The sequence below is a fragment of the Malurus melanocephalus genome, unplaced genomic scaffold, assembly GCF_030028575.1.
Source record: "Malurus melanocephalus ecotype Western Australia unplaced genomic scaffold, MMel_1.1 scaffold_61, whole genome shotgun sequence".
NCBI lineage: Eukaryota > Metazoa > Chordata > Aves > Passeriformes > Maluridae > Malurus > Malurus melanocephalus.
Genome location: NW_026623293.1, coordinates 1444734 through 1516822, shown reverse-complemented (window position 1 = coordinate 1516822; position 72089 = coordinate 1444734). Strand labels below are relative to the sequence as shown.

At 38.1% G+C, this 72089-nt stretch overlaps 2 protein-coding genes across 4 annotated transcripts in view; one reads left to right on the top strand and one right to left on the bottom strand.

Moving 5' to 3' along the window:
- FARP1 (FERM, ARH/RhoGEF and pleckstrin domain protein 1) overlaps positions 1 to 10699 on the top strand; it is a 202273-nt gene extending 191574 nt beyond the window's left edge. The window contains exons 21-28 of the mRNA XM_057366200.1: positions 27 to 95; positions 2007 to 2096; positions 3190 to 3272; positions 3613 to 3725; positions 4222 to 4385; positions 6827 to 6934; positions 7957 to 8108; positions 9150 to 10699. Of these exons, the coding sequence (XP_057222183.1) occupies positions 27 to 95; positions 2007 to 2096; positions 3190 to 3272; positions 3613 to 3725; positions 4222 to 4385; positions 6827 to 6934; positions 7957 to 8108; positions 9150 to 9231 (861 nt within the window). The 3' untranslated portion in view covers positions 9232 to 10699. The remainder of the gene's footprint in view (positions 1 to 26; positions 96 to 2006; positions 2097 to 3189; positions 3273 to 3612; positions 3726 to 4221; positions 4386 to 6826; positions 6935 to 7956; positions 8109 to 9149) is intronic.
- Positions 10700 to 13115: 2416 nt separating this feature from the next.
- STK24 (serine/threonine kinase 24) lies at positions 13116 to 67238 on the bottom strand. 3 transcript variants are annotated; one of them, XM_057366196.1, is made up of 11 exons: positions 66861 to 67238; positions 53560 to 53790; positions 30542 to 30598; positions 27625 to 27733; positions 27340 to 27497; positions 22805 to 22990; positions 22418 to 22563; positions 21405 to 21528; positions 20428 to 20496; positions 19374 to 19510; positions 13116 to 17030 (listed from the first exon to the last, which is right to left on the bottom strand). In XM_057366196.1, the coding sequence occupies exons 1-11, from the start codon at positions 66900 to 66902 to the stop codon at positions 16994 to 16996; spliced, it is 1296 nt and encodes a 431-aa protein (XP_057222179.1). In that variant the 5' UTR covers positions 66903 to 67238; the 3' UTR covers positions 13116 to 16993. The 3 variants fall into 3 exon arrangements, with proteins under 3 accessions (XP_057222179.1, XP_057222180.1, XP_057222181.1); XM_057366197.1 differs by lacking the exon at positions 66861 to 67238 and adding an exon at positions 66372 to 66664; XM_057366198.1 differs by lacking the exons at positions 53560 to 53790; positions 66861 to 67238 and adding an exon at positions 41431 to 41531.
- Positions 67239 to 72089: the final 4851 nt, after the last annotated feature.

Sequence of the window (72089 nt, the reverse complement as noted above, 5' to 3'; positions counted from 1 at the left end):
TATTTTTCCRTATTTGTTTCCCACAGGAGTTTATTAGACTGGGAAGTCTTAGTAAGTTGTCGGGAAAAGGTTTACAGCAACGGATGTTCTTTCTGGTAAGCAAGAAGACAATTTTTCTTTGTACAATGAGATGTAACTCTAGGCATCTAGTACACATAACAGTTAGACTTGAATTTTGAATTACAGTAAGTATTTTTAAACAGCCTTATTTAAATTAACATAGTACATCAGCCATGCAGCTGGTTGTTAAGAACATACATTTCTGTTCAAATCCAATATTCTCTTTGTGACTGCTTCTTACAAAGATAAAACTATTTTCCATATGACAAGGTGAATATAATGTTAAAATAATACCTTCTTGCACCTTGTCTTAAATAAAAGCAGAGTCATTACAAAATGCAAAGTGGTACCAGGGGTAGTGATCATATTCTGAAAAGAAGATAAAGAGTGACTCCTGGTGCTATGAACAATAATTCACATAATGCTTTCAGAACACATTACAGAACCAAATTTTYCCATAAACATCCAGTTTCAACACATGAGTGCCCAGCATGTTGAAGGACCTGCCTGTATTTGGAGATACATTTTGTGGCTTTTGCTCTGGGGAAGTTTGTCTCCTCCCACCGCTTTCACATTATGGTGATCCCACTCGGTCTCCAATCCACAGGAGTCCACTGGATAGTTTCTTCTTTCTTCCCAGTCAGCTGATTTGCTCCCAAGCTCCCCATCTTACTGCTGCTGTGCCCTTGGTGCTGGGGCTCTGGGCTGCCCCGCAGAGTGCACAGACCCTTTAGTCCACAAAACACTGAAGAATCAGTGCAGTGTGGCAGAAAAATGCTCCCTTGGCTTCTTGTGTGCAAAAGGTGAAGGCGGGGCTGTGTAGAAAAGCTTGTGAGTGTGCTGGTTTTACAAGGTGTTTGACATTTAATCTTTCAAATGGGTCAAAGATATAACCCGATAAATCTACCTGGGTAGGATTATTCTCTGCCTTTAAAGGCACTGAAGAGGAGGCCTAATGAATGTRGTGCGTATTGTCTTGCGTACCAACAGATACTAGAGGATGCCTTGGCATTATATCTGCATAAAACATTAAAAATCTGAAACTGGACTCTCAAATCAGTTGCTGGCACTGTCAAAGAAGTCTTTTATCTGTCTCAAGCACCAGAATCTGTTTGGAGGTAAAATCCCGGGTCAGTACTGTGGATTCTAAATACATGTGTAWTCATTGGCAAAATTAAATCCCCCCCTAGTGGCTGATCCACAGAGCTTCACGAATGCTGCTGCATTGTAGAGGTCTGTGGTGRGAGCTCTGTTTCACACCACAGAGTGTGACTTTCTTGATGCAACCATCTGGTTTGAGAGAAACACCCTTTGACCTAGGGGGCCCAGTGACAATGTTCTGTTCATTTTATGTCAACAGAATGCAGGCAGTCAGTTGGATTCTTTGGACAGCTGTTGTACCTGCAGGAAGCTCTACAAATTTGAGATTCTCAGTCTCTTCACCTTGGTATTTCTAATCTAAACCCATCTACCTTCAAACAGGTCTGCCAGCTTCCTTCTGAATGTGAGGARTGATAGACAGCCGCTCTGTTCATAAGGGCTGAGTTGGACACAGCTCTCGGGCAGGGTCACTTATCTTTTTGTTCAAAGYRGGAGAAAATAAATATTGGTGAAACRCACACCTTCCATAGCTTCAAAGTGCAGCCGAGTGTGAAATGTGCTACTCTGTTTCACTGCTGTTGTGGCTTGATAGTTCTGACCCAGAGATCACAAAGGGAATATTAGAAGGCATTGGAAAACATCCAGTGGAAAATTATGGAAACATACCTAGAACTATCTGGAAAGGAAGTCAGGGAAGATAACAGGTGCTAACACGAAGTAGTACAATATTKTGGAAGCCAATATTTTTGATCCATGCATTACAACAGCCATATAAATACTTTCTTTTTTCACATTCGTACATGCCAACCAACATCATTCTAATGATGCTTATTCTTGCTTTTCAGTTTAATGATATCTTGCTGTACACAAGTAGAGGCCTGACAGCATCCAATCAGTTTAAAGTCCATGGGCATCTTCCACTGTATGGCATGACAGTAAGTATTGTGAGAACTTAAGGGATTTGTAGAGGCCGTTCGTGCTTAAGATGGTCCCATCTTAATTTCTTGATGAATTTCTGCCGCACTGAAAGCAGCAGCAAAGGTGGGGGAGTGGTCTCTGATTCAGAGAAGTTGGGGTTACATTGTGCAGTGCCAGCTGGGGCTGTTTTGGGTTTGGAACCTGTTCCTGCAGCCTCCTGCACAAAGGTGATTATCCTGCAAAAGTGAGGGGGCAAAAGGTATGTCTGAGGGCTGCCTCCTCACAATGCCAACTTCTCTGGACACGAGTTCTTTCTTTATTTCAACCATTAATTTGTCCGTGATTCATCATTATAGACACATACAAGACAAGTAAACAGTAGTGACAATCTAATTTCTATTTAAAAAGCCATTTCCTAATATTTCCAGCTCAATATCTTAAAGCCAAAGTAGTGGGAATCTGGCAGCAAAATGTCATTTGGAGCTCTTGTTGCAATTCTTCTGGAAAACAGCCAGTTCAAGCCAATAGCACCTGTTTACCTCTTCACATCTTGTATTGTTTCAAACATATTTTTGCTAATTTCAAAACACTTTCATTCTCTCCATTAATTTCAATGGAAAGTCTCACTGTTTGTATCTATTCTATATTGTTCTTCYGAGAATTAAGTAGTCACTACCACTGTAACTGATTTTCTCTAAACACTTGCAAGGTTTTATCTATCGTTTCAAGGAATCTACTCAGTTGTTGATGGCTATTTGGCCCGGACTTGCTCACAACAGAACTGTGCTATGCTACAGTTTCCAGAGCACTCCCAGCCTTTATCACATCCTTTTGTACAATAAATCACTCTGCTGATAAAAATACCGCTATTTCCTTTGACACAAAGCAGACAAAGCCATGCTTTTGGTTTAAGAGGTTCTTGCAGAACTAACTTACTATTCTTCCAACTTGCAAGCCCCTGTTTTTTTCCTCAATACCAACTCAAAGTTGTTTTTGAGAATTTATCTCAGTTTTCTTTTCCCCAAAGGTAAGAGCTCATTCATTTCACTCTTTCACCTTAAGAWATATGTTCTTCCTGCAATCTGACTGCATTTGCTTTTTATCCCTCAGATGGAAGAAAGTGAGGAGGAATGGGGAGTTCCTCACTGTCTGACACTGCGAGGTCAACAGCAGTCCATCGTTGTTGCTGCAAGGTAATTTAGTGGAGACAAAAATCCACATGTGAACTGTATTTCTCTGCAGCTGTCACAGTGGGACAGAGAGGCATCATTTTATTTGTATTTGCTCCTAAAACAGTTTGCTCAAAGGTATAGTATTTTGTGAAAGCCATTTGTTATGAAAAAAGTGGGTATGTCACAATAGAGTGGCAATTGTGCAAGTTGGAACCAAAACTGAGTAATCAGGATAAAAAAAGAGGCATCTTGTGTCTGAATTCATTTATTTCATTTAAAAGTAAGCTTGGCTTGTGTCTGCTTCTTCGAGTTTGCTTTCAGCGTKTATGAAAGTGAATAAAACCTGACTTTTCATTGTTAGTAGCCGTGCTGAAATGGACAAATGGTCTGAGGACATCCAGATGGCAATAGACCTGGCAGAGAAAAGCAGTGGCCCTGCCCCAGAGTTACTGGCAAGCAGCCCCCCTGACAACAGTAAGTAAATGCCAGAGAATAGGTTTTAGTCAATTTTGTCAATATGATTGGTTGTTGCTTCTAAGCAAAGTGGTGAAAAGTGCTGGCCACAGGTCAAACTGATACATTTGAGGTTGATTTATATACATATATATGTATAGATATATTGATATATGTGCCATTTTAATGTTCTTGTTGATGTTAGCAGAAAGTTTCATTGAATAGAGAAGTGACTTAAGCATAATGATTCCAGGAAGTATTTAACACGATTTGGGCAGTGCCTGTCCTTGGAAGGTATTAAAAACACCAACAAAGCATGGTAGCTAGCCTTTTATTCTAACAGTTGCGGAAACACATAATTATATAAAGTATAATAAAAATCTGCACAAAATTATTTCTAAAGTGGTGTTTGAAAATTAGTTCACAATACTGTGGACAGAATTGATTTGTTTAATTTTTCCAATTATATATGTTGTTGCATAGAGGAAGAAAGATGCTTTTTCCCTGCATTTCATAGAGTCTCCTGATGAAACTACTGTAGACCAGGAATCTGAGGACGACCTCAGTGCATCCCGCACCTCACTCGAACGTCAGTCACCACACCGTGGCAACACTACGGTGCACGTCTGCTGGCACAGAAATACCAGTGTTTCAATGATCGACTTTAGTATTGCTGTGGAGGTATCTGCCTCAGAACGACCTGAACTGCAGCTCCAGGCTCGCTTTTGAATGACAATTTCCTTTTTGCTCCTCCTTAACAAGTGTGCTGTTCCCTGGTCTCCTTCTGGAGAGGTTTCAGGCACTCCTATTAAACCACCTACCAGCTCCTCAAATGATGGCATAAACTGTCACTCAGGAAGCACGTATCTGCTCCTGCAGTGCAGCTCTGTAAAATCAGCAAGAGCAGTMATTTTCATAGAGGTAACTGTGCAAAAAAGAGCTGATGCCCTTTAAAATGTAAAGAAGTTCAAACTGTCTTAATGCTTTCAATTTCAGAGGCATTAAGTCATTGCTCGAGCGGAAAGGATATTGTCTTTAGCTGCTGCAGCCAGAGTTTCAATTATGTGTATTACTAACTTACTTTCTTTACCTAGCCATCTTTTCTGGAACCTTGTCTCATTGCTCAGTGTCATCTGCTTTTTCTTTATTTGCATTTTTCACCTCAAAATAAACCCCCTTTTTTACCCCTCTGATCACAGCTAAACCAATTTGATACAGATTGGTTAATTCTGTGCTCAACAGCCGAGGTGTAGACATTGTCTTTTCAAAGATTGAAATTAAAGACTCCTAGCTCCTAGTGTAGGTTTTAGGATGAGGTGGTAAGCCTGCTGAGGTGTTCTTCCTTCACCCAGGAGAGTCCAAGGAGCTCTGTGTACTTTATGACAGCTCTCAACAAAAGGAAATTTATGCTCAATGAAAATGGAAAAAATAATCTTAAATCTGAGTGGATTTGCACTTGAGTGGCAGCCCTCAGACATCAGGCCACCATTGTTCTAGAGAAGATGTGTTGATCCAGAACATAGTGATGCAAGGACAGACACATTCACAGTTTGTATGACTGCCTCTGTTTTTAAACAGGAGGTGAGTTTGCTGCTGAAATATGATATTATTCAATACTAGAAAATGCTGACTGTAGAGCCTCATTTTGATCCCACGTAAGTGGGTTTTTCTGCTCTTTATACCCTTATACCCTGCAAGGGAGGAATAGTTCAGTACAGGACAAGGTCTCGTATTTTTCCCTGAAGCAGAGAGCTTATTATAAATAGATATAAAACTTACACCAGTGAYTCATGCTAGTGATTAAAACATTTCGTTAGGCAGATCTAACTAGGTCTGGGATCAGTGCTCACTGTTGCTCATTTTCGTTCCTTCCCTGTGCCTCAAACGAACACAAAGCAGCGAAGACCAAGCACAGCCTGGAGCCATGCGTTGTTCTGTGAAAACATGTTCAGCTCCTGCTGCTCCATGCGTGGCAGGTCCCGCTCATGCTCACGTCATTCTGTCGGTGCCTCTCACTTCAGCATTATCGTTTATTTTCTTTGTGTCTCTCCCTCCTTTCTGTCTCTCTCGTGGTAGAAGATCCTCTCTCTGTCAGTGACTGTTCCTCCCTACCTGCTGGACTGATCAGTGATCAGCGGCCTGTTTCCATTTCATATGTCTGCTGGTACCGAATGCAAAGCCTGTCCTTTTATGATATCCTTCAGAGTAATGAGGTAACAGAAAATTAAGGAGTACACATGTAACTTAGGGCAAGGAGGCAGCAGTCCAGATATCAGAGAATAGGATGATTTAAAGGAAAGGCTTTAATGCATTTCCAAAGCTGGTCAAAACTGAACTTTTTATGAACGCTTCATTTGTCATAGCTGCCCTAGRACCCCTAGGTTTTGACCATTACATTTTACAGATTAAGTTATTAGCTTCTGCACTAGATTATGATGTAAACAGCTGTTGTGAGCCCTCACAGTCAACAAGGAATGGGAGATCATTAATAATTCACTGAGAACTCCCCTTCATTTGCAAGGAACAATGATACTGTGCTTACATCTTCACTATGTGAAGAGCAGTTTCTTCAACCAGCCATWAAATACATGTACTTGCTTATGGCTTCCCCCTCCTTTTTTGTTAAACTATCCAAAGTCCAGCTAAAAATAAGGTGAACAGTCCTTGTTTTTGAAATCTTTGAAAAGCACCGTGTGAACTCCCTGGRTACAGAGAGCCCAGTCTCTATCTGCAATTCTAAAGTATGTCATAATTTTCCTTTACATCACAAATTCATGTCAGACTTTTTGTTTCCATTCTATTTAAGTATCATTCYAAAAGAACTAAGAGTAGGATTAACAAGACTGAGATCTAGTAATGGAATGCTGAAAGCCACCTCAATTGATAAAATAGTCAGCAAAGTAGTAGCTTTGAGGTTTTGGAAGTACCCAGCTGCAAACAAAAAAAATGTATTACATAAAATACTTCTCAGCAGTAGAAAAATGCAGAAGTACGTCCATTCAACAGAAACMTTTTCATGTACAACAAGGTCACATACAGATAAAAGAGAATAATTTTTCTTACAATGATTAAGCTGCAGGTACCCTTCCCTGTTTTACTTGGCTACTTTTGATCTGTTTCAGAACCAGCTGTCTGGAAATCTCCTAAGAAAATTCAAAAACAGCAACGGGTGGCAGAAGCTTTGGGTGGTGTTCACCAACTTCTGCATGTTCTTCTATAAATCGCACCAGGTAACTGAGTGGGCATGTGGGTGTGACTGGAGAAGAGTGTGGGATTCTTTTCCAAAGAGRGAGCAAAAAGAAAAGGGTGTCAGTCATGGATGTTGTAGGCTGGAGAAGCAGGTGCACTGGTCACAGCTACAACCAGCCTTTGCTGCCAGTGGCACACAGAGCAGGGCTTGTTCTTACTCTGCTCCTGGGTCAGTTCTTTCCTGAAGCTTTCAAGAGTCCCAGTACAGATCATTCTTGAAAGCACAGCAGAACTCACTACTGCTCAGAAGCTGCAGTGCATGTTTAAACCAGGCTTTTCTCTTGTACAAATTCTAAGAATATTACAATTGAAAACCTAATAGTGATTTACAAATTTACAAATTTTGTTTACCATTACTGACACTTAATCCAAACAAGAGAGAACAGCGGTCAATGATTTAACCTATCTGAGCAAACATTCCACTGCAAAAGTAGGAGATTTCTGTTACAGACTCTTTTGGACTTTCAAATCTCTGCTTGAGCAGGGCATAAGCACTAAGTAACTCAAGTTGCTACATTGTGCTTTCATTGTTACAGAAATCTTTAACGATTAAGGGAGGAATCGCAGGATGCTTTACACAAGAGGGATAAAGAAATCATTTGCCATACAGTGAAAAGACTTAAGCACTGAACCTGCTGGTGGCCAGCACACCTTTAAAGGAGTAGGTGTTTGCAAGCCAAGGATGAACCTGTGTGGTGCCTGGCCTAGGGCAAATGATGGAGCCTTATGTTCATCTGTTTGAAARTAGTGAAAGTATCAGCCAGCTTTCCTTTGAGGAAATACTGATAGGACCAGCCTGCAGCACATCCTTATGCTAAGGGTCTGTAATGATGACAACTGAAAGTACCAGACAATTTTATTGCAATTGTCTAAGTCTGGTATTTTTCTGCACACATGTAGAAAATGATCTTTAAATGAGTGTGTATTTGCCTTCCCTTTACTTATGTGCACTCTTTACATAAAGGTATTTAATCTCAAAGCACTTTACATCGTATCTTTTCAGGACAATCATCCTTTAGCCAGCCTTCCTTTATTGGGATATTCACTTACCCTTCCTTCTGAATCTGAAAACATTCACAAAGATTATGTATTCAAGCTGCATTTCAAATCCCACGTGTACTACTTCAGGGCTGAAAGTGAATACACCTTTGAAAGGTAAGTTTGTTCTTGTGAGAAAAATTGTTTGTTAAACTCCAGGAGCATTCTTCCGAAGGTTAGACCTGCGAAGTCTAATAAATTGGTTCACTAATACAGGCAGGYAGTTCACCACAACTGGAGAAAGAACATTTTAAAATGATAAAAGAAATTTTAWAGCTGCTACTGCTTAAATCAAGTAATTGGTTTTGATGATATGGAAGCTGTAATAGTAATTATTGCAAAACGTGGATTTATGCAGTCAAAATTGATCAGGCTGGCTGTATTGAGATCTCTAGGCCTCAGACTTCAGGAAGTATGCGAACAGATCATAGGACATCYCAGTAGCTCTTCAGAATAGTTTTGCTTCCTCTAGTAATTTGCATGGAAAATCCACACCTGAAATTTTTCATAGAAACAGCTGTTCCTACTGGATATTTTTGCCACTTGACCATGTAATTTTTACATTTTCCACTGAACTTCAGATACATGGAGAGCCAGGAAAAAGGCACTGCTCCTAATTTGTGGTTTGTGATTGTTCATACAGGGAACTAATTTAGCTCTTTTATACAAAGCATGAATACGTCAAAAATTATGTCTTCATCAAACAAAGCTATTCTTAACTTTTAGCTRTGTCAGTGTAATACTATAAACAAGGCAAATTATGGGGAAATGATAACAAAATAAAAACACAAAATGTCWTTATCACTTATAGGAAAAAGGAGTAGAAATTGCAAGTATTGTACATTTTTTTGCTCTCAAATTAAGAATGGTTGGTCTTGGACCACTCAGAAAAAACATATTTGGTGTCTGCAGAAGAAGTAAAACCACTACTAACATCAGGAGATYTGGTCCCATAGCTGCTGTCTTCTCTCTCAACCTCCCCACTGTTGTGACAGTCATGTGGATCCTCTTGTCTTCAGAGAGACTGAGGGATGAAGTAGGAAGATGCTCCCATAGGCACTGGAAATAAAACTGTACAACCAATAGCACAGACTGTATCCATCAAGAAATCTTATTGACGATTCTTTTGTTTGTGTCTCTCCTTGTTCCTCCTCACAGATGGATGGAAGTGATCCRAAGTGCCACCAGTTCTGCCTCACGCACTCGAGCTCTGAGTCACAAAGAGCCTCACGCCTATTGACGGCTGAAAAGCCGCTGTGTTGATTGTCCAGCAGCTGCTGATTTTCTAGAGGACATTTGAAMCTTTTTCCTCCCTCCAAGTTTAGGAAAACTTACAATTTGGTAAAAGAAGAGAATTAAGTATGGTTTTGCAGAAACTTTCACAATTCCTCAGCAAAACTGTTTTAAGTTCTCCGTATATACAAACTAGCTTACCATCATCCCAGTGGCTGCGGTTCGTTTCATGTCTTGTATTTTGTCATTCTGTGCTGTTTTTAGCTTGTGCCAGTATTAAAATATTGTCCTTATTAGAGTGCCAAATGCCAAAAGACATTTTGTTGCCTCAAAGATTGCACCTAAAAAAMCCCCAGATGACTGAAATCTGAAAACTTTCTCCTATGAGGCAAACACTATTTTCTTCTCTTTTCATAAAAATATATTATTTTTTTTTACCATGTTAATCTGTAGACTGCTGGGCTTTTAAATGTAGATGGATTTTCACAGTATAGAATATAATTATATATACAGCAAGCAGTCTAACAGGAATGAGATAACATTCAGATTTCATGTTTTTTTTCCCAGTCTTTCTACATTTAATCAGCAACGATTTACTAATTTTGTATGTTTAACAAGGAAACAGTTTACACTCACTCTCATTTCCCTTTGGGGTTACAAATCCATGTGGTATAAATATAGGGTTCTTACCTAACCATTTTCTTGGTGCAAGTTGACCAAATTGTTCATCTGTTGGCTTTGAAAAGTGAGTACTACTTGCAAGATGAAAAAAATTTAAAATAATCCAGTGCAATATTATTTGGGCTGTTAATGTACTGTGAATGGTATGTACAAGAAGAAATTAAAGGCTGTGGTGACATTCTGCTGTTTGTTTTACAAACTTGAAAGAAAACCTGTATGCTACAAGAACCGCAGCTATTTGTGATTCATTTGTAGTGTTTTGGTAACTAAATTGCTCTAAGCTGGGGGTACTACTGAAGCCCCAAGTTTTCATCCTGCTTGTTACACATCCCAAATTGACTTCCAGTTTATTGCTGGAATTTCAGTCTCTCCCTCTCGCCCCTGGGGCTCAGGTAGACATGGAGCAGCAGAATCATCCATTTCATATACCTGGCTTTAACATCAGCTGGATAAACTGGTGGCCCGTTGAGGTTGACAGCACTGTAAGTGCAAGGCTGAGATGCTTTCCCTCATGTTTGCAGAAACACTGTCGGGGGTGATGTAAAACTTCCAATAGTAGAAGTTTGATGTGCTGGTACACCCATCACCATGACAGGCCTTGGAGGAAGCACGGTGGTAAGCAAAGGGGGCCTGAATGTCAGTCTGGGAAACGAAGCTGGGGAAGTTCTATCCCTGCTTTTTTTTCATCCAGCTACTCGCTTTGTTAATGGCTTATCTGTGTGCGATGTGTAAAATGGCTTATGACAGCTTTGCTCACAACAAAAGGGAATAAAATACCTCACAATACCATTGTACATATGCCTGTTTYGAGACAGTAAAGCCTTCTTTCTGTTACCCCTGACCCCAAACATACCTCCATACCAGAKGAGGATGGGCTCCTAACCCCTTGGGATGAGCAGCAGTTCCCACAACCAAATCCAAGCACATCCTGACACAGGGAAACACTTTTAAGTGTATTTCCTTCAGCTGCATGGAAACCCTCAGCCCCCTGGACTTGCAGTGTGCTGCAGTTGCTCTTTTCCTCAGCTGTTGCCCCTGACTCCCAGTACCAATGGAATAATCACACCTACCCTCCAGCATTGCCTCTGGTTAGGATGTGCTGAAAAACAAACCTGGCAAATAGGTAGGAAAATCTGAAGCCCATTTTCCCAGCTGCAGGTCCCACTGCCTCATTCATTCCAAGCCTGTGACCCTGCTCTGTGGAAACATTCCAGTGCTTCAGGACTCACTGGGAATGTGAACAATGAGCTGTGTAGTGAGGAAAAGAGGAAGTAACACAGATGAACAACAACTGAGCTGCAGCCTTACTGGTCTGGAAAAACAAGGCTGAAGAAGCAACAGCACAGGRTGTTGCTATGAAGTAATAGGCTGCAGACCTGTCCCCTCCAAACATTATTATTGAGCTATAAATTAGCACCTGTAACAGCTTACAAGACAGGACCCTACCTCTCCCCTTTATAATTGTTATCTATAATAGCACRATTTTTTAAAAATGAAAATTATATTACAGTCCATGCCCCTAATTCAGCCAAAATTGAATCTTAATTTAGATCCCTGGAGCTTGTTGGATGCAACCTTCATTTAACCGCTGTCTGATGCAGTAGTTTATTCTGAGCTCTCAAAAGAAATGAATACCTTTTCTCAATACATTTCATTTTCATAYAAGGTAAATTCGGAAAATAAGGCAAAGACCAAGATACAGTGATATTGATATTGTTAATAGCAGAGACCAAGCTAGGCCGTGGATGCAACTTTAGAGTATCTACCTAATCACCATTTTCACCTTTTTGTATTGGATTTTTTAATACCAAAAAAAAAAAAAAAAAGTTTTAGTAAATTTTTTTTTTTGCCTACTAGTAAGGCAAAAGTGTGATTCCTTTTTAAATTTTTTTTAAATGGAACCAAGTGTGCTACTGTCACTTGTCAGCATCTTTCTAGTTGTCTATTCCCAGGGCTAGCCCAAAACTAAAATGATGGTAAAAGAGTAAAACCAACTGTCTTGACAGTTTTATCTTGGAAACAGGCAGAGTCCACGTTGTGAATAAAACTCAGTCTACTAGAAAACTGTAATACACAACCACTGATTTTTAACCCTGGTTCACACATTGCTGCCTGTTCAGCCCAGCAGGGCCTGCAGCGAGGCAGGGTCACTGTGTGCCAGCTCAGAAGCCATCACTRAACACACCTCTCTCAGCAGCAGGAAAATCTCAAACTGGGCACTCCAGGAGATTTACTGCTGGTGTTATTACTCACCATGAAATAGTTGCCAGTTTCAAGTAATGAGCAAATGAGAACAAAATAAGGAATTTCACTGCCATAAGAGGTTGCATCACACGCAATGGGATCAGAAAAGCCTGGACTCCTGTGTTTTTTTCAACAAGACTAAGCATCTCCACCATTGATCTGCTGTGTAATTCAACCTTTGTTGAGTTGTGTTTGTTAATATATCTCAAGCCTACCTCTTTTCAGAACATTTTAATTAAACAACATTGACATCTTAATGCCTTTGTAAATTCAGCTGAAACCAGACAAAAATGACAGAGTGAAAGACAAATTATCAGATCAGGGAAAAGACACTGTGCAGAAATCTTGATAAAAGTCTCAGACTAAAGATGAATAAAAATACATTTTAGAGACAAAATCAGGTGGAATACCTACCACTTCCTCAGCCAAGAACAAAACAGGATCAAGCAAGAGCTGAAAAGCCCAACTTTGACTATTATTTCTTTCTATACAGGACCAATTACATGGTCTTTGCCTTAAAAAGTGGAGTTCTGTATGTGTAGGCAGATGCACAACTCCAGTTGCTACAGGATATGGACACTCCCTCTGCCCTGGGAGYACAGGAAAGCTGGTAGGGGACAAAATAATTGGCAATGTGCCACACATGGTTTTTAGAAGCAGGAAATAGTAATGAAATACAATTACAGGCTTGCAGCTGTCACACAGTTTGTCACCAGTTAAAGGTGCAATCCTTGGGGGGGTGAGCAAATGTAATTTGTTGTGAGCACTTCATCAGTTTCATTGGGCTGGCAGAATGGAGACTACAAGGTGGATTTTAAATCACTACCATCTGTAAGTGCTACAGATTCTAAGATGATTACCATTAAAAACCAAACACTGATTTATAAACTTACTGCATACCATTACTGACACGTGGGCAATAACTGCTCTAGAAGCCCACGGGAGCATCCCCTCCAAGGAAGGGATGCTGAATCTCATCTTACTGACCACTCAGGTGGCAACATTTCATAAAACTGTTCCTTCTTTATTTCTAGGTTGTAGTTTACAAGTTTTATGTTGGTGTAGAGTGACAAAAGAAAAATTTAAATACATAGTTATGAACAGGCAGCAGCATTACAGTAAACAAGAKACACACTTTAATGGTCCTCCGTAATTCTGTGTGAAAGGTGGCAAGAAACCGCATACGATTTGTCTATGGCATATTCTGCAAAGCACAGTTAAAAGGAGCAAGCAGATTTGTGCTACACCTTCAGCTCCTTCCCAGCAGCTTACAAAAACGATTTGCAATTGTCCTGATCCTTGCATTCTACCCRTGCTTATCAGCACACAGGATAATCTTCCAATCCTGACACTTTTGAGGGCAAGAACGCACTTCCTTGGAAGTAGATGTAAGGTTACTGTGAAACTACTACAAACTGGTACCACGCTGCTTAACAAGTGATACATAATGTCACATAAAGTAGTGAGAGCTAAATGATACATTGCCCAAGCACATTTAGKGGCAGATGAAGGGGTGACAGGGTACAGGAGGATGGCAACTCACACTGAGCCAGGTGCCTTGCAGCGAGGTGCCAACACACCCAGCCTGACCTTCCCCCTTCCASCCACCACCTGCAGGGCAGGGGTGGAATACCCCAGTTAGGAATTCTGCAACAATCAATTCATTTTCTGTACACACAAGCTCACACACAACGTTTGGAGCTGCAAAGGAACCGCGGCACTGCAGAGTGAAGTCACTGCTTTGTTAYTACCCCAAAAGCATTCTGTGCACTAGCACATCATCCTTCAGTAAACTGGTCAGCAAATACAAAGTGCAACTGCAGGGAGAATCAAGGTAAAAAAATAGATTACACATCTGAGAGTTACAAAAAAGCAAGCTGTCAGTTCAAATAATTGATTTTATTGTTTTTAAACAGTGAGTTTATTTACTGCCTAATCATGAAATCCCTGACAAATAAGCAGTTCTACTAGTTTAAATGTTTGCATAAATAGGGATAGCTTGTCATTTAGTATAGTCAAGACTGAGTGAAGTACTACCTGCACAGAAAAACCATCAGTGCAACATTGTAACACAGACATGTTTTTAGCATGAAAAAAACCTCTCAAAAATATCAATACACTTCTTTTTCTCTGAGAAACTGAGGTGGTGCTTCCTTCAAATGAAGCTCCTCTACTGTTACCAATATAGACCTGATTTTTAAAGCATCAATACTTCTCAATAGCAAATGATTGTACTTCTACATTCAAGATACAGCACGCGTTTTTTTCAGTGGATCTCAGTTTAAGATAGTCTATATTTAAATAATCTGTATATTACATATAAAAATACACATCTYTACCATAAATGAGGTCTTGTCTTCTAAATGCCCAAGCCTTTTGGCCACCTGCCCTCACCATAACTCATCTTAAGCTCTGACACATTCATCAAGCAAATTCTGCCACCATCTACTCAGAGAAGTATTTCCTCAACATACAGTCCTGGAACACAACTAAAATGCAACTCAAAACACACATGTATAAATTTTCAAATAAGTGTTCAAAGAGTGTAGCTCAGAATTTAATTCAGTTTGCTGACTGAGAAGTTCCTAGTTTTCAAGCCAGCAGAAGAAATTTAACTTCCCCACTACATCTCAGAGTTCGGTGCATCTCCAAGTAAGCTCACTTTGACTTCCAGTCCTTACATAAACAGCTGACTAGGGAATAGCTTACACTAATAATTTATATTTCCAGTGCAAACACACCTGTTGATTWCCATGTGCAGTCACAGCACACAGATCTACTGAAGGTTGAATGTTTTCATATCGAGACATAAACTGGTAAATTTCCCATTGCACCACATTCRTATGCACATTTCACAAAAGCAGTGCTGAATTTGTTTCCTCAAGAGTGAGCTTATCCATAACACTCAAGAGCACACTAAACAACATAATTAAAAATATTAAAGTGGAGTTSTAAAACATTGCTCAAACTTTAGCAWTGTTCAATTAACCTTRAATTCCCTTAGCCATAAAGAAAACCCATCACCTCATTAGGCTGGCAAATGAGTAGTGCCTAGAAGCATAGCCACAAGATGAACACACACCCACATTTCTTTCAACTATTGTTTCAACCTGGGCAGAAGTTTATTAGCTCTGTTAGAAGACAGTGTCCTCTTACTGTTAAATTCTTAAATTAATAAATTAAGGCTATTAATATGCATAGACTAAGGGCTACCATGGTGATAGGAAGTCCTGGAGGGAGACTTCACCAGCTTCCACAATGGTTAGTGTACCTGTGTTTCTTGTACCAAGCCAGGCAGGTATGCCTATACTCTTAAATGTTGATCCTTTCTGTTCCAAAGCTCCTATCTATTTGTTTTTTAAGTAAATATRTAAGTTACCTCACTGTCATGCAAAGCATAAAGTCATCCACTTCTTCATTAAAAGAAGGCAAAAATACTCTCTTCTACTGGAATAAGAAGTACCTGAATATAGTCCTGGTGAAACCAACCAAGGTAAACCTCAGAGTAATACTCTGGGGGAAAAAGAAAAAAAAATAGCAGCTACCTAATCAACAGTGCATACAACTAATGAACTAATGTTACTGCTCCCACGATCTGTAACACCTGAAGTCAGCTATCTAGAAACCCTCACAGGAATAGCAGAAACTTCAAAATCCAGAATTTTCAAAAAGTAACTTTTCTCTGGGGAGGCAAGAAATAGGACCCAGCACACAGCACTTGGGCTGTTTTGCAGYCTCTCATTCAACATCTATCAGTTTTGGGTAAAGAGATGCACAGATCGAGGCAGCGAGACCAAATATTGGATCTGTGAATAATTTTTCTTTTATGCTCAAAGACATTAATTTTAATGATAAAAATAGGCATGATAAAGAAATACTTGCTACTGTCTCAGAATCAATACCTTAAGGAGATATTTCAGAATAAATGAAGGGAATAAAGATTTGTGTGAGYATTCAAACCTGTTCAGGTGAAAAAAACTCTGAATTACACTACAAGCTTCACAAGTATCTTACTAAAACTGAAYGATTTCAGGATTTGCATTGGCACAATTGAAAACTGAAGATATGAAAGAACTCATTCTCTAGGAAAAACAACAATTTAAATTTAAAGCTCTGAGGGACCAGGTGTATGAAATTTAAAACAACTAGAAGTAGTACCATAATTAGAAAGTCACACTTAGAATACAGATAAAAAGGAAGAAATGCTGTTGAAACAGAACAAGATCGTGTCTGTGCTGAGGTACAAATAGAAGGTTCCATAATACAGGATTAACTCTTTCAATGGCAAATACTTCACATACAAAAATCAAACCAAGATTCACTTATCACATAATTCAAACTTTACATGTAATAAAGGCAAGGCAATACTCAGTTATGGCCTGTCAAATATTTACCCACTAACATTATCTACAAAAGCACTTTACCATTTTGTACACAGTGATTCCTTATGCACATTGAAAGGCTTTCTGTTAAAAAAGACATTATATACATATCTGTACACAATTCCAACAACCATGCTCATCTCCCAATGGAATTCTTAAAGCAAGATACCTGAGGTTTCTCAATATCTTCAATTTCTCTATCACAAACCTAAATATACATTTCAGATTTTACAAAAGGACACCTCCCTGGAATATGTGCATTATCATTTTAAAAAATTATAGCTTTAAGGAGCTGAAAAAGATTGCCTCCATCCAAGAGACTTCATTTTCACTCTTGCACATTTAGGAATGTCCTTCCTCCCAAGGACTTTCCAGAGACTGAGAGGCAGAACATCATTATGGTGCACATCTTCAAGGCAGACACCATGGGATCTCTGTCTTAGGAAAGTCAGGAAGAGTAGGTCAGTAGGATGAAGAACTTCCTCCGGCTAGTGAGTATCTGAAGAGGAAAAGAAATAGTTACTGTTGCAACTTTTAGAAAGGCATTCCACAACACGCAGCAATAGAGTTACTCTATTTCCTGCTGTTGAAGTCCCAGCCTTTGTCCTTGCACAACAGCACTCCACCACTGCCGCCACACTTCTAAGAAGAGCCATGGAGTTGAACAACACATTAAAYACTCCCTGTTAAAATATGCTTTCCTAACAACCAGCAACAACCTGCGCTCAAGCACGTTACTGAGCAGCACACGATGGAAGAACATTCAGCGACTCCAACTTCCCTACTTTGCAAGTTTACATCAAACCTTTTCAAAATACCACTGGGCCAGAAAACCCGTATTATTTGATCTAACCAGATTCCTAAATATCCAAAGAAATAAGCACACATTTTAATCACATTAAGTTTCCAGTAAACTTCATCAGATATCCAAGATAAAACTGGAGGGGGAAGGTAACTGGATTCATTCATGTTACTGGGCAGCTATTCGGAGGGTCCCAATCAATTCATTCAGACAAACTTACAAAATCCAGTTCTAACCAATATGGGGAAGTGAAAATGTCATTAGAAACTTGCTGAAAACATAYCTTCAGTAATTAGCTCCCAAACTGAGAGGATATTGAATGACCTGATGACATAACAGAGCCTATTTCCCGTACCACTCAAAAAAGAAGGAACTACTTTGTCAGGATTTGACTAGCTCCAAAAAACAGCTTTATCCGCAAGGGAAACCTGCTACGCTATGGAATGATTCAAGTTCATTTTTAGAGGTAGATCTTGCTATTCATTCTATAACTCCCTTTTTGTAGTCATTATCCCATACTAGCTGGAATATCATCCCTGAAAAGAAGAGAAAGTTCATCCAGATGTGATCCATTGACAAACATCTTCTACGAGCAATTCCTTCTCTCCTCAAAGGAGAATGACGTGCCTGCCTCCACTGTTCRAGGACATTATGACCAAGAAAAACASGAACAGTCCAAGGAAGCAGAACAGAAGGAAAACAATGCTTAATAGATATAAAAAGGGTTCTGAAATCTTCCTCATAAGATAAAAATTATGAATGTTGCTAYTGTGACAGAACAAGTAAGATCACCGCCAGCATTCCTAAAAAATGCCCATATCTGAGCACTGTCTCCATAAGGTCATTTTCAGCCTMAATTGCAGCATCAAGTCTTTGAGGTTTCCAGTTTCAGGAAGATGCCGTACCAGACTGATAAAAATATGACACTGAAATATTAGCTGATGAAAGACTGGATTCAATTTTGGAACCCCTAATGGAAACAAACTGAGATGGAAGCTCTAGAAACTCTTTCAAGTCTGTCAGGATCAAATGAGATAGGACAGGACATCTGGCATTAGAAGTAACCTTTCAGCACTAGAGATGCTGACTGGGCTTCATTTTTAACAGCCCATAAAGCAACAAATATGATTGCTTGCAGGTTTCTTGGCACTGGTTTTTACTGAAGGAGAAAGTGTCAGCCTGGAAATCCTGTGCTTCAACTTCAAAGGTGTGAATTCTTAAAACTGTATCAAGCTGTGGTTGTAGAAACTGCAAGGGAGACACCTGCTCAGGGTGATCTTTTTCCATGTAGCAGTAGTCCATGGTTAATCATTGGCATGAGTTTTTTCTAGTATCAAGCAATCCAATCTGGCTGCTGTGACATTCACAACAACTGTGGGCTCCTGGATTTAAGGTYGCAAGATGTTAATGCCTCTTCCAGCAGCAGTTCTGAAATTTATACCACCCATCTTTTCTTGTGTAGCATWTAAAAGAACAGAAAATTGAGTGTTTGTTAAGAACAAATTCCTAACCAAGGCAGTTAAAAAATCTCATATGAGATCTGGGCTTTTGAAGTAAGACCAAATACTGGTTTTAGGGATCCCACTGAAAGGCCATACAGAATGTCTTTAATGAACGAACAAGGAACTACTGACCATGTGAGTGATAGAAACACACACCAACTGAATGGTTGATTTATCCACGTGGGTAAAAGGAACTAAGAGTGACACAGAGCATTCTCTGCAACACACATCCAGGCACCAAGAAAGTGTTCCTTATGTGAACTGAAAAGGGAAAAATCTGTCCAGTCTCATTTGACACACAATATGCACTCCGACAGGATGAACATACATATATGCTATCACCTGAAGCTAGAAAGTAGAACTGCTAATATAATTTGATTTTTTTCCAGTAAGCAAACACAACTGCACGAACTGCAGGCACAAGTGGTTTTCTTCTCCATTAGAAAAAGCAATTAATTCTTTCAATTTAACAGAAGCCAAATATTTGTAGAATCAGATGTGCAGCTTTCTGTAGGCCATACTGTAATAGTTTTATTACCTCTGAAGCCTCTGCACAAGGTGTGACACCATGGTATCTGCAATGCCTGGACAAGCCTCTTCAGCTAAATAAACTGCCTTCCTCAGCTCTTCTATGGAATCTGTGTTACCACCACACATTTCACTCTTCTCTTTCAACTGAAAAGAAATCAGGAAGAAATATATTAATAAGATATTAATAARTATTTCTAATATACAATACAATGCAGAAGCTTGTTAGGAAATGATTGTCACTGTTCACAATTGTCAGCATTTGACCTTCATCATACACCCTATACTGAAGACTTTTTCATGCAGAAGCTAAGCTTTGCAGTACTTATCAGGCTGTCACTCATCTTCACACATCTTCAGTCTTCACACATCCTTTTTAGCATGCTCACAGTCAAAAATTACAACAAAGTATCCCAAGAAAAAAGCAGTATTTACCAGTAGCTGTCTGGTTTCAAGATGTGCTTCCTAAACTTACTTTAGTATACTGACTTGCACATCTATAGCTTATATAGATATATATATATATACACTGCAGTGATTTTATCAACCTTTAAAAATGATGATATCTTTATAAATTCTTCTCTTACCCTTCATTCTTTTTTAAAATTGTTTTTAAGTATTTGGGGGGAAAAGTATAAAAATACAAAATTCAGAATGGGAACAAAATACAGTTTTCAACACTGAAATTTGAAAATGAAATTCTTTAAGATCTGGTCCACAGCTGTACCTTGTAACAGTGAAGAGCATGAAATTTGTAATAAGATATATACATAAAGCAGTGYCAAAAACAGAATGCTGCAATCCAAACATTTATACACCTTTTTCTTGTCATGCTCATTGCTTCAGGCCAGCATGGCTGATGTTACTACCATGCATAGGAAGCACTGTTAGGAGCAAAATACAGATCCTAAAAGCAGACACACATGAAAGCAAAGGGCACCGCTAAAACTTAACACCACAAGTCCAAAATGCATTGCAGAAATCTTAGATGTCATTCACCATATTTTTCATTTTTTTCAGAGACATAAGTCTTGAAATTGTTAAGTTTTAAAGCATTAACTTACCTCTGCAAATAAAGGGGATATAACTGTAGACAGGCATTGGGATAGAGGCCTCTTTGGGATATCCTTTTCCTTTAAAGAAAAAAAAATTCTGATCAATTTTATTTCTGAAAAAAGCATCCTTATTGTAGTCTAATTAGAGACAAAATATAGTTCCAACATGCTACACTTTATAAAACCTCTGTTTTTATATATGTAAAATGTTCTACAACATTCTATTTCAAAGCACTGTTGAAAATAGACGCTGAATTAAAATTTGAGACTGCAGCACCTCAACTACATGCAAGCTCAAAATCAGAAGGGGGAAAAAAAAMCAAACCACAAACCAAAGCCTCCAATCTCCCACAATCCTACTGAGCACAAACTAAATCACAGATATGCTGATATTTAGTAGGTTCATCCCATAAGATCCAGTATTTTTATTACTCCAGAATTTTCAAAGCCAGCACGGCAACCACCTGCTCTGGCCACACAGGTAGCAGAAAATACAACGGARCAGTTCCTAAACATCCCTTATTCTAGGTTGTTTGGCTTTGGGATTTTGTGGGKTTTTTTTATTTTTTTTCGACACAGGCACATTCTGTACTTCATTACGTTGTAGAGTTTTTTCCTTAAAAGACCAAAATGCCTTCCCCAAAGCTCTGGCCTAGATTTGGACTGTACTGGTTTTAGTTTACTATACAGAAGAAAGATTTCAAAAATAYAATATTGCCTGGTCTTCTTCCAGTGATTGTATTTCAGAAACTAGAGAAACAGTTTGGTACATACTTTGTCAACTACAAAAAAGGACACATTTACAGAATGCTTCAAGACTTACTCAGAAGGTTTTGTGAAAGGCAACTGTAGAAAATACATTTTTATCAAAAGCTCTGGAAACTTCACAATATAAATGTCTTTAAAGTCATAAAATAAAAATCACACCACTAAATTATTAAAGCTAGAATTATCTCCTTATATTATAAAGTCAGTATTTTGAGCACCTTGTTTCTTTGCAACTCCAAAGGCTGGGCTGCTCCATTCTCTAGATTCTTGGGGTCTTTTTCTCTTATTGTAAAGATCCACTCTTCTGAATCACTCCCACCTGAAGCCTGACCATCTGCTTCACTTCAAAGGAGAGGAAAATAAATAAATAAGTCTATTTTTATTACCTTACTGCTTATGTTCATTCAATATACACACTAAACATAAAAACTACAGTCAAGACCAAGATCACGATTCTATTGTGCAGGCCACTAAGTATAAAGAGAAGCATGAAAATTAATGTAACTTATATTTTGGGGGAATTAAAAAAATTAAGCCAAGATATTYCACCAAATGTAAGGAAGTAAGGCATTACAGATTGAAAGCATTTTCCCAAGTTGCATTAACAAGTAATATGAAGTGTTTTATTGCTATCCTATACTGCTTATAGCAGAGTACCTGAAATCATTAGGGAAGGGGAGGAAATTAATAAAATTTAATTAACCTTTCTTGCATAGAAAAACAACTAAGACACTGGAACTGTGGTCACTGGAAGGCATGAAGCCATCAATACTGTAAACAAGTACAGCTGTAATGTCACCCAAGAAAAAACCTGATGCTCGCCATTTGCATGCAGCCTGGAATGGCAGRTAACAGTTGTGTTTTCTTTATTATGAGGAATTTAAGCCATTTGTGAATAAATTGTGGCCACCTCTTCACTTGAATGTCATTTGCACAGTGTTACTTGGCTGTGGAATGTGAGACCTTCTGCCTGCACAACAGATGGCCTCATGTCCAGGAAGAGCCCTGGACCCTACATAAAAGGGAAGGCAGCATAGAATATGGGTCAGAAGAGCTGTTCTCAGTGACTGTCACTTGCATGAAACCCCTGGCCATACTAAAACGAAGATTTCATTCATTTACCAAGGCCGCCAAGCTGAAAAGCTGCAAATAACAGAACACAGGAATATATGTGCTAGAAATAACTCCTTGGCTCCTTACAAAGGATATGTTACAGACTCATCAAACTTACGTATCTGAGTCATCAGAACTGGAGTCGTCATGACTTTGTTCAGACTTCCATCTCTTGTGCCTGTCAATGAGGTCAGCCAAGTAAGACGTTTTCTTGGAGTTTCGTAAAATGAATTTGTGTTTTAAAAGCTCTTTTGCAGTAGGTCTCTTAAAAGAAAAAAAGGAGAGCGTTTTTTACAGTGTTTGGGAGTGGTAAGTGACTCACTATAAAAGCAAAGAAATTCAGAGTTTAGTCTTGATACAAATGAGATTTTAAATATATACAGTATCTAAAAATATACCTGTCACTTATGTCACAGTGTATTAGAAAGGCTGAATGAYGCTTATTCATGCAATTTATGTTAAGCAGTCAAGTTCTCTACTATGCACTGACAAACATGAAACTCACAAAGCTTGGGTCCTTGTTTAAGCAGGCCTCAACAAACTCCTTGAGGGATTTACTGAAGTTTCCTTCCAGCGTTGGTGGATTGTTCTTAGGAATGAGGAACAAAACTTTCATTGGATGTAATTCTGAATGAGGTGGCTCTCCTTTTGCGAGTTCTATGGCTGTTATGCCTAATGACCAGATATCTGCCTGTAAGAAACAATGCTTTTAAGATTAGGTTGGAGAAAGAAAAGGAAGTGTTGGCTTGCTATTCTAGTTTAGCCAACAACACACATCTGCTTGCTCACACACTCCCTTGGTGGGYTGGGGGTTAGGGAAGGAAGAGAATTTGAACAGTAAAGGGGAAAAAACTTGTGGGTTATGAAGTTAATTAATTGAAATAAAATAACAGTAAATTGTAATGAAAAAGAAAATAATGGAGAGAGAGAAGTAAAACCCAAGAAAGGCAAGTGATGAAAGTAGAAACAGCAGCTCCCCACCAACAGTAAAAATGCTCAGCCAGTCCCTGAGGAGCAGACCCCGCCCATCTTCCCCCTGGTTTTAATGCTGAGCATGAGGCCATATGGTATGGAATTTCCCTTTGGTCAGMTGGGATCAACTKTCCTGGAGATGAGTTCCCTCCCAAGTCCTTGTGCACCCCCAGCCTGCTCACTGGTGGGTGAAAAGCAGAAGAGACCTTGACTCTGCAAGTGCTGCTCAGCAATAAGGAAAATATCCCCMAGTTATCAACTCYTTTGCAGCACAAATCCAAAACACAGCCACTYATCAGCTACTRTGAAGAAAATTAATCTTACCCCAGTCAAAACCACCACACTTGTAAAGGTAGATTTTAAGCTTTACTGTAAATAACTTCWTATGTAAATGGGTTTTGTTACCATTTTTGATGTGATTAGCCACATCGACCAAGTAAACCGAGTTTCTTGGTTGTCTTCACTCTACAGTATAAAACAGTTCTACTAAGCAGAGTTTAAAACTTTTTGACACCAATACTACACCAAAAAGCAATGGTAGAGTTATTCTAAATTAGYATTTTATCTACCTTATTCCAGTGCACTRTRTAAATATGGGACAAGTCTAAAATAYTTACAYAAAGGAAAATGTYAGAACTTGCACAAKATTTTTCCTCAACATAAATTATCTAGTACAACCATCAGAAATTTAACACATTAGAATATAACTTCCCTGGGGTTTAACACTGTCTTATATATCATTCACAGACTAGAAAAATGCAGCTTTGAACAGTAATATTCAGCTTTTTGGTCCAAGCAGCCTCTGAAAGTTTTCACCATCAAAATGTACTACTCTTTCTACGGAATGCTGTCTCCCTTGATACAAAACCTATTGCAAATCTGCCTGAAGTAATGTGAAGCAATGCCATTATAATTCTCTTATGTTCTGTTAAAATCACAGATCCAAAATCCAAGGGAATGGATAACAAAYGTGTCAGAAAGGTAAAAGAAAAAAAAAGTTCACAGTACCAATTAAAAATATTTATGGTTTGGGCTTTTTCTGTTTCTTTTTAAGTTAAAGCAGAACAAAGACTTATTCTCAGRAAAACAGGAAAGATCTGACATGAGCTGTCTGGTTTTATTCCCAAGCAGAGCATTTGGAATTTTGCTATGGTGTAAACAGATCTATTTCCAGKTACTGGATAAAGAAGAATTTTCATTTATCACTTCTGTCTTTACTAAGTATCCCTCAACTCTGCCTGTGTCTGCCCCATGAATTCCTATGATTATCTTTCATTGACTTGTACATGTCCATTCCATTATCACAGCCACACTGCCAGGCCCAAAAAAATCTCCTCCTTCCTTGTTCAGACAGTATCCTACTGTTAAGAGCTTAGTTACTTAATTTTGCAAGTAAGAATGAAAAAACAAAAAAAAMMCGCAGATTCAATTAGCATACCATCGAATTGATGAAATGCCATTTTGTTAGCCCGTGTTACAGAACAGTTCCTGAGCACAAACAATTACATAAGCACATGAGCCCCTAGTTTCATTTMTCTTAATAAGCGCATTATCAGCTAAGCTCTCCTCAAGCCTAATTGTGAGTAACTTCCCTGTAGCAGGAAAGCTTTTCTTGGTTAYGAAAGAAAAAAGGCACCTGCAAAGATGAATCAGCATGTTGGTAACTGAGCATTATTATTTCCAATTTACTCAGCATGTCAGTTCTCAAGAGGCAAGTGTTAAAGCCATATAAATGGATAGATTTTCTTCWGCCTGACTTTCAGTCACAGGTGGAGCATGTGTACAAGTAAGTGTAAACATCAYATTTACATTTGTATGAGTGCAGATATCCCCTTGCATACACACATACGTACATAAATACTTCCTTTTCCCCTCATGTATTTCTAACTCTACTTCTAGCCACCTTCGTCCACAAAAATAAACAAAAAAGTACAACAAACCACGGCTGCACACTAGACTCATTGAAGTCCGAGATGGGTTTTGGAAGCCCATTCCTGTTGAAAACATCAAAAATAACTCACTTCATATTCCTCTGGAACCATATCCTCCCCTTTCCCAGACAAGAAAGGAAGTACCAATTTCATGTTAGGCATTTCTAGACTGCACTTGACTGTGACAAGGAAACCCCAGAACAAGCACAAATATGTCCTCCAAATGGAGAGGGATAAGCATGACCTTAGGGAGTGGTGATACTACATTATCATGACGTTTTATCACATGTTGTGATTTTTAGTTTCAAATATTGAACAACAATTCTTCCAAGCTCAGATGACAGCCATCAAGTCACCGGTAACTACTATTTATTGCAGTACWGCCACAAGCCTTCCTCTTCTAATCTAATGACTAAAATTCAGTGTGGCTTTGAAGCTTTTTCTTTAAGTCAAAGAAAACAGGCTATGTGCAAGAGAAAGCCATTTTTAAATTAAATACCTATTTTACAGCACAAGTTTTATAGCAGAAAGGACAGAGAACAAGATATATGAAAAAGAAAGCATGTYAAGAAAACATGTTTTCAGATAAGAAAGGAATTAAAACAGGAAGCAGAAGTACTGCCAAAACCTAGAGCCCTTGGATTGGGAATCCSTCATCAAGTATTCAAGACTCTTATGTCCATGTGACATTGCAGRCTGACACAGCCAGAATGGAAAACTTAAATGCTGAATCATACTTTGTCCAAGCAATGATCATTCCCAGGAGCCAAATCTCAAAAAAATCCCCCAACCAAACAAAAACAAAACAAAGCAAACAAACAAAGAACCACAAAAACACACAAAGGAAAAAAACACCCATCACCATTCAAAAGAAAGTTTATTAAAGTTGAAATTGGGAATTTGGGGTCATTTAAGATTCTAAAGGCTCTACAGAGTTGTGATGTAATTCTCAAATAGCCTCTCGACAGAAAGGTATCAAATGTGGAATTAAGAAATACTAGAGCCTAGGCTGGAGTCAGTTGTGGCAAGTTCCTTACATGAGGGTGGAAAAACATCCCAACCTGTCTCWTTGCAAGGAGATACAGCCAATCAACAAATCCCTACAGGTGAATCAGAGGAAATGGGCAAGCAAGATGAACTCAGGGAAGAACATAAGGAACTACTGCTAATTATCATAAAGCAAGCTGATCTTAACACAAGTGGGGCTTGAGGGTGACCTTTATTTCAGATATACAGCTGCACCAGTGGGCCATGGGGCTGGGCAAAGAGCCTTCCCTGATACCGTCAGTGTCCTGCTGAGATATCCAGCCCAGTGYGGGGCAGGGAGAAGGCAGGGGCAGCAAAGAGCTATATATGTCTCTCAAACAAACAGAAGCATAYAAAGCTAGCAATCAACACAACGAACTTTGAAAAAAGCAATAGGCTTGAGCTGGCTTTACTGCACATACTCCTTCCTGGCAACTAGGGACATACAGTGCCATACTGGTGAGAATATGGAGAACAGTAATGGAATCACATTTCTRTTGTGACCCGACTATATATTACAATTGATATATTGTGCCTGTGTTGAGATTTCAGTATGCTGATGTGCCACWCTGCTAAATCAAAATCCTGTGTATAGATAAATTTGGTATTAAATATTAACACTTCCCAAATGGCAAATCTAAAAGAACATGGTCAGAGTAGCACAGCCCCAACCAGCACATTCTGCCAGAAATGAGTAACAGCACTTTAAAGCATCACTTTCACACCCACCAAATCCATACTCTTCAACTGTGTTGCTGGTTATTTTTTTCTAAAAACAAGTGGAAGAATATTAAAATTTTGTATATATTTGYTCTCTTCTATTTTTAAACAGACAAAAATACTCATCAATAGAGTGGGATAAAGGTGRTGGGATGTACTTGTGAATACTGCACTATTTCTTGCCATCTGGATTGTCTTAATAAACTAGGAAACTTAAACTTTGGATACAAATTAGGAAATCTTTCCTCATGAACAGCTTTTAGTGGCTAGGTGCCATCTAAACGCCCTCATGTAGGCACAGCCSAAGTTATTAGCTATGTTCTGAAGACCAACCTACATAACTCAAGTTGGAAAAAGGAAGGGACTTYCGTAACACCTTGAGGTATCTTACCTTTGAATCATATGCTGATTGCTTTATTACTTCAGGTGCCATCCAAAATGGTGTTCCCACAAAGGTATTCCTCTTTATCTGTGTATCTGTTAGCTGTCCTGCTACTCCAAAATCTGCCAGTTTTACCTCCCCTTGTTCAGACAACAATACATTGGCAGCTGAAATAAAGAAGAGGAAATAGAAGAAATTAAAGAAATTTGACACCATTTAACAATGCAAGGKTGTTTATTTAGGTTGCATGAGTTCTTCTGATATTCTTTCAACACAAATAAAAAAACAATTTACCTTTAATATCTCTGTGGATTTTTTTTTCTGAATGCAAGTAATCGAGTCCTTTGAGTATCTCCCTCAATATTGTAGCAATTTGGGTTTCATCAAGTGCGCCAGGCTCCAACTAGGAGATGCAAAAAATGTTTATGTATAAAAAAGGAGAAACAGAGAACTGAAATAACACTATGACTATAAAAAGCAATTACCTTCTCTGTCACCCCAAAAAACTTCAAATTTTCTAGTTTCATAGCATGAGACTATTATTTTTTAAAATACACAGATCTAAACAAAGTGGCCTAATGTCCATCAGGAAAGAATTTATCTAAAATGCTATCTAAAATTTGTAATAGGTGCCATAAAGACATTGTGAAGTTACTGCTTTGTGGTCAGGTCATAGATATACCATGCCTTTGTAAAGCATCTGATTATTAACATTACACTGAATGTAGATGTACAACTCCACAGACCCTATGTGGACCCAAATCTCAAAGCCTGAACAAGAAGCTAGAGCATAAAAGGTCACATAACATCGGAGGTCATATAACTACATTAATCAAACAGTTTATATCTACATACTGCATTGGATTTTGAGAAACTTCTAAAATGCAGCTCAAACCAACAGGCTTATGTATTATGTATTTTTTAAAATTAACTTTTTTCATGTAATACTGGAAGCATAAATCTGCTAATTGTTAGATCTGATATGAATTCTAATAGTGAGAATGAAAGTAAACAGACAGAGGAAAGGTCACGATCCAGAGAGGCTCCTTAACCAACAAGGGCATCTCAAGAGAGACACAGAAATGTTGTGTCCCACAATTARTATGGGAAATATTCCAGTATTCTAGTTTACTCCACAACAGCTGTCACTGAAGCACCATCAGAAAATTGTGCTTTAGAGAAAGCTTCGTTCTGTGAGAAGGAAAGCATTTCAGATAAAGATTTTCAGATAAAAACAATACATCTCTCAGAAATCCTCATGCATAGCAACAGAGGTAATATTTCATGTAAAAGAGACAATGCTTTATCTCTGCAGCTTTAGTTGTAACTTCTTTTGCTTCTCCTTAGCTGTGATAATACACGATATTACCACTCCCYGAAACCCACAAAGACATTCTCAAAGCTTTACTCCAGCCACGCTTGTGAGCACCAGTTTCAGACTTGGTAAGGAGATAATGCACATCTAATGGGGGAAAACCTCTTGTATCAGATTCAACTAACCATAACGAGGGGGAATTTACTGAAAACAGACTTTATCTGAGAATACTGTCACTTGTACCTTGGTCACAAACTTGAACTATACTCAAAGTTGAACAATAATGTATGTATAGTATTTTGTCTTGTGAAGCAGGATTTCAAAATCATCCAGTGCATATTCCCGTACAGAAAACACCAAGATGGCATGACATGTCTACACTCTGAACATGGAATTCAAGGTTCCAATTAATTATTGCCTCGAGTATCAAAAGATGGCAAAGCATGCCAGATACCAGTTGAGAACCATAATSTGCATGTTAAAACTAGGAGAACATGCACCAGAATATAAACTGAAAATCAGTGAAGCACACAAAAAGTGCTTAATAGACACTTATATGATGATTTCAGTTCTGTGATGCAATTTCCTCAAAAACATTTTAAGATGTGAACAAGGACTTTGTACTATTTCTAGCAAGAAACTGCGAGAATAAACACATGGTCATCACACAAGTGAAATGCATGTGATAAAAAAAGAGAAGAAAATATGGCAACATCTGTTTTCATTCTGTTCTTTTACTTGTGYACAAAGGAAGTAATAACTAATTTATAAAAGCAAATCTGATTCCTAGTTGCTCTTCTGTTAGAAAGAAAAAATGTATCATGACAATGAATAAACTTTTTTTCACCATACTTTTATGGGGAACATTACAAATTTTTACACAACCACAGAATTCCTTCTAACAGATGTTAGATGTGGAAGCTAAATGTATAAATGGGTTTGAAAATGCACAACCACAGTATTGCTTAATACCCACTCCTATTTTCTGATGTCTCTAGCAGAATCCCTTCACACTGACCTAGTTCCTTTTGCTCTCTCAAGTTTTTATCAGTTGCTTCATTTGACAACTGCAAACACTGCTACAGACATATTGTGCCTGAACTGGTATAAAAATTTTTACACACTCAAACCATCCATTATTATTTCTATAACAGTGGGGTTTTTTTAATCCACAATAAATATAAGATGGTGTGTCATTTGGAGGCAGCTTAGGTGTTGCACTTTTTAATAGCTAAAATGAATGTCAGTATCCTGCCACAGAAAACACAATSTGCAGTGAATCTGAATTCCAGTTCAAACCTGGATATTCCATCCCAGGTGCAGAATGAGACATTTGCTCTTTTTAAATTTCATACAGGTGGTGATTGCCCAGCCCTCCTGTCAATCCAGGGCCCTCTGCAATGGACTCCTCAATGGAGTCCATTGCTTCTCCTATTTCTCTGAAATATTATTTTTAATACCAGCTAAAATTGTATTTCTGTTCGTTTAGACTTAAGAAATAYTTCAAACAGGGAACCTTTTGTTTATTTGTTTGGGGAAGGGGGTGATGAGGAAGACACATTAAAATGTATAAACTAAGAAGAGTTGTGGTGGCAGAACTAAGGGATACAAAAAACTATTTTCAGGCACTAGTKGTCTCTGGCTGACTGAAGATTAGCATTCTAAGATGTTTATATCCTGCTTCCAATATTATGTTGCTTAGTTCCCTTCCACTTACACAAATAATCAGTCATGCCTCATGGAAAATAACATTTTTCTGGCATTGACAAATACATTTCTCCTTTACTGAAAGTGAACATTGCCACAGCCAAATGACCTATTACAGCTTCCAGAATTACAAGGTAAGAAAATAATTATGTGAAGTAAAGTAACAAAAACCATGYATAAATTACTTACTAGATCAAGGGCAGAGCCTCCACCCAGATATTCCATTATTATCCATAATTTTGTATCCTGCAAAACAAAAAAAAAAAACCCAATAAAAATGTATTAAGGTTAAAAAAAAAGAGTAGTACCCCAAGTTAATGGGTCTTGTTCCATTCTTTTTGCTGAAGAAATTGTCTGTAGTTTTGAAACACCACTAACATTTAGCTGCTCCTCAAAAGTATATTTGGATTATTTACTCAAGAGTGYGTGCATCCCTGCGGATGCATGTTTTCAATTTACTTCTGTTCCTCTAAATTAACAAAAGGAAAGCTACTTCCCATTTACCAATATCTAAGAACACAGAATTCAGAAGTTCATGACTTCCAAACAACTGAAGCAGACCTCGTGTCACACTCAAACTCACTTCATGGTGCCTCTTTTTTGTACTGATACTACTGAAATATAGACAGTATCTGGGGAGAAGAAACTTCCCTTTATTCTCTACAAAAGAGTCAAGCAGCAGAAGCAAACATCTTGCTTTTGTGCTGACTAGAACCGGACAAGTATTCTGAGCAYATCAACTTCCAGAAGCCACCCAACTCCTTATTCTTGTAACACTCGTTTGTGCATTTTGCAAGTGTCCTCTGAGACAAGAAAGATACTGACAGATGYCATTCAGTGAAAATGGAGGAGAATGCATTTTCATTTTAAAATTCCAATTATAGACATTCCAAATGCCAAATAAGTGCTACATAGAAATACATAGAACGTATTTCCTTTCCTTAGAAAATAGTATCTTGATTTATTGATTATCTTTATTTGTACAGATACCTCAAAATATTTTCTTTAGTAATCTTGACTCCTGTCTAGTTTGAATTGTATTCGAATTTATTCTTTGTATTTCGACATTGTTTCATTTTCTTGAATAGTCAAGCAGGTTTTCTCCACCAATGTTTATGCATCTGATATATGGTGTACAGAATTTTGAACAGTTGTGTTCACTAAAGATGAAGCAAAGTAGGAATAAAGATTATTCAAGATAACTGTAACAATTTRCTAGCTTCAGCTAGTAAAATAAAAGCTAACAACAACATCAAGCTACTGTATTCCTGTAGAAAAGCTTGGTACATATTACAGGACTGTTAACACAAGATATACAATACACTAAGTGCTAAGAAGGAGACTGAACCAAATAATTTCTTTCCACTATTTGCAGTATCGTCTTCTCAAATACACTAAAAGAAGCAGTTAGTCCATCTTTCCCTTGCAGTACCAGCCTTGATACACATAATAAAGCAAGGCCACAAATCTACCACATAGCTATTCAAATTAAATTGCCGCACAGAACACATTGGTGGTTTAGTTTTTATGATTACCAAGTTATTTCAAGCTTYGTTAGTTTCAACTCCATGGTATATACCAAACTTTCAGAAGACCTCTAGCATACTAATACAGATATCTCTCAGAGCCAGGAGCACATAAATAGCAATAGTATTCATCTACTTTATGCTACAGAACAAAATTTCATGCAAAAATAATGGCTCACAGCCAGGGCAGTTGACTCTGAATTTTTATCTATAAGGACAGATTCACATTTTTAGAAATGTATTGCAGGACATAACTTCTYCTAAATCCTCTGAAACATTAAAATTTTAGCCCATACAACTCATTTAAGTCTTTTAGTCATTATTATATCTATAGTTCTAGTGCATCCACCCCCTCGCCCATCTCAAAATGCATTTGCTGTAGGTAAATACACATTTTTCCTACCTCCAGTTACACATACTGTACTATTTTTAGATAAGACTCTGGATTAGAGTTYCTTCATCATCCACTATTTTTAACACACAGATTGAGCTAAATTTAGATACCTTTCTTCAYGAATCAACTCATGCTATTTGACAAACACAGCCTTGTTAAATTTCAAGAGAGCCAGAACAAAWTTTTTAGGAAGAAAGAGTAATTGAAAAATATAATCTACCTCAGTATCTACATACAATATCCTGATAGAGCTTACTTTCTGCAGACACCATAAATATTCCAAGAATTGTAACTCATCTTGATAGAGTCCCTTACAGTACTGGAATACTTGTTTTTCTGCTAAAAGTTTTTCCGGTCTCTTCAAGGCTCCAGGTCCTAACAGTTCCAGAACAAGAACATTTTTCAGACATGTCTTATAGTGAGTAATCCTWAATTTCATCAAAATTTATATTTACATTTTGCTTCAGTTTGATAAAATGTGTTTTAAAGCTGCATGAATCTTCCTGAATATTCCAATCTCACACTTCATTTTAATAGTAACTTAAACACAAACACATCAGCTGGATCACTACTTTCTCRTTCAATGGAAATGCCTCAGTAGGAAAGAACAAGGTAAAGGAAACAAACCCCCTGACCCTTTCAAGAACACGGGAAAAAAATAACCAAATCCCAAACCAAAACAAACCAAACAAAATAAAAAAAAAACAAACCCAAACCTCCAAACAGCCACACTTCACCTAACCTAGGCATCAACAGGAGATTCATATTCCCTTTTGTATTACCTCAATTACCTCATGGATTTAAAGAGCTKATAACTTGAAATAAGATAATTTCCCAAAAGAGAAGCTCTCTGGAATTCTACATACTACATTTGCCAGTTGAAAAGTAGAAATTAAGAAGTAGAAAATAACTAACAAAAATATTTAAGAATATAATTTTAATTACATAGTTACAYAATCATTTAACACAATTACAGTACTACAAGTTATATTACTCATAGTCTTTTGAAATCAWCATTTTGAAATCATCATTCAATTATTTTTCTAGTTTAATTAGTCTTTGCTCCTGAAACTTTCATCATCAGCTGCCTGGGGCCAAATGTCTGAATTTACAACACATAAGCCATTGATTCCATAAACTCATAATTTATATTGAAAAACAAGGGAAGTAAGGAAAGACAGTTAAGAAACACACACACAACTGTATGTGTGTCTCAGTGTGAAGCTAAGTAATAGCAATCTGTTACAATTATGGTATCTTTTTATCTAGATCCCTATATTCAAAGTTATTTTAAATTCTCTATGGTTCTCCCTTACCTCAGAAATAYTACTGAACTTCATTGATGGTTTTGGMTTTTTATTTMTAAAGTTTTCATCATTCATATGAARTTTCTSAATATATTCATATGATGTATCCAAATAGATTTAATTACTACAGTAACAAACCTCACTACCACCTTTCCCTAATTCTTGTTGGGTTTTTTTTTTAAGCTTTCTCATATAAAATCTGCATACACTGCTTAACAAGAAGATGCAAATAAATCCTTCTGGTTGTAATGAATTTCTCAATATGTATTTCATATTAGAGCAAACAACCTATATATACATAAAACTTAATGTCCGTGAGGGCTTGGATGCTAGATATACCCCAAAAGCACTCCGTCACTCCCTTTCTCACCAGCATATGGGAGACAGAATATAGCAAAAGGCTCACGGGATGAGGTARGGACAGGGAGAGATGAGCTCTCCAGCTGCCCTCGGTGGGCAAAGCCAACTAAAACTGGGACATCACTTTAATTTATTACCAGTCAAATCAGAGTAGGAAAATGGCAAATAAAACCATGTCTCAAAACTACTTCCCCCTGGCCCCTCCTTTGTGGGCTTGAATTTCACTCCCAATTTTCTCTATCTCCTCCCTGCAGTGGAACAGGGGGATGGGCAATGGGGACTGTGGTCAGTTCATCACACACTGTCTCTTCCACACCTTCTTCCTCAGACAGAGGACTCCTCATGCTCCTCTCTTTTCCACAGAAGACAGTCCTTCATGGACTTCTTCCATGGGCTGCAGTTCTTCATGAACTGCTCCAGTGTGGGTCCCTTCCATAGGGTGCAATGCCTAGGGAACAGCTTGTGGGCTCTCCACAGGCTCACAAATCCTGCCAAACCTGCTCCATAAGGCCAGAGGTCCTGCCTGCCATGAGCCTGCTCCAGTGTGAGCTTGCCAGAGGGTGGCAGTCTCACTGGGGCACATCCATCTGTGTGAGTGGTGTGGGTCTCCTCCATGGGCTGCAGGTGGATCTCTGCACTCCCACTGAACCTCCATGGGCTGCAGGGACACAGGGACCTCACCATGGSCTGCACCATGGGCTGCAGGGGAATCTCAGCTCCAGCACCTGGAGCACCTCCTGCCCTTCTTTCTCCACTGACCTTGGTGTTTGCACGGCTGTTTCTCTCAGCCTGCAGTTGTGCAGGTTTTTTCCTCCCTTCTTAAATCTGTTATCACAGAGGCATTGCCACAATCACTTACAGGCTCAGCCTTGGCCAGTAGCATCATCCTGGAGCCAGCTGGCACTGGTTCTGTGTGACTTGGAGAAASCTTCCAGCAGCTTCTCATACCCGCTACCAAAACCTGGCCATGCAAACCCGACATAGTGCCTTGTGTAACAACAGCACAAGGCCAGCACAGCGCTACTATCAATTGACTTTGGCATCACCACAGCAACGAGCCTCCTTCTTTCATTCTTTTTCTGGGTATCTCTGGCATGCTTCACATTCCCTAACACCTACTGTCAYTTTCCTTTTTAACTTTGCCCAAATTCTTTTTTTGCTTGAACTTCTCACCCTCTTCAGTGAATATTAGCCTTTTGCTCTCAAACAGAACTGCAAAAGCACTGAATTTTCTTCCATAGCCTAGATTAGTAATTATATATTACACATAATCCCTTATATTTTCAAGAAGATGCTACATTTATATACTGACACTAGCAACATTCAGTGCTCTATTTTAAGATATGAAACATGACTGGTTTTCTTCTTTTAAACATCAGCCACAACACAGCATTGAATTTTCTTCAAAATACAGTGAAACCATGTTGAGTCATCCATCCAAATTTAGGATTATTATTTCTCTATAAACTTAGATGAGCAGATAATGAGAGCACATGGAACACTTCTTTTTTCATAGCAAGAACAAGAGGTTTTCCTCTGATACCACGAAACTGAGGAAAGAAACAGCTTACCTCTGTTAAGAGTTTCTGTACATCCTTTCCAAACTATTCTCTTCCTCCCTTCTAATTTTAACTCTGGAACCACAGAAAACCTTACAACAGCAACTTTATTTTAATGACGTTTCCTTCATCAAATTACTTCTATACCATGAAAGTAGTTGTAAAATAAGTGCAGCTAATGTAGGTAAAGAGTTTCTACCATGTAAAAATAAAAGACAATATACTGGGGGAAAAAAATGCCCTCCATCAGAAAACTCCCATAAAATCTCAAAAGTACATTTTAATTGAAACCTGAGAGTACAGAAAACTTACAGAARCAACTGTATTAATCAAGATTAATATGCTTGCTTGTAAGTCCTTACAAAGTTTGAAAAAATCTGAATAAACACAAAAGAGGCCTACCTTCAGAGATGCTTTGCATTTGTTTTACATGAAAAACATACAATTTTTAGCACTATGATTATTACAMAAGACAGACTGATCTAATGCGATCAAGATAAGTATGTATTGATGAAATTGTRTCTGAATCTCCTTTCTTGTGGGAAAGAGAGACTGCAGAGGAAAATCTAAGACAGTCACAGAAGAGAAGGACTAGAAGGACTCTGAAGTAAGTGCACTGAGTAACTTGTGCAATTTGAAAACAATAGTARTAACAGTGAACATATGTTTGTTTCTAAGTGAAATAAAATCTCCCCATACCTACTGTGAGAAAGAGAATTTCCCAGCTTGAATTAATTACGAGAAAAGGTATTTCCCACCTTAAACTTACGGTACTCAATTAGCAACAGAACAAAGTGTATTTACAAACATGTGTAAAAAGCTTGTTTAGTTATGGAGACAAGTCACATCCAAATTCCACTTAGAATCTCTATTTGCAAGCATTTAAATATATATGAACAATCAGAAGCYAGACATAATGTATTTGACTGAAATAATATAACAGATTTGCTAAGTTGATCCATATACAGAAATTTTACCATGAGTGGATTAGTAGAAAAACCAAGAATAACAAAAGACAGAACCTCAAATGATATAAAAAGAACAAACTAGTTCCAGAACTGATATTCACCTCATAACACGATGTATGATAATTTGTTTAATAAATTTTTCAGTTATGCAAAAGTATTAAGGGCCAAGAAAATACTCTTATATTGAAGTACTGACAGAAATTTAGTATTAATATTCATAATTCTCCAAGCATAAGAAACCAGATCAAAAGAACCTTGAGATATACAATGCACACAATAGCATAAATTCTCTAAATTGTGTCCCTGCTACAAGTTGTTACCACTATGGGGAAATTTGTCTTCTGTTAATTCCATATTTAAAAACCCAGAGAAGCCTGACAGTGTAGCAAGCATAGGTTTTTTAAACACTGACTCTTAGATGCTTGACTTGAAAAACAAGATGCAGAGATCATGGGTCTTGTCTTCAGATCGACTTTAAGCCACCTTTCCAACTGATTCCCTCCATTTTTGAAAGAGAGGATTTTTTTTTCAGGATCTATTCAACCCTGAGCTTTTAACTGCATCTGAAGCCCCTGCTGTTCGTCAAAGCCACCAGGTGGCAGAATCATGTAATGCCAAAGATTCAYCCAACCCACACCCCCAAAGAAGGGCCTGCCCCAAAAAAAGCCATGTAACCCACTGAAGACAGAAACACAAAACCACCTGCTTAAAATGAATCTCAAAACATTTATTGCCACAACATCCTTCATAACAAGAGGAAGAATGATTAACCAGAGAAATACACCTGAAGGGATACGATAGTTCATATATCTAAATTCCTCAAAGTGCCATCCTTTCCCCACTGTCATCAAGCACAGCTTCAGGCATCATCTTATGCATTCACCCTCTCCTTTCAATGCCAAGTTACAAATGTCTCATATAGGGCAAGGAACCCTGGTATTTAAGATCTCATTATTTATTAACACACATGGACATAGAGAGATCACACACAAAAATACAGATCAATCACAAAAAAATTATGTTTGGTATGATGCCATAAATAATGCATTCAGGCAGTGACAGGAAATGCATTTATGTATTTGTGGTTCCTTTGCCCAAAACTTTCCATAACACTAAAGGTCACCAGCTGTCACAAATCTTAAAACATGTATCATGATGTATCAAGACCACCACAGTATTGTAAATGTCCTTTCCCTGGAGCTCATCCTATCATAACAAATACTACACATACAAGAAAATATTTATTTAAGGCTTTAGAGAGCTGATGTATTGCCATTAGATCCTTGAAATTAATCAGGATTTGCAAACTTTCCAATACTTGACTGCTCGATTTGTAGACTCACAGATTAGTATTAGGAGATACCAACTGCCAAAACTGAGTTTATTAGGAGTTAGTTAGTAGGTTGCTATTACTGTTATTCAGCAAATGAAGAGTTTTGCCAAGTAATACAATTCAGATCTATCACATGGCCTCAATTCCTGTCATTTTTACAAGTTATAAATGTTACTTTTATATATATTTTATATATACACACACACACATACACATTATATATTTTTCGCTCAATTCAAATCTAATCAGAACTACACCCAGTGCTGCCATGTGTTAACAGCAGAGAATGAGTAGCATAACACTCTTTCATTCCTTCCTTTCTGTACACAATCCCTGGAAAGAGACAGAAGGAAAGCAATGCACCCATGAATTTCAAGCAGCCTACACAGATACCAGTCTGATTGCTCATTGCCATAGAATAACTCCTTTAMCAGACAGCAAGGATGTGACAAAGGATAGAATCACTGATACCAAAAGTCTCATATTTGCATTGTTTCTCCAATATTTGAACACTACAGACACCCAAATCTGTTAGTATAAGTAGTTACTATTTACTTTTACTTATAAAAGTAAAAAAAATTACTAGTTACTTTTACTTATAAAGTCCTTTCTACTGCAAATGGACAAATCAATCCTATCACTCCAAAACAACAATCCTGTGGCTGTTTAACAGCTATCAAGAAAGGCTATAATGTTTTCAAGAGCTTTTGGAACTGTCTTCACAGAAGRCCAAGTCAGAAAAAAAGATTTTCCTTTGCTAATTTACATCATCTTTCTAAGACAGTATAGTTTGTTCTGGAAGGTGATCACAGTAARCACTGTAATTTTTAAAAAATATTTCTAAGAACAGAAAATTTTTACGCTCATTGACAAGGAATAAGAATACCACCATTATTTCAACACTTCCTATGAAGCACAGAGTTCCACAGTGCACTTAATCCTTCACTTGAACTTTTCTTTGACAATCTAATCATCTGCTAATGTTCTTCCATCTAATTTCTCCTCTGACTACAACATGAAATTGTATAGGCTGGTGATTATTTGAAAGCTATTTGCTTATGGTATTACAGATTTCATGAAATAAAATCAAACTGCAGTATTTTATAAAGACACTTGTTTCAAAGCACTTGAAAGTAAGATGGCATGAMAAGACGACTGCTAGTTTCAAAGAACAAGAGAAACTGTTTCATGAAATAAGAACACTACACATAGACAGGTTTTCTTAGCCACCAAAGGCATCCTCCAGGTAAACTGTCCTTTCCCTCACCATCCTGACACAATTAACAATCCRTGTGTTAGAGCAGAGTCTTCAAATACTGTCTGGTTTTCTTAGAAAGGTGAAAAAGTACTGAATTACTTGCAAACCAATATCCCATCTTGGGGGTTTGAGGTGCAAGAGGACCAAGAACTGATGCCATGAAATACAGGTTAAGATAAACAATTAATCAAGAAAATCTTGACTAAAAATCCCATTAATCTGAAGTAGATCATCTCGTATAGTCCTAAAGAAAACAGTTARAACTGATTTTGCTTCCTAAATGTATGATTGAGTTCTACTATCAATTTGAAATGCTCCAAAAAGAAAGAATGTTGCTTTGAATACCAGCTTCCTCCATGGAAAGCTGGCAATGGCAATAGCTAGATCTACCTTTAAAAGGAATTCTGTATTTCATTAATTCCAGAGCCTCCAAATAATAAAACACTTCCTGCCTACAGCTAGGTCTCTCATTTTACCAGAAGAGCTGTCCATCAACAGACACTTTCAGACTAGAAAGCAGTCTAGCAATGCTGTCCTGTTTCTACTCTTGCTGAATTTCTAGAGAAGCAGGCATAAGACCAAATTTATTTTAAAATACCCCCTAGAAAAAAAAAAGAAAAAAGGAGAGGGAAAAGAAAAGAAAGAAACAACACCCCAAAAAAAACACCCCAAAAAAACATTTCCACTTTCACTGACAGTAAAAGGCAGATCAACTGAAGGAAAGTCGCCTTTGTTTCCTTCTCAGCTGTTTACAAGGAGCGCAACCATTAAGAAAGATAAAACTACATTTGTAATATAGYTTGTCTTAAAGGAAGAGAATGAACCCAGTAATATTTACACAAGGTGCAGTGCACTACTGCTCATATCAGCACATTCAATAATACTTTGCACAGATATGACAGACATGTCAGAATAATTCCCAGAAAAAGATCTGCAGTTTTCTGAAAGCTTCATTCTTTGAATTTGAATATTTGTTTTGCCTTTTTAAACACCAGAAGAAGAGGTATAGAAATAAGACATTGTAATTGGATAATATACAAAGAAAAAGAAAAAATCCAAATTCCTAGAGTTAAACATAAGAGTTAAATATAAGAAATTCCTAGAGTTAAATATAAGAAATGTAGAAGATTACAAAATAAAAWTTTCCAGCAGAACTAAGGGAACTGACTACTGTAAAAGAATCCTAGAATCATTTGAGGAATAAAAACACCAAACACAAAAAAACATCCCCCAACCTATAAAAACCAATGACCAAGCTTCTTTTCAACACAGTCAAGCAAAACTCAAACTAGTTTAATCTATCATATTCACTAATGGTCTATTACATGCCCAAATATTCCCACCAAAGGAAAATGGAAAAAAACTAACGCAGCAAAAGCCCTAAAAAGTTGCTCCTTATGATACCAGTCATATTCTTAGTGATTTTCCGTATAGTAAAAATATACTGGAATATGCACTAATATATATATATATATATATACACATATATAAAATATACATAATATATATAATATACTGGAATAAGAATATGAAAAGGAAGATCTAGAGCTGAGTATTCATGCAAATCACCTGAATTTATGATTTCAGAGAAGGGGTGGAAATCACCCCGAAAAATCTGCTTTTACAACAAAATTAATTTTTAAAAGCTACCCATGGGCATTTCGTGTTTAAATTTATGAGATCAAAGTAAACTTCTGTTTCTTTTAAATTGCTTCCTCTACTAAATTACTATTCCATAGGCATTTGGAAGACTGTGTTTCATGTAAGTAGCATCTCTAACATGGAAAAGTAATTCCTAAGGACATATTTCCCTCAAGATGAATATAATGCAGTTAAGTTATTTCTACAGAACTTTTCTGGATTAATGCTCACTAGAAACCCAAGCACACAAAGAATTAGGCAGAAATCACCTAACATAAAGGGCTAATTCAGAAATCTATTTAAAAAGGGGGTTTAAATCTCTGTGAAATAAGCAGCATTTGGTTTTGGTTTCTCTTTTTTTTCCCTCCAACTTTAACCTTTAGGATCATGAACTGAGAAAAGCTCAAGTTTGAACCTCCTCCAAAATACTAAAATAAAAAAAATAAGGGAATGAGGTGAGCATATGTCTGAGTTATACTCCAGAAGYGTAACGTGTCTTTTTCCCTTCCACTGGGGGCACAATCTTAAGCAACTGGACACGTGTAACTGATAGCAATGGACAACTCTGTGACTCTTGGCGGGGCTGCAACCGGCTGATGAGGCTCATAGAGTTCTCAAAAAAATTTTACAAAGGAGCCATGAATGCTGGTAATGCCGTAGTAAAGAATATTACCACGCTGGGGTGCAGAACTGACAAGTATTTTGTCTGGGGAGCGTTTCTGAGGCGCTTACCTCCTTTGAAGTCTCTTGGCGTCAGGATGAATGCTAGCTGTCCTGGGGCTGCCATCCCTTTGAGGGGAGGGAGATACAGATGAGCCCAAAGGTTCTCTTCTAAACACAAGTCCTTACTGCAAGCTGGCCAAAAGGTCCCTGCAATCAAAGAAATCATTGTGGTTTTGCATGTGGCGCATTTATGTCCTTTAATCAAGGTTTGTCAGCCATCTAACATGTTCAACCACAAAGGAAAAAACAAAGATATCTGCTGGATAGCCAATGCAGAACAGAAACTAAGGAAAGAGAACTGTTCATTCCAGTTTGGCTTCTACGAACTCCATGAAAAACACAGGTAACATGACACTTCAGACTAAAAAGAACCACCTCAGTATACAGTATTTTATACATATATATGTAGAAAAAAGCTGGCCTTTGGAATCATTCTCCAAACTCCTGCCTTCTTCCTTCTCCAGAACCCAAGAAAAAATGCCACATTTTCATTCCTAGACATACATACTAGTCAATGTATTTTACAATCTAATGCTGCAGACTCTCTCAACAATTACCTCTTGCAAATACCACAGCAGTGTACAATTAATCCTTAAATGCATCCTTTTTGCCATAAGCTAGTTGTAACAGAGCTTGCAGAGCCACTTGCTTGGAAAAAAACCCACAACAATGAATGTTCTGTCACAGTACTGAAACAAGATTCCTTCTGCAGAGCATTTAGCAGACTTCTGTATTTGCATGCCAACATGCTAAAGCCACAAGCTCCATGTTTTCTGCAGTGTGAGTCATCTCTAACAGTGTCCATATTCACAGCCTCCTTGGMACACTTCCTGGGCATATGCCCTTCCACCATAGAAATGATTCTTAACAGCCCAGCTGTCACAAGCCTAGGCATGTCATATTAAGCACATGATTTCCCAGAGCTGCAAACTAGTGGGCGATCTGGATTTRTAACTTCTACCACAGAATATTACAGCAGAAGCAACAGACATGTATTTCTTGAATTGGCTGCAAAACCAGCTCCTAGCTAGTAAATACAAGAAACTTGCAAGAAACAACAAAGAACAGCATGCACTGCACTTCATAAAGGAATGGGTAACCACTGCTTTGGAGCACTTAGTATACACGAGCCCATACTTTTCCTCTTCCCAGCTGCCTACAGCCACTTTCCTCACTTCATAACACAGTGGTGGAAGAGCGAAAATTCCTGTCCCTTACAACCACTATCCTTTTAACTATTATGTTTTTCATTCTTAGTGAGGGTGATAAGAGTCACCCTTCCCTTCCATGTCCACCAGGCAAATAGTTACTTCACAACCGTATCTATCAAGCCATTGCCTCATGGGGAGGGAAAACCTAACTGCTAACTGGGATAGATCTTCTCCCAGGAAGTCCACTTACAGAGATATATGAAGATTAACAAGTGACTTATGCGGTCCTATAACCCCAACATTCCATCTAGTCACCTCTTAACAGTCACCAAGAAAGCAAGAAATACAAAAACGTCACCCATAATCAAAGCTCCAAACRGAATTTAACTTTACTGAGTGATACTGGTTATTGATGGACCGTACAAGGTCCCAAAATGGAAAACTGGAAGCAAAACCAAATCAAGAAACTAGAACCAAAAGTACATCAGGATTAGTTCACAGAATTCTTTGTCTCAGTTAAATTGCATTATATCTAAAGCAGAACTGATGAAAGAACCTTGCAGCCCATGAATACTGAGATTAGAAATATCTCCCCACCAAAATGTCACCTGACACCTATGTATTTAAACCTTCTTCACTGCAGCAGTTCACATCAATAGCATTCAGGGGGTTTATGATTACCCCCTTCTCTAAACAAGAAATGAACTTCCAACAGTAAATATGAGGCACAAGAACCCCCTCACCTCCATTGTCCAAAAATACAATAGCTCTAATGCTTACATCTGCTCGTGTTTACCCATTACATCAAATTAAATTAAAAAGCAAAGTTAAAAAACAGATTTACTTCTTAGCTTAAATATCAATCCACCCATTGGTTTAATCCCTTCTTTACCACTTCCTAATACTTCCAAAAATCTTTTGYACCCCTGCTCTGCAGCCTGTAAAGCTATAACCCTCTTTTCCTATCCCTTTTGCATTCACATGCTATTAAATTCCATCACTCCCTTCACAGAACACACATAGGCCAATCCTTCAAAAACTCTTACTACTTAATGGAGTTGATCCTAGAAAGTTCAGGATCTTCAAGTCAGATTTCTGTGAAACTCATCATTTCAGTCCCTGAAAAATAAAATTTTTCTGGAAACCCCTTATTATTTTCCACTTTTTGTCCTTACAGATTTTACCCTGACTCTAATTACTGGTAAAAACACCTTCTATTCACATAAATAATTTCCATTTTGCCTTCCTCTTTCATGTTTTTGTTTTGTTCTTACAAGTTACTGTTTCGAGAGACTGTTGAAGCAAGCAGAAAGGGACAAAGCTCAGTACCTCCAAATGATTATTTTTATCCCATTATGCAATAGCTTAAAATTTAATAGTATAATGAAAGAACCGTTAATTTGTTAGAAAACACTGGCTAAAAGAACTGCAATGTTTTAGAACTAATACAGTCCATAAACCTATTCACTGGGAAGCTTCCCTTCCGGACTTCAGTATATCTGAGTCTAACCAACTTTTTCCAAATAAAAATTTCTGAAAGTTCAACACTCATTTAAAAATGCTTACTATAACACACTCTGCAACATGCCATAATGTTCCCTTGAGTGTAAAGAATGTGATTCTTCTGTTTTTATACAACTATGTGCATACACAGCATACACTTAGAATAATTAATTTCACCCAAAGAACTGTATAAATAGCAATAATATACTTTAGTAAAAAAAAGGTAACTGAGCAAAAGGAACTACCCAACATTCACAATAAAGGTGCAAGAAAAACATAGTAACTATGTAAGAGCAGCAGATCATGACAGAGGTAGGTAAAGAAGTTTTCAATCAACATGTTTCAGAGGTTCATGAGAACATCAGATCAGTAGATTGGCAGTCACCGGATGGCAGGACTAATCACACTCTACATGAAAAGCTTTGTGCCAGGAAGTTTATTTAAGCAAAAAAAGGGGAAACCAGCCCATGAAACGAATGCACCTAAACGTGAGCATAAATACATACACAYRCTCCCTTTTTTCAGCACTACTGTTRGTTGAYAGAAGAAGCTTCATAAACAGGGTATTGGCAGAGTGCTTGCATAAAACTTTAGACTAATCTGAACCATCAGTGCACAATGCTCTTAATCCTTAAGACAAAAAGAAAAAGTAAAAATAAAAATAAAAAAGAGGTCATCAGTCCCCTGCCTACTCACTGAGCTGAACCACTTCACTGAAAGTTCCAACAGCCCCCGTGACCACTTACCCGACAGACTTGGACCTGCCCTTTGCAGCAACTGCAGCAAAAGACTTGCACCTCAATGCCACWTTAATACTCTCTTTTTAATTATTTCAGAGGCCTGCACCAACAAGTGTAGCAGTTGTCAAGTTACAGAAAGACATTTAACATAAAATTGCATATGGTTAGAAAGCAATGCTATGTCATCCTAGTCTGTATGGCCAAACTAAATACAGGGCTTCATGTTACAGCTAATCTAGAAGCATATTGTTACCAGACACTGTGGTCCTTTTCTCTCCCCCCATCTCCCAATTTTTAAGCCACCTGAGTCCATTTTTGTTTGGTTTTTGGTTTTTTTTTTCATCAGACCCAGCAGTTCTGTAGCCACAGGTCAGAACTGGCTGATCTGTTAGTGTTTGGAGTTTGCTCTTTTCAAAAGCCAGGTTGCTTTTGGAAGGGACAGAAGAAGAAACTGAGGAAATGTTTCCCCGATGAACCAAGTCATGATGCAGCCAACAGATCCAGCACAAGTAAAATGGCAGGAACATGAAAGCAGGAGGGGGAACAAGATAATGCTGCTGCCTATTTTTTATATCTGTTAGATCTGCCTAAAAGCAGGTACCAAGAAGTGAAATTATGCACATACCATACAGAGATCAGCAACCAGAGCAGTACAAAGACAGCTTTTACGGCCATCACAAGGACAGCACAAACATATTACTTCCAATAAATGACATTTTACATTAAGCTTTCTAAATTTTTATTTAAAACAAGATCAGAACCATACARTTAAATACTTACACAAAATACAAAATATAGTTACTACAGACTCTCAGTTTTCTTTGAGATATACGACGTGATGCTTCCTAACTTTGATGTACAGTAAGAATTACTTAGCCATAAAAGGTTAAAAGTGCAGAACTGATTACACTAATGAACAGAAARATTCTTGACGTCACCATTGTTTACTAGGTAAGATTTGTCAACAGATGTGAAAAAATAGGGCAATATGATGTAGATTCCAGAAAGTGAAAATACTCCCTTTGATTGACAATGGAAAGTAGTAGAATAACAAGTTTCTAAAACCTCAATTCAAAACAGTACCTTTGAATAAAGACAATGCAAACAAGGGACATTTTTCTTATTAAGAACACAGCAAACGACTAGAGGGAAAAACAGAAGTAGTAAAGACTACTGGCAACAAAGGTTCAGAGTTCAGGTAACATCTCTGAAACAAGAAGGGACAAAACTATGTTAAATATGAAAGCAGGACCTCACAGCAAAACGACATGACTCTCAAAATAGAGTTTATGAGTTCTTCAGCATCCTTTTGCCTTTGTCTTATTTATAGCTATTAGGGGCTCTATCAGTGGAAGCTTTCTACTCATTCTTTCAACTGGTAAATTGACAAGATCTGAGAAACTATCAGAACCATTACAGAAAACTTCCTGCTACCTCCTTCTGAGCTGTCCAGGCAGATGTCACTTCCACATTTACTACAGACAATGAAGGCAACTCTCATTCAACTTCTCCACAGGCTAGTGCTGCCTAATGAGAACAGAATGTTACTGGGGGCTTCAAAAGAAAAGTAAGCATACCAGAACATGAACTGGCTCACAGTAGAGTGGGCCTCATTTTGTTCTCAACACTGACACAATAATAAGATTTGCAATCCCAGCCTTCCTCTCACTCCAGCTGCAGGAATTCCTACAGATGAAGACAATTCCCTCCGGCTTTGGTCAAGAGAAAAAAGAAGGTACTCCACCACCTCAATCCTTCACAAAACACGATGATAACTTGACTGAATTGCAGCAGACAAAAGGAAAGACAGTTACAGCTTGTTTTTTTTTCTTCGTTTAAGCCTGACTAAATGAGTTCAGAGAAGTGCAATGAAGCTAGGAACGGTCTGGAACACAAGTCTCATGAGGATTGTCGGGGAAGGTGGGGTTGTTTATCCTGGAGAAATGAATGCTCAAAGGATACCTTTTTGCTCTCTACAATCACAAAAACAAGGCTACAGTGAGGTGGGGGTCAGTCTCCCCTCCCAGTTACAAGTCACAGGATGAGAGGAAACAGCCTCAGGTTGCACCAGGCGGAGGTTTTGGTTAGACGGAAGAAAATTTTCTTCACAGAAAGGGTTCTAAAGCATTGCAACAGAGCACCCAGGCAATAGTMAGCCTCCCTATAAGTGTTCAAAAAATGAGAAGACATGGTTAAATAGGGAATATGGTGGCTGCAGTGCTAGGTTGAAGGCAGGGCCTCATCTTAAAACGCTTTCTCCAACTTTAACAAATTTATGACTCTGTTGCCCATCCAAAGTTCAGGGACTATGGTTTGCAAAGGTCAGGTCTGCAAGGGCACTAGCCGCTGCTGTAGGGCTGGGCACACAGTACAATGATGGACCAAGAAACTACTCACACGTTTCACTTTTCCCTGGGCTGGGGTAGTARCCCCTGTTGCAATGGATTCTACAAGCCTAAAGTTAAGCAGGAAAAAAAATCTCCTTTTCACTCTCCCACCCCGGTATGCATGACGAAACCTGCCAAAGGCTGCCTGCTGTATCAAATGATGACAGAATGCACCAAGTCCATTAAGTTCTGGCTGACCCACAGCATATAYTTAAGGTCACATCAGTTCAGAGATGCTCATAAATGTTACAGTAAACCAGTTAAACYTGKAAAGCAAAAGAACATCAACTTTAAACTTATTGAAGTCCCACATAAACACCCACATTCAAAGTTACATTACCTAGAATATTCAACATATCCACATTAAAGTTCATGAGTCTCCTAAAGTATTAAAACTCAGACTTCTTTAAATTCAGCAAATACTGATCTAAAAAAACCCCAACAACCTGCTATAGGCATAAAACCCATATAAGCTGCTCCAATATTTAAGCTATCTTCCCTTTAGAAAAGCATGTGAGATTTTCAGATGAAATCTGTGAATCTTGACCACTCAGCACATACATCAATATTTTGGTGTAACTGATTACAAAGCACCRAACTATCAGCACTAAAACACAGAAAAGTTTTCCTATACACACACTGAGTTACGTCCAACYTTCTCTTAAAAAACAAAACCAAGCCTGAACCTTAAACTGTTCCTGAGAAGYCCTATACTGACTGTATTGCAGTTTTCCAGCCCATTGCGAACTGCCCATGTCATTCCAAGAACAGTATCACTGATCCTGTGTATACCAAAGCCCTAACCAATACAAGATTTGCTCTGGCTCAGTAACAGCACTATTTACCAACATTCATCTGATTACCAAAAATAAATGCATAAATTAATTTCAGAGTCACCATTTGTCATAAATAATTTTCTTTCTGGAGTTATCTGCCAGAACTCRTTGTTCTACAGAGTTCAGTTAATCAAACTTCCTAAAAGTATCTTCTTTTTCTTATTATGGTATACTCTGCCATTCATAAATTAACCAGAAGCTATTTTCTGGTTTTTTGCTGTCCATCGAAACACCGGCTTGACTTTCAACAGTAGATCTATTTCATAGACATGAAATAAAAAAACATACGGGTTTTATGTAACAAAGTCTAAAGCCAAAATTATCGGCAGCTATCATTTATGAAGCTTATCAGAATCACAGCGTCCTACGAAGTATTTTTTTAAAGAATTCTTAAAATACATTTATAAAATGGGAAGGTGTCTGTGTGAAAAAAAGGSGAACACTGTAAGTCTTATTCTTCTTGGATCAATAAATTTAAACAGTTTAAAAGAGAGCATTCTCTGAAGCTCCAAAGTGTGCTAGAAAAATACATTTGAAGGATGAAGAAATAYGATCTTAAAGACAGTAATATTTTTCAGAATACATACTTCCAAACTAGTTCAATACCAACTCAGTATCACTTGCACCTAGTTAAAATAGATGATGAAACTACTTAGAAATCATTTGCTCTATCATTACATACATATGTACAGAAGTTAATACAAGAAAATGAAGGAATATTTAATGTATACATATATACGAACATATCGATCTCAGCTTTTGTCCATACAAAAATAGTAACCTCAGCTTTGAGTGTGATGTACATATATTTAGATGCAAAAAAAGTCAAGGCTCTTTATTCTTCAATGTTTTAAATATAAATTTATTTCCTCATATCTCTACATAAGACAAGATCAAGAAACACAAAAAATTATGAAGTTATAATAAAGCAGTACTTAAAATTATTAATAAAACTGAAGAAACATTATCAGAGAGGCATCTGAATCTTGAAAATAAAACCAACTTCAAACAAGGACAGAAGAAACAAACATAGAACCAAATCTAACTATCTCTTGAAAAATTTGTAAAGCAGAATAAGATGCAATAAACACAACTGACAAGCTTTTAGATAGAAAAACTTCTAGAATAAGTAGCATAGCAATRCTTCTATAGAGTTACAGCACAGCAAAACTTGAAGAGAGAGCAAATTTCAGCCAAATTTACAAGAAAATTTTTCAAAATGAACAAAAAACCAAAGAACCCCTAATCCATTATAAGGAAGAGAGAAGATACTGATAATCAAAAATCTAAAGAAGTAAATGGACTCAGAGAAGTTTCCCTAATTAACTCTATAAGTATCTAAAAAGAACTACAATTCCTCTATCCATGGAGCATTTAATCAGATCACAGAGGAGAAGATTAACCACTGATTTGGAAGACAGCAAGGAACATTGACACAGGTTTTTAACACACCATGGCAGATAAGGAACAGCAATCTCTGTAGATATCTCCACCCATGTAAACCATGACATTGCAATTTGCTTTAAGAGGAACACTGCAGTTACTATATCCTGCAGTAGACAAAAGACCTTTCCCCCAATAGAATGGGAACATGAAGACATTGTACTTAAAAATTCGGTGTCTTTAGAAAAGTGTATTTCCAATTTCTGTTTTATATAAACACATCTTGATTTCTGACAGAAAGATGCACTGCAAATAAACTTACATTCAGAATGACAACCTAAACTGATACTTCACTATTGCTTTTGCTCTGCTTGCATGAACTCACAAACCACACAAACCTCCAACAACAGCAACACAGAATGAAGTCTAGAGGGAGCACAAAACTTGCTTCATAGGAGCAATAAGYTGCTTATTTAAGACTCACTGTGCTAAACTGGTAATACTCCATATGAACCAATACGGCTTAGTCTCTGGATACGAAGAAAGAATGTGCTATAAACCAAGAACATTTCGGAAATATGCAATTAGGATTTGCAATGAATTGTAGAGTAAGAAAAATTTAACAAGACTTTTTGGGTATATCACACTATACCTAGAAATTAAACAGTGTTGTTTAAAAAGTAAATTACTAGAATGAAGTAACTTTCATTAACTAATTAAACAGTAATGGTTATTTCAAGCTGTACTACCATGTRTATCATGCAATAGGCACCAAGAGCTTGTCAAGCTCTTCTCACACCACCTCAAGTCAGCAGGAGGCCTCAGGCAAGCACAGTGATATTACACAAACCTTCTAAAATTTCAAGCAACAGATTCCTGAACAYACTGGCATGTAAAATCACACAGCTTAATGGAAGAAGGTGTGGAATAACACAGAATGAAGAACAATATAAAGATTTCACAAAGACAGATTAYTCTGTTTATTAAAAAATAAACAAACATAAAGAAAACTCAAGCCCAAAACGTTCTGGTTACCTAAAGAAAGGACAGCAATTCCAAAAACAACTTCAATCAGTCTGCCAAAAATAATTCACAGAGAATCAAGTAAGAGCTCCCTATAAACAGTACCTCTTTCTATCCAACATCCACATCCAACAGATAAAGGGCCAAGACACATCAGGTTGAACAGACTAGAGGAAAATAAGTGGTGAAGTGGCTGGCAATATAAATTGAGATCGTATTGTTTTATTACTTGCTTACTTCAAAGAAGTTTGTTCTGTGAGAAGACATTAGTATCTTTCTTGCAATAAGTRCTTAACTGTCCAATAACAGAAGAAATAATGTCTCCTAATCAATCACTCAGTATTTGGAAAATTACTATATTGAGTATTCTTAATGATGGATTATCACACTGTCAGAAACATAGTTAAAAGAGGCTTAGAACTACATATAGCAGTCTTGGCTTCCAAATACAACAGAGACCTGCAGCAAATAAACTTAGATTTCTAGCCAAAAATATTAACCAATTCATTTAAACATTAATATAGTCCCATTCCTGTKTGGGTGTGTGGGTGTGTATTCATGTATATGTGATGACACATTATTGCTATCTGATAACCTGACTCTTACTTTGGAAAGCAAATATAACTGCAAAAAGTTTCCTTTACAAAGATTCTACCATTTCAGCATCACCTAACAACCACCACACATTAATTTTTAACAGCACAAAGAAATGAGCTTTTTGTTTTGAAGACCGAAAGTTCTCTAGTCCCATGCATCTTACAAACAACATACATTCAAAAAGAACTGAAGTAATGAGTACATAAGTAGTTGCACTAACTGTAGAAAAGAACTGTACTTTACTCCAAAAGTAACTGAGTCATATAAAGCCTCCATTAGCACAGTATTTTAGAAAGTTGACCCAAGCTGAAAAACTCACAGGCTGCTGCACTGCACAGAAAAAGGGATGTGGAAGGTATCAGGGGTCCCCTGCACCACAATAAGCATAAATAGCCCCACTGGCACTTTAATCCAGCCAAACTCATTCTAGGTTCAGAGCCCTACAGTCTCCTCTCACCTACAGTTAGGAAAAGCAAACACTGCTGTAACACCTTCAAAAATCATTGACATTCACTTAGCTCAAATTTGAGCACTGGATTTTCTTTATCAGCTCCATTGTTGTTACACATGTTTAAAACTAATAAGAGGCATCCCCACCAGACTTTTTATTAYATTCTATTTCACTTATCCTGTAATAGCTGGCTAATACCCCTTGTTGGTTTTTCATGGGGTGATAAATGATATCAAGGGTAACTAGGAGCCATCACATTCAATTTCAGGATTCTGRAGATGATGGTCAAGGGTCTGGAGGCCCAGGCAGTTCCTTGATTACACAAGTTTGAGTAAATGATAAGGAGATAACTARATGGATTTACAAAGTAAACAACTGGCTGCATCACTAGTACTGGCAACGAGGTTTTGGTTTGGGACCCTGTTTGCTGATTGGAAGGGATGGGACATGGGACCCATCTCATAAAATGGGTCTCACACAAGCCTTTGCCAACAGAGTGGCTGATCTGGTAAAGTGAGCTTTGAACTAGGAAAAGTGGGAGAAGGGGAGAGGACATTCCCTTGCACCCCTACTGGGACATTAACACACTCAAATACCTCTATCAAGGGCCAGCAATCCAATGCAAACAGCATAGGGAACAAGCAGGAGGAATCTGAGACCCCTCTGCAGTCACAAGGCTTTGATCTCATTGTGATTATGGAGACATGATGGGACAGCTCACACAACTGGAATGTCACTAGGAAGGGCTACAACTGTTTAGGGCAGACAGACCAGGAAGTCACAATGGCCGAGTTGCCATACTTCATTTAACTATCAATCCTTGACTGTGTAATTTCAAAAGTAGTAGTAGAAGCCATGAAGAAAATTTATCCAATTTACTGTGTTCAATTAAGTGCCTTCTGATGCTTCTGAGATCGAATCTATACATAACATCTAAGTCTAGTTCTGGCAACAGGCTATCAGGTGTAAAAACCATTAACAAAGCCCTTCACTGATAAGATATCCAAACAATCTGATTCAGAACACAAGAAAGAAAGGAAAAACTGTCTCTCACTTGATTTATACATCTCCTGGATCCAGAAAAAGTCCTTTTTTTCTTCAGAAACTAACTGGATATCTCAGAAATACAGAGATAAAGCAGYGTTCCCCTTTCAGAACCTTCATGTCTGTTGATAAATAGAGTACTTGCACAAAAGCAAAAGCAGACTGAATTAAAGTATTTTCTGCCTACTTCTAACTTCAAATCCTGGCAAGTCTCTTACCTAGATTCTCATCTCACTGTCATAAAAGAAAGAGCTATCCAGATGGGAACAAAGTCTGCCCAAAGGAATAAAGTAATATCAAAAGCTTCCAGATATTTCTACTACCTTCAAGATGTAACAAATCATTACATCCATCCAACTAAAAACAGTAACAAAAGAAGAAAACCAAAATGAAAGAGTAAGCTATCTTGCACACTTAAAACTGAGTCCTGACAATAATAAGACAGTGAGAGGAAAGGGAAACAGATTCACAAGGCAGTTCATGGAAACCCCTTCCATCATTAGCTTCACTTATGCCTAATGTGCAAAAAAATTTACCTTCAGATTTTAATCTTTAAGTCGTGAAGGTCAAGGCTAGGTTCAGTCTCCTCAGAAGGACAACCTAATAGCTTAGAATGATCGGGGGGATTAAACCCTGACAAAAAATTTCCAGCTTCACAAAACAGCTTATACTACATTGCTTTTAATGTTTTGATAATTCAAATACAGACTTAGGTTGAATTTTCTGAATTTAAATAGCCTAATATTAAGAGACTCTTACCATTTTAGAGCTTAACAAACTCATGTTATTTAAAGGGGGTTTTGTACAGAAATATCAAAACACGTGCATTTTTTTGCTATTAAGTTCCATCACATATTTCACAAAATATAGTAACTCATTCTTTCTTTAGAACTGAAAGGACAAAAATACCTTTTTCTTTAAGTGAGGTCAGACTGAAACCTCACTAACAAAAACAGGCACAGCTAGACAGCCTGGAAAAGAATTATTATAAAATCAAATCACCACCATCGGTGAGTATCTTACCTTCAAATAGGATCCATAATATTTAGTTACATATGGACTGTCACACTGACTCAACACTGTGATTTCTTGTTGGATGTCTTCTATTTCATCTTCTGCTTCTTCTAGGTCAATAATTTTTATAGCAACAACTTTCTGAGTCCGATTGTCAATTCCTTTAAAAACTTCACCAAAAGATCCCTTACCAATTCTCTCCAGTTTTGTAAAAAGTTCTTCTGGATCTGCCTTCAGAGTCTGTTAAAAATAAGAGAAGTCACTCAGTATTTGTAACATTAAAACAAAATGTGCTATTTTTAAAGGCAACAAACAGTTCAAAATCCAGAGATTCCTACTTATCTAGCTACCTTTTTCTACCTCCATAATTATCATGTTCTTTCTACATCCCTTATATGCACACACTGATAGATTTATGTTTCTCTGTATATAAAGAACAAATTTACCACTCTCTGTGCATCAGGGTTTTATCCTATCTGGCAACAGAAAATGCTGCTATCTCAATTTCTTTTTCTTTGCCAAGAAAAAGTATCCAGAATGAAATATCATTACAAAGATTTGTTTTTTATTAAATGCAAATAGATCAAACACCACTACCAATAAAAGTAAACTTTTTGTGTAACCTTTTCTTTAAAACGGTTCCTTCCTAGATCACAGAATCCTTCWCTTTTTTGTTTTTCACATATCTTATCCTCTTAAGGATTTCATTTACCTTCTTCAGTGCACAGATTACTATTTCCTTTTGTTTGACGTGACAATCTCCTTCAATTTTCACCTGCATGAATAGCCATGTTTCCTCCCTCTCTCTGATGCCAAGGTTTTCTCAGTCAGGATTTATTTTTCTTCTCTCAGTTGCATAGTCATTCAATGCTAAAAAACAGTCTGTTCCCAGCTTGCTTTATTTGAGAAGTCACATAAAAGCTATGAATGGTCATCTAAACATGCAAATGGTATGGCTTAGGTGAACTGCACACTGCTCCATTTGGCTCTTCTCCACTATTAAGTATTCAGCTCACTATTGCTGCTCAGAMTTCTCACTTTGAGTGCACAGATGGTAAATTCCACAGCATACCTTCTTAATCTAACAGCATGGAGCCTCCACAGCGAACAAAAAATATATAAACTACTATAGGAGGTTGGACTATATGACATTTAACAGTCCCTTTCAAGCCAAATTATTCTATTCAACTGGAAAAGTCATAAATAGAGGGAAYAGTCATGAAATTAAGAAAATCAGGATAGGATTACTTAGAATTTTGTCTTTCAGAAATAAAACGAAAAATACTTTAAAAGACTTGTTCGTGTTTTTAAAAGGATGACACTGATGCTAGCTAACTGAAAATACATTGTTCATATAGAAAAAGGCTCATACAAGAAGAATTCAGTAATGTCTAAATAAGCATAGAATTACCGATCATACTTAGCCCAACTTTGTAGTAGCATAAAGAATGACAATTTCTAGGTTACTACTGACAAGCACTGAAACAACGATTTTCTTTAACAATTAAATTTAACTTATAAAGCACCTCCCACCTATACATCTGTCTACTTCAGCTCTCATATCTCAAAAGTTACATAATTAATCCATATAGCTGCAAAAGGAAGATCGACCAGAACTTCATTTCTCTGCAGGTATCTGAACATCACAGCTGAAATAGCTGTTTTGAGGACCAGGAAGCTGGGACTGACTGAACCCAAAGATAAACCCACCTGGTTCTCAGACCATTTTATCATCATATGGCACAAATGGGGGTACACTACTACTTTTAGTACTTTGAAGTCAGCTATAAGACATTACAGCTTTCACATAATCATTCCAGGAACACATCACTGGTGAGCTCAGCCCAAAGCAAAAACACTACTRCAAGACTTCACCAGCCCCAAGATGATCCCCTGCATCTTACTGATGCATCCTTTTATCCAAAGTCAGTTTCAGGAAATAAACAGAAGGGCATGGAATTTTATCAYCCTTTTGCCATTAAAGGAACAAAGCAAAAGATCCAAAAGCCTTCCACCAAAAGCAGCTTCTCTCTCCTTTACTTTCAATGTAATGAGAACAACATACTATTACACACTATTAAGTATTACATACATAATATGCTAATGTATCTCCCACTTGGAAACCAGATCTGGGCACTTCATGTTTTCCGACAGTTATCCTTTCTCTACACAGTAACCCMTACCCAACAGGGACATAATTTCTARGAGATCACAGAATTACAAACCAAATTGTGCTTACTGGTTCTTCTCATGCCTCACAGAGGGCTCTGTTGTCAATATTCAGTCTTCTCTGAGAATTCCTCATGAATAAAAACAACTTTAACACCTGCACTAGACATTTTCCCTTGTGGGAAACARTTATCTATGCTTTCATACATACTGTGTTCGAATTTGAGATGATGTGCTGTAGAGAGCTGTGCATGCCTAAACCATCCACACAAGCTTTCTAGTTCCATTCACTAGCCACAGGAATCTGAGCATTACATCATTACAAAGGCATCTGGGTAAGCCACAAACCAATCCCAGTCACAGCTGCCTAAAAAATTCCATGTTTCACCTCCAGAGACTGAAAAGCCAGCATTGCTCGAAGTTGCAGTGCACTGSCGTTGTTCATACAGAGAAAATGCAAGAGCTACCTGCCAGCATCTCTTCGAGTTCTGCTGGCTGTATGCAAACACTCCCTGCTTTCCCTTTCCCCCTCAACCATCTRTTACTATCATACATTAAAGCCCCTTGTTTCACAACATCACAGTCTTCTGAGATCTTTAGGAACGTCACAGCTTCTTTTATACAGTATCAAGTTCTTAGGATTCTGGTATTAGCTGACAGTTTTATACGAGAACTGCAAAAGAGAAATARTAATTACAGAAAAGAAAGGAAGATAGCTATTCCTGGAAGACCCAAGAAGCAGGGAAGAGTTGTTCCTGTTTGATTTTTTATAATCAAAATTTTGCAGCCATTTTGAAATGCTAGTTGTTCAATAATAACAGGAATTAATGGGATTTAAATCATTATYAATCATAGTTTCTTTCCCAAGTTCCTTGTGAAATCACTAATTATTAAACAAACCTTTCCTTCCCAGTTCACAACTTCTATAAATTCATTCATTTGTTCTAAAATGTAACAATTGCCATTCCTGAATTTTGTTCTGGGCAACAGGAGGTAGTAGTTGTTTAAAAAAAAACCCAAATCAAACAACACACTCTTGATCTGTAAGAAGGTCTCAGTTTTCTTCTCAAAAAAGCAGGCGTTTTAAGTGAGACCCTTAAACTACTGCAAACTCATGTTTTTGCAAAACTAAGAGGGGGTCTTTCTTTAATGACCTGCTGCCTTTCAAAAATACAGAGATCAGGCCTCTCGACACATGATGAACTGTTTGAATCTGAAAGCACATGACAGGCCAAGATCTTCCCCCCCATTTTTCCAAGATCACATCTGGAAAGGATTCTTGCCAAATTTGTTTTTGCTTGTTTTTGTAAATGCTTCCAACAGAGACAAAATAAACAAATAGCTTTATAAACATTCTCTGTACATGACTACATWGAGAAAATGACTTCCACAGATACTGTCACTACAGTTTTACTGATTCTATTCTTTGCAAGCTTTCACTAYGCATAGTTTATTCCTACAAACACTAAAATAATGTGAGCTGATAAAAGAGCCTTCATGTAATGCAGCACATCAAATATTGCTAGAAACCATGGATTAGCACACCAATATCTGCTGCAAATGGGTGAAGCTCACCACCTTGATAAAGAACTAGATCTCTACCACTATAACATTTTCTTCAAAAAAAGCATCATAGAACACATAATATTACAAATCAAAACCAAATTTTGGAGCATTCAGATTCAATGATTCCAGAACTTTCAGTTTTCATAGACACTTGAATTACTTCACTTTTTGTTTGAAATAGTTTTTCACACTTCTCAACACAAACTGCAACCATCCTTCTCAGTCTCCAGCTTGTTTAGCCATGCAGAACAAAGTCCTTTTCACCGTAAGCAAAGCCACCATTCATCCAATAATTTGAGTAATCTCTCTGTACTTGTTCCACATTGGATTCATTACTTTTGACCTTAATCAGCCAGAAAAACATACACCATTTAAAATTAACTCTTCTTAGTACTTAACAACACTCTTGCCTACTTCTACAGCATAAAAATAGTCCGATACATTCTCAGAACCTATTTGTTCAATTTGGCTTATGGCTTAAATCCAGCTGCAACCAACCAAACAAAATCACCTCCTCCTAATGCTCTGCATTTCCAACTAATGAGCTACCAGACTCTTGCAAAGGGTCTTTGTAATACTTCATACTCACAACAAGCTGCACTTCATGCTGTTTTGTTCAGTAATTCAAATCCCCAGGGTTTTGTAGTTCTTCAGCACTGGCCTCTCAAGTGTAATGGGTGCCTTTAAATTTTGTACCATCAGCCACTTTAATCAGCATGCATTACCTTTTTCAATGCAAAGTTTACTTTTCTGTAAGCAACTGTAGAGAACCTCCAATCCTGGAGAAACCAGCAGTATCACCCACTGACAAGACCTCTGCAGGACCCTCCTCACAGCCAGGATTACACATGCCTTGCAACACATTTATTTTTATGAATCCCCAATTGTCATCTGCACTAACCGTCCCTTACAAGTCAACAGAAAATGTTACTGAAATTCAAACTTGTTAAATCCAACTTTATCCATACCATTCTGACTGAAGATACAGCTTTGAGTCTTTTTCCACATCTCACTCCAGTTCTTATTTCTAACCTCTTTTTATGAAGAGTTATTCACCCAGAGTTATTCTTAAGCTTATTTGTGCAACTGATTTTACTTGCAGATCTGTAATTTTCCTATGCAGCTCATTCGAAACAGATAATCATCTTTTAACACCTCATTTTGTYTACCTTTCATTTCATCAAATCAATTTCCAATTTGTCAGTCCAATTCTCATTCCCTATCAAGACTGAGACCAAAATACAATAACTGAATCTGTGAAGAGGTTCACAGATTTCTTGGGATTGCTTAGCTTGGAAAATARAAGCCTGTGGGGTTGGAAATCCTACTGTATGTGAACACCTGATGAAARGGAGTAAAAAACACAGGGCCAGACTTTTGTCAGTGGTGTCCAGCAGAAGGACAAGGTGCAATGGCCAGAAATTGAGTTATAGGAAACTATCTAAACTTCCACAGAAAAAAGGAAAAGAACCCCCCCCCAAAAAAAAAAAAATCAACAGCCCACCAAACCCAAAACAACCACAAAGGTAAAAAACCAACCTTTCTTAATCTAAGGATAATCCAACACTAGACTACAGCTGTCCAGGCTGGCTGCAGATCCTTAGAGTTATTCAAAACTAGCCTTGATATATGGTCCTGAGCAACCTGATGACTCTGAGCAGGAAGTGGACTAGATGTGCTGCAGAGGTCCATCACAATCTCAGCTATTCTGTAACATACTTCCTCTCACACCAGGAGTTGGTTTTGCTGCTAAATTTACTGTAAAACATGTAATTTCTTCAGAAATTAGACACCATTGCTGCGCAATTTTTTTTTTTTTTTTCCTTGTCAGACCAGAGAACAGGAATCTGCCAGAGAAGTTCATACAGGAAATTTCCCACATAGCCAGAGAATTTTGAGCCTAAAGCACATCAAAGTAAACAGCAGGCACAGCTGATGTCATTCTTCTTCACACAGCTCCCCATTTCAGAAGGCACTGCAAAGGTTTCCCCACAGCGCTACTTGCAATCTTTCTAAAACCATTTGATGTCTCTTTGCCTAAACRCAGACCAGTATTAAGCAGCTCCCCTTTCTGAAAAAAACAAACCACAAAAAGACCCCACCAAATCCCCAAAACACCCACATAAGATAGTTTTGCTTCAGGGAAAACACTACCTCCRGGAAGGAGAAGCCTCAAAGTTTACTACCCAGCATTTCAGCTTTCTCAGAAGCTCACAGGTTTTTGTTTTCAGCAATACATATACACCCCATACAAACAACTGATACAACATACGAAATTATTTCCTGCAGTTGGTGTGAAATTGAAATAAAACAGAAGCAGTAAGCAGATTATAAATTGTTCAACTGTTCAATTGTATCAATATTAAAAAAAAAGATGTTTTTAAGAACCCTTAACACTGGAACCAAATTTGAACCATCTCTCAGTCTTATCTGTCAATAACAAAATAAAATGAAACAAACTCCCATAGGCATCTTGTAATTATCATGAATAGCAACAACTGATTTTTATTTTAAGACTAATCAGAAAACCATTGAATGAGAGGTACAAAAACTAGAATGAAAGCATTCATCTGTAATAACTAGGTGTAGAACTAAGATCCAGCTCTTTTCCTGCAAATTTGTCAATTATAAAAAGCAACACATAATTGTTTTCTTTTTTTCTTCATACACATTCCATATTTCTCATTTTCCATCTCCAATACTATAATTATTCAATTCAGACACACTATCATAATGAAATTGGGTTTTTATGGTAGAAATAAAATATACCAAAAAKATAGGGAATTAGCAATAGCAATACTTCAACTATCAAGAAAAAGGAACAACTCCATAAATTCTGCCGTGACACTTCAGTGGGTTGAAACAGGGGGAGGGGTAGGCAAAAATAAAGCKGTAAATCTTGCATCTCAAACACTGATGGTAAAAACATACAGCATGAAGCACTATGGCCTACTAACATTCATATTTGTCACACRGTTCAGTTCTCTTGTTCTTCTTTCTACCTAGACTGAAACAGGGTTTAAGCATATTTCCAGCAGAAATAAAAAAGTTGCCTACAGTTAGCCTATCATAAAAGTATTCCTCAGCCCTTGTAAAATCCTCTTTCCACTTATTTTCAAGGAAGATGCACTTATCTTAGATTCAGAATACAAATTATTCAATTCTTTATCAGTAGCACAGATATACAAAGCATGCTTCCAAATTTCTAATTAACCAATACCACATTGTACGCTGTACAAATCACKCTGAAATTTTCTGATATTGTTCATTCAGAAAGCTGCTTAGTGTGCAACCCTAAGAGTTTAATACCAAAAAGAAGTTACCTAACCACAGCCTGCTTTTACAAGCCTCCAGAAAGAACAAATTCCAATTAAGTATGCCGAGTTTATAAAGTTTCTCAGTTTTTTGTGTAACATCACTAAGGACTTTCATAACCTGTAACTGACTGCCTCCCTTCCCATCCATTACAATTCTAAACTATAAATTAAAAGTCTCTCCATGCCCTGAGCCACAATAAAAACAACACACAAGTATCAGCAGTAGGTACAGTATGGCAGTGAAACACACATTTTAGATCCCGAGAGAAAGACAACTAAGGAAAAATGTCCCAAAAACAGTGTTAGAAAAATGTCTCACTTGTTTACACTTGCTAAAAAGCTAAAACACTTTAAAAATCACTCTTAATTAGCTAAGCTAGCGGATACAAAGAAAAATAAAGTAGTAGCTCTTTGTGGAAAATCCCATAATTATAACAAATRGCTGAATAAATAATGCTAATAGAGGCAATTAGAAAGTTATGTTGCATTAATACTACTTGAGAAAGGGAAGGAAAAGAGCGAGTTTTAGGTTCTACAGCAATCCCGTGATTTGAGGGGACCCTCTTCTTCCACCCACTGTATCTGACAGAAAACCTAGATGTCTGTCTCAAGAAGCAGCCRAGCAGAGCAATTAAGAATACAATAAACACACCTGATTCAAACCTCACTTTCTATCAAGTTACAATGCAGAATGCTCTTAGTTCTACACTACTAAAGAATCAGCACAGTCCAATGTTTGTGCAATCTAAACATTTATTATTCTCATGCCTGTTCTTGTTCACTAACAGGGAACAACTCCATGCACAAATACTTCCAATAAATGAAGTACTTCTTGGTTTATGAAAGCCATTTTACTAAAAAAGAGCGTCTATTCAACACATCTCTTAAAAAGTAACTACACTTGTCTGATTTTTGGAACTTCCTGAACACGGCAGGAGTTTGTTTTCAAGAAATACATCGAAGCTTAAAGAAAGCTTGGGAAAAACAAACAAACAGATTTTACTGGTATCAGCTAACTTGTGAATGCCAACATCACCTTGCACTTATCATGGCTCAAGACCAAATCAGGCATATAACCCAAACATATGTGCTTAAGTGAGTTAGCAATTTTGGCAAAATGGAGTAACTACATTCACAATCAAGCTTCTCTGCATAAAAAAAAAAAATCAACTATGGAAGCTGAAGACTACTATTAAAATAACAAATAAACACTTTCCCTACTGGAAAAGGGAGATAATTTAATTTTAATGATGGGTTAGGAAATGCAGGATTCAAATTTTACTGGGACTGTTCTCATGTAGTGTAATTTTATTATCTCATGTTGTCTTTCATAAAACTAAATGTTGTCTTAAAGAATTTCTCCTTCTACATCTTAAATCCAGAACAATGAAAAGATTCTTTCTATGCATCGCATCTGTTATTAATTGTCACCTGCATACATTCACATGGAAACTTACCCACATCAATGAAGAGTTTACAAGTAAAAAAAAATTTGAGTATATGGCTGCATCCACACAAATTATTAATTTTAGGCACACAAATCATTTAATTAAATAGTACTCCACAAATGCAGGCATTTGTGTGATTACAAAAGCAATAACCAGATCAAATTCCATCAGAGAATCATAGGATACCAGGTAGGAAGAGGTCTCACGGAAAATCTGGTCGAACCTTCTCTGTCTAAACAAGATGGCCTAGCACACCGTCCAGGCAAGCCTTAAGAGTCCACATGCACATTCCATTGGGGAATCCATTATTTCCCCAAGATTATTCCATTGGATGATTGTCCTAATTGTGAAAAATTTTCCTGTTGTGTCCAATCAGAATCCTTTCCTGGGGATAACTTGTACCTCTTACTCCTTATCTTTCTATGTGATTCCCAGTAAAAAGGGAGTCTCCATCTTCTCTGCAGACACCTTTTAAATGCTGGAACACAGAGATAAGGCCTCCCCTAAGCCTTCCTTTCTCAAGGCTAAACACACCCAGCTCTCTTAGCCTTTGCCAATGTGACAAGCTTCCCAGTCATCCCAATCATCATTGTGGCCCTTCTTTCAACCCTCTCCAGCTGTCCACATCTTTTCTGTACAGCACGCACCAAATTATTACAGGATGGATGCAGTATTTTATATTATTAYTGATTCATATTACATGTCTTGTTGACTTTGTTAGTCAGTGTTTGTTGCATCCTCTATTCCCTTTCCCACCCACCAAGACATGGAGCATGAAAAGAATTTAAGCAAATTTTAAAAATGCAGCCAAGATACGTACTTCCATTTTCTACTTCAGAAAACACAAAAGATGCCTCTATGTAAAAGCTGACATCAGAGCCTTGTACACCACTCATAACACAAGGCCAGATATTTAAATGTGCTCACTACATCAGTAGCCTTTTGTCTCTCTGGGGAACAAAGATGACAGCTGACAAAGAGGGTACCTTACTCAAACATGAGACTGGTACATTAAACTTTCTACAACATAGGACCACTCTAACTAGTCTATGAGGAGACCTGAAAGACACAGTTGCCATAAGTGTCTATTAACCTATTCTGGATGGCCACACAATGGAAATATGTTTTCCTGACTTCTCTCAAACAGCTCCATGCATGTATTACATATCCTTGACACAGCCTTTGACTACAGAGTGAGAAGATGCCCACTTCATTTCCACAAACTAAAACTCTTCTGTCCTGGCACTCACAGGCTGAGCTTGTAATATGTCACAGAACCATGAAATCTGTATTCAGAATATTTTAAAACTGATTAGCCAAGATCATAACAGTCTAAGGATCTGTCCAATATTTAGGTGCTGTAACTTACWGCAAGTACATTTGTCAAACTATAAGCTAAGCAGTAACTGTGAGCAGAAACTCTCAAAAAAATTAAACTGGGGAATACTCCTACATAGAAGTTGCAAATGGAAAGCAGGTAGAAGCTAAGTGGCCTTTCCACAGTGCCTTTGATTTAGCAACATAATATTTTGCAATTGCCAAACACAGGGCTCACACAGGAAGTCATTAAAACAGTTTATTGTAAAAGGAGGATGAGTTATAATAAAGAGGACAGTAATGCCYATAGTGTGTACGTACAAAAGAACAGCCATGCTGGATCAGAACAAAGGATCCTTTAGGCCAGGACACTTTTCCTACAGCAGTCAAAAGTGAACATCATGGGAASAGTGCAAAAATAGACAAGTAAACAGCAGCATTTCCCAAAACACCGTTCCAATCTCCAGCAAACTGACACTTCATACACTTTCTGAGCCAGAAAGGCTGCCTTTATACTTGACAACCTTTCTTTTCTGTTCATTTGTCAAGTTTCCACTTAAATTTAGTTAAACTTTTAGCATTTCTTGAAGCAAGACAGCTTGAATGTCAATGCTTATTTACATTTTGCATGAAGAACCTGTAGCTCTTGTACTGAAAATACAATGAAGAATGAATAAAAATAACTTACTGTATAAACACTGCTATTGCAACAAAAAAACTGAAAGGGAGGAAGATAAAAAAGGGTTTTATCACATAGAACAGGCTTGTCTTAAAAATAAAGGAATTTTAAAAGCACCCCAGGAATTTATTATCATAAATTTATAAACAGAGTACTTGATTATTTAAAGTACAGCTTCCATAGAAAAGCTCTAGAAGCTCAGCACAGCTTTGAAATGCAGGCCAGTCTGAAAATCAAGGTCATACACCCTTATTCCCAGCCAGCCTTGCAGGAATCTCACACCTTTACAGGCAAACATGCACCCTCCTTCAGCCACTTCCATGAGGCATGAAGAAGCAAGACAACACATCCTCAGTTTAGTAATGATGCAGCTTCATACTGCACACTCCAACTCGTATCTACACAAAGCCCTTAAAACGACAACTTCAAGTTAAAGCAAAAACCTGGAGTCCATACTTAAACTGCACATATTGAAATTTAGGTCAAAACCCAGCACTGTTTTTATTCGGGTTACAACATGCCCACTTTGCAGCAGACAACAAATCTCAGGTTTTGACAATCTTCCAGCACCATCCTACATTTCCTCCAGTTTTTCATTCCTTTGGCTCACTCCCTACCCACTCAATTTTATGCATCACTCTTCAAGCATCGATCAGATGTTTTGTTCAGGGAGAAATATATTAATCCTTCATTCCTCTGCTCTATTTACACTACTGTGCTCACGCCAAAAAGCATTAATAAAGTGATGTCCCTTCAAGTGAGTTTTTGGGGTCAAGAAGTTACTCTGCTCACACAAGCATACTGGCTGCTCTCTCGTGTAAGTGTAGCAAAGAATGTTAGAGAAAGCTGCAAAATTTGTCACTGACACTGAGCACACCGTTTGTGGCAGAAGCTGGTAGGTGGGGAGGAGGGATCACACCACAGAAAAAGAAGAGGTAGTCCCGTGATCTAGGCAATTTAATTATAACTCAGAGAASTAAGCTCTATTCCTCACTTCTACACAATGAAAAAGTCCCAAACCTTTTTCTAATCTAAGCAGATGTCACACACTGTACGAAGTTTACWCGTTGGACATTTATTTGGAAGTAAAATGAAAGATAATTGTGTACTGAAAACAGACTACTATAAAACTGCTACATATTCTGACAGAATGGAAATGGATATAGATATCTTGAAGGGGGCATAGAAAATTTGCAAGCAGCATTCACGTTGTTTACAGACTTYATGCTTCTACCTATCAGCCGTTCTTGACTTTGGTGTTCTGCGGGGTTTTTTAGACTACTGAAGTTCACACTTGAGCAACGCTGACAATAATAAAATAAAAATTATGAGATATGCTAACACCATCCTGAATAAAAAGATTTGAAGCAAAGTCCCMAATTACATGGACTAACAAGAACCTTGAAGATCCACCCGTTTAGTACAACTAACAGTACTACAAACTAAATAATAAATCAAAGAGCACAGGTCCTTAGATCGTGCAGTGACATACAGCAGCAGTACGTGCATTCTGAYGAACTAACCTTCATTCTCTCACCTCCAAGCACCTACAAATCAGACTTTTAAYTCTAAAATGTTATAGACTCTGTTTCAAAGTATATTGTTGTTTTAATTCTGATCTGACTCAAAGGAWTTTTTTTAAAAACCCCAAACAATATTCATCTATCCATAGCCAAATCAAGAGAGCCTTATTTCTCTGTCTCAGACAACCAGCAAACTGCTCATATTTCGAAGGYAAATTTGAACTCTGAACAGCAGGACTTACAGTGCAAAAAATTAATCAGCTCAGAGTGTGGGCCTACATAGGCTTCAGGGCATCCAGTACTATGTCTGAGCATATAATTCACACTACGCCTAAGCATGTAGCATTTTCAATTCAAATCTTCAGGGTTTGCAAATAAAAGAGATTCATTACTTAGAATATTGACTCACAATAAAACAAACCATGGTGAATCAATACTTAAACCAAATGATGCACAAATACTTTCAAACCAGGAGACAAATTGAGGGAAACTCTTACATGTCATTCGTAAGTTGTTCCTTTGGAGATTAAGGCAAGAAAGTTTCTAATCAGATGTGGGAAACATTAGAATAACACACAGCTACCAATGACCTTAATGTTTTCCTAGCAGCAGTTTCCATTTAAACCAAGAAACACGAGGCCGGGGGCGGGGGGGGGAGCCAGCTCAGTCAGCAGAAAACCACACTGGTTATTTCAAAAACATAGTTACGACAGAGAACCAGCAAATTCTACCGTATGACAACAGCAGCTGACCAACTCTAGGAATCAAACACAGGAGCCAAACACGATCCCCGAGCACGCACCTCAGAGCAGCACCACAGACATGGGCACTGCAGCATGCGCTGAAGGTCAACATTTCCAGGCCCTGCTTTTACGGACTGCTTTTACGTGTGCTTYCCCTATCCACCTCAAACTCACGGGGCCGAAAATCGCTCACGGAGCCGCGCTTCGCTTCAGGAATTAAAACACCGAGGAGAACTCCGGGCCAGGGGAGGGGGCCACACGCCACGCTCCGCTCCGCACGCCTTCAGCGACACAGCGAGGACAGGGATGGAGGGAAGGAGGCAGGGATCCGCCGGGCGGAGGGACCTCGCCGGGCACCACGCCAAGCGCTGACAGCACGTTYCGTCTCCATCCCGCCCCTCTGCCCCCAGCCCAGCCCCCGCGGCCGAGCCAAGGCCAAGAGGCGCTTTCTCCCCTCTCCCTGTCCCCCCAACCCCGGGAATCCCCGCCTTTCACACCCACCCCCGCCCGAGTTCGTGTCCGTGCCTGCCCTTGGGGCAGCTCCTCACCTGCATCCCCGGCAGCCCCGCCTGCACGGGGGAGTGAGCCATGGCGGCGGCGGCGAGGCAGGGAGGGAGCCGGCTCTCCTCAGGCGGCTCCAGGGCGCAGAGCTGAGCTCATCTCCACGCTCTCTAACACACACAGAACCGCTGCCGTCCTCGCCGTCCTCGTCCTCCTCGTCCTCCTCCTGGGCCCTTCCCCCGGACAAGCAGCGCCTGTGCGCCGGCGGTGGGAAAGGGGCCGTCCCAAGCCCAGGCTCTCCAGGCCCCCGTCACGGATGCAAAGGCGGCAGCAGCTTCCTCATCCCTCCTCCTCCTCTTCCTCCTCCTCCTCCGGGCCGTGCCGGCGACACGATGACAAACCTGAGGCGGGAGGAGGAGGCGGTGAAGGAGGAGGGGGAGGAGCGGCAGCGGCGGCCCCGCCTCCCGTGCGCGGTACCTGCCCGCGCCGCCCGCCCGCCGCCATGGGCGCGGCGAGGATTCCGCACGGAGTGTGCCGCTCCTGCCGCCCCTCGCCCGGCGCTCCGGGAACGGCACCGCAGCTCCGCCGGCCCGCTGCAATCTGTGCTTGCAGGAAGCGCTGGGCTTCCTGGCAGAAGCTGCGAGAGCCCCAGCTCAAAAATACAGGTCGTGCTTCTGCTGTAGCTCCTAAACGGGAGCAGAGCGGGTCAGCACTGAGGTCTCTCTCACGCAGCAGAAGCTCCGCGCACATGCAAATCCCTTGAGAACCTGACCATGTTGTTTTCCTTGTTACGACTGTAATTTAACAGCTCAATCACCCATGCGCCATGTAATGCTCTAAGATCTTCTCCTTTTTCATCCCCGGCACAAAAACCTAGAGAGTTTCATGAGTGTTAAAAGTTTTTGGAACCTGTCTGCCGGGGCTGGAATCCACAGGACAGCGCGGTTCGCTGTCTTTTCAAATTATTCAAAAAACGAGGTGATCATCCACTGCAGCATAAATTGCTTTTCATTAGATAATTCACTAGAGTTTGTGCAAATCTCTTAAGTGCATGAAACACTTTAAAATAGAAAATGGTCTTATTGAAAAGTTATTCATAYGATATACTTTGTTGTCTAATGTGGGCTGAGTTAATGCTACACAATCTCGTTTTCCTAAAAGTTGTAGGCACATAAATGTTCCTAAGATCTTTACCCCAAAGTACTATACAAATAAAATTAGCTAACATCCTTATGCAGGCAAGTAAGTGTGCACACACAAAAGCACATTGGCTGTTTACCTGAGAAAACAAGCTAAAYACAGCAGCTCCTGAGTAGAGTGAAACAGGAAAGGATGATGGCTAGAARCTGTACAGAAAATTGAATTATTGGAATTCTTTTTTCAGTTGTCCATGAAGGATTGATAGTTTCCTTAGTGCTGGGATGGAGTTTAGATTCTGTGGGGTTTGGCTTCAGGAAATATGGAAAAGTTTCTACTGTTTACTGGTATGTCATTTCAAAAGAAAAATGTAATGTCTTTTCATTTGAGTTATACATCAATCAAAAATCAAACAGTCACGAGAATTGRTATCAGAACTTCCTATTTAGATTGTTTTCTAAAGCATTTCTGCAATCTTATTTAAAAAARAAAAAGTTTTAGAATCTCCATGGTTGCTCCACTGCTTGCAGTAAATTTTTCTAGCTTGCTAGGGAAAAAGTTGGTGGGCTACAAGGGAAACTTTTAATTTGGCACATGAATATCACTGAGCTTTTGCTATATCACATAATAATAAAAATCCTCATTGAGAAAGTGTCAGTTTTACCATTTCCTATGCAGTTTTATTTTTGCTCTTTTCTATATTGTCATTACAATAGCAGATGTTATCAGCTGGTTTACTTTTTCTGGAGTTGCACATTCAATGTAAAGTAAAAAAAAAAAAAAAAGTTACACAAGTAAGTTTTGTCTTTTGTGTTTCGAAAGGTACACAACTGTTATTTTCTGCCAATGAGTACTTTGGGACTTAAATAATTTTCATAAGGAACATGTACTTGATTTACCAGAGTTGATTCTGGTTTATCTTGTTGATTTCCTTTCTGTGTTTAGATTGTGGATTCTCTTGCTCAAGRCACATAAGCACAAAAAAGTTTCCCTGATGCTCTGAAGTGACTTCTGCCAGAGTAAACTCTGGGCCTGGGGCCACTGTGACGTTTTTCTATTGCTTGTATAGCATCATAGATTTATTTCTTCTCAAGGTTTTGAAGTTCTGCATTATATGTTCCTCAAGAATCTGTGCCTGAAAATTTATTGTTTGAACCATGGAGTAAGCTCTGTGGGCAGATTTGCTTGTCAAACGCAGGAAAACAAAAGATTTGATGAAAACAGGAGATTCAAAACTCTTAAGTCATAAATTAGATACCCGTCCAAGTTAAGTACCAATGAGGTCACAACAGTGTATTAGGAGGTCTAATATCTATCAGCTTCTGAATTTTATACTGTATTTCATGTTCTGACACACTTCCAGTTTCTCCCTTTGTAGAAATTTTAACCAAATCGTTTTGAATGTAATTTTAAAACAATGAAAGTATGTGTTTGCTGTTCATTTCGTAAATACTAGTCTTTCAGTCTAAATTTCAACTCCATCTCACAGACTAAACAACAGAAGCCTTGCAAATTTTCCTCTCCTTTTCTCAACCTTTTGTGGGGTTTTTTATCTTTTCTGAGGAAAAAAAAAAGGGTTTTGTGTATTATAGTGCAAAGGAAGGCTAGTCTTGCAGAAATCTTAATTAAAAATAGAATGATTGCATGTTATGCTRGCCAACTATCCCAATACAATGACTRAGACTTTAAAAATAAACAATTCTTATCATCAAGACAGTTCCCTGATGTATCTTTTGGAAGCCAGATGTTCCCAGCATTCAATTTATTTTATGTGTCAACTTCTCAATGACTGGTTTGCTTTCAATTTGACATGATACTTTGAATATGCAGAGATTTTCTGCCTTGCTGGTTATGTAAGAAGAGAGTTACAAAAGAAAAATATAATTACATAATTATAAAGGCTGTGACTATGAAGTTCTGCTTATAAATACCTGTGAAGAAAAGATGTTTTCCTTACTGACAAAGACTGAATCTTCTCAAATGAATAACATAAGACTATTGGTGTTTTCTAAGATGAAAGGTGCACCAGAAACCCAACTCTTTTTGAATTTATAATTTTAAAGGTGTGAYGCTTGTATCATGTGATGCACAGCAGCTTTAACAAGATTCTTCAGAAAAGGACTTTTAAGAATTTAAGTGTTCTTGGGCAAGAGGGGAGGCCCTCACATGGGTCTCTAACTGATGATAGAGAGAAAAGAAAAAAACAAAAACATGTCACAGAGCAGGGGTGTTACCAGTAGGCTGTCACAGGACCACTGTGGGACCCATCTTGTTCAGCATATCCATGAATGAGCTAGGAAAGACACTAAAGAAAATTGACAGTCTCAGATTGCCAATCATTATGAGGAAGAAACTAAAACAAAGCCCAAGGAGTTGAAGAAAAATCTCAGAGTGAGTGACTACTGAGTGACATGCCAGCAGATGGGGGTTCAGCACTTAAAATGTGCTCCTTCAGCAGAGTAGAAGAATGTCAGAATACAAGTGCTGTAAATAGCGTTAATGTGTCTCTATAGAAAAACAGCTTGCTGGGTAAACTTTGTAAACATGAAATAACTAAATCATTGAATTAAACCCCAAAGGTATAATTRAGGTTAATTTCTGCACACTGAATCATCCTGACTATGGCTTCTCTTTTCAGATCAATGCCCAGTCCTTTCTGCTTTCCTTTCTGGGAGGTCTGCTCAAACAGCAACTTACTCTCCCAGGAATGAGCCAAGGAAYCAGACAAGGGTAGGATGCAAGTTTATTTTTAAAAATTCTATGTTTAGTGCYAAAATGCACACTTCCATGTAAATAACAAAAAAATATCCCTGTGTTGTCTGCTGATATTTTCCCTGCCTTTAGTTGTGCTTGCTCCACAAGATTGGTTTCCAGTGCATTTCCAAGCTATACAGCAATGATACACCTGCCAAACCTTGGGGTTTTCTTGGTTTCCACTGAAATTTTAAAATTTCAATTTTCTATTTCTGTTGGAAACGGTGTCCCTTCTACAAAGCTCATGATTGAGCCTTTCTGCTTCTCAAGATGCCATGGGTAACCCTGCAGCTGTGTATTTCTTCCAGCAGAGGAAGCTTGTGTAGTTTCAAAAGCACACAGCTTGCCTTCCACAGCTGTGCATTTCTGTTCTGCTTCAACAATCCACTTGTCAGAAAATGGTTTTGTCAATTACAGAAGTGGCGCTGAAAGTTCAACAATAGCATTCTACTTTAGGTCTTGTGAATGCCGAAGTGAAAAAAAATTGGTTATTAAATTATGTTCCCAAAAGAAAAAGCCAGTTTTTTGCTATGTTCGTATAAAACATGCCATTTTATATATATTTCCCTTCCTGYGGTGATGTTACTCATATCATTCATAGAAAACTGCAGGTTTTCATGATTCTTATTAATAGAAGAAAATTCACTTTTTTTGTAGCACTGAGAATCATAATGGATGAACCAGAACAAGACAGGAAATGGAAGAAATGTCTTGAGTGTTAGATGCTGTTTATAATAATGAGCAGAATGTAAGTGCCTGAAAGTATTTTCRTATTCCAGGCAGACAAAATTAGATGGAGACCAAGAGCTCATTAAGAAACATGAGATTGATCATGCTGTCCTGTGCCTCTGCCCCTGAAGAGCATCATTGCATTATATCTTGCTTTTTATAAGCCTTTCTCATAGCCCCTTGTCACACAAACCAAACATATGCAAATGGAACAAAACATACCTTCTCTATCTTCTTCTCACATTTCACATTTTATAATGGAGACATCAGTTCTTATCTCAGGTTAATGTCTGTGTAYACAGCAGACTAGCAAAGTCTCTGGACTAAATGGATCCATTAAGGGTGACCTTTAATGGTTTTAAACTAAAATAGAGTCAATTTAGATTAGATAGAAGGAAGAAGTTTTTTACAATGAGGGTGATAAAACCGTGGAACAGGTTGCCCGGAGAGGTGGTGGGTGCCCCATCCCTGTGAACTTTAAAGGTCAGATTGGATGGGGCTCTGAACAACCTGGTCTATTTGAAGATGTCCGTGTCCCCAGCGGTGGGGTGGACTAGATGATCTTTAAAGATCCTTTCCAGTCCAAACTATTCTGTGATTCTGTGACCCTGTAATCATTCTGAGACACTCACCCTAGACACTCCATGTCATCACAG

Coding starts and splice junctions, on each gene's coding strand:
- STK24 (XM_057366196.1), bottom strand. CDS start 66,902: ATGGCTCACTCCCCCGTGCAGGCGGGGCTGCCGGGGATGCAG. Junction 27,498..27,624: donor AATCCACAGAGATATTAAAG/GTAAATTGTTTT, acceptor TCTTTATTTCAG/CTGCCAATGTATTGTTGTCT. Junction 17,031..19,373: donor CTTGTGCAGAGGCTTCAGAG/GTAATAAAACTA, acceptor TTTCCTCTTCAG/ATACTCACTAGCCGGAGGAA.